Consider the following 72089-nt stretch of genomic DNA (forward strand, 5'->3'; position numbering starts at 1 on the left):
GCATCAAATCATCCAGTTGTCTCAGCCCTCCTACAGCCCAGATTTGGCACCCTGTGACTCCTGGGTTTTCCCAAAATTAAAATCACTTTTGAAGGGGAAGAGATTTCAGACCATCGATGAGATTCTGCAAAATTGAATGGGGCAACTGATGGCAATTGGGAGAACTGTGTGAGGTCCCAAGGTGCCTACTCTGAAGGGGACTGAGGCGTCATTGTCCTATGTACAATGTGCTGGATACCTTCTGGACAGACCTCATATTCTGGTGAAATGGTTATAGGAGGCAGGCATAGTTTGCCTTTGAATTTGTTGAGTGTTGTTCCTCTCTCTGCCCCTTACTAAAAGGATATACTTGGGCCAGTAATTTGAAATCTTTTACCTCCATATTTGTATCTGCAAACTGGGAAGAGCAGTGTTTGCCTTGTTCACCTTGAGGTTACGATTTCAGAGCAGTGTATGGAAGTTCTTGGAAGATGTAAAAAGTGTATCATGACTAGAATCATTGTTATAAAATTTGTGAATATTTTATCATACGTTGACAAATAAGCACTTCCCTTTGTGTTGGCTAGACTTACCCTGATGTAGACCCTCAATGTTACTGAATATTTTGGGAAGGATGCTGCAGAGGTGCCTATTTGGGAATGAAAATGACAGTTTAATGCCCTTTACTTAGAGTTTACTGGATTTCATTTAAATATTGTATCATAATAGGCATTTGGACAATCTAAATATAGATAAAATATGTAATTAACTGAATTCATCTAGATTACTTTTCTGTTATTTTAACAGTTAAATGTAGTAGTTTCTTACTACAGTATTATAATGTTAATGGTTTTCTTCATTTTCCTCCATTTTTCTTTCTAAATAGTAACTATTTTGATATTTTTTTGAAATTTAATTAAAGACAAATATCTGTATGGTAAATATGAGTTGAGAATTTCACCTGGATACTGAAGCTTCACTACTTAACAATATATAGAGAGAACTTTGAGTTATGGGGCTTCAGTAGAGCCATTCGGGACCATGCAAGTTTTCATACCACGAGGTTGACCAAATTTAAAGTGAATAACAATTACTGGACATTTAAAACATGTAACGCCCTACCTCAGGTGATGTGAAGTCAAACAAAGATGAAGAAGAGATGTGATGCATGGCCTTCAGGGTCTCGTATTATAGTGAAATATGCGCACATTTGGTCTGGCGTAAGTGAGAAAAATGTGCTTACCCATGTCAGTGTGGGGGAGGGAGGATGGAAGTAAACAGTGTATAATTCTGACTGGAATAGCTATTTCAAGAAAACATTAAAAATTTGTGTGTTCACTAGACCTATCGTGGTGATCATTCACAATACATACAAATATTGAATCATTATGTTATACACCTGAAACTAACACAGTTTATATGTCAGTTATATCAAAATGAAAGAAAAAGAAAACATAAAAAAATGTCAAGCCTTTTTCCATCCAAATTTTAATCTTCTCAGGAAGAATTGGCTTCTTAGGGTTTTGTTTTTCTATTATCTATCTGTCGATCTGTCTACCTAGTTACCTATCATTATCTGTCATCTACCTATGTCTGAGTGTATTAATTGACACATTATGTACTAAGACAGAAGAATAGAGTGAGAGCCATTCTTCATTCTCTGTAGCACTAAATGGCCTTCAACCCTGAAGCCCCATTGTCATGAAAGTGGAACTGTTTCAGAGAAAGAGGTGGTCCATAATTTTTTGATCTAGGTGCGTAAAGCCATCCTGGTGCAGAGGAGTCACAAATAAGCTGCTTTAGAAAAAGTATACTATGCCTATTTTTTTTTTTTACCAGCTATCTATGACAAAGGCAATTTCTCTATGGCTTGGTAGGGTACCTTGTTCTCTAAATCACCTTGTCTGCTAAAGATCTCTTGGTGTTCTGTGGATGAGACTGTTACACACCTCCCATGGCCAGACATGGCAGCAGCAAAGAGTACTGCCAAGCTGCCCGCAGTACAGCAACACAGGGATTCACAGGTCCTTTTCAGTTTCGCACACCTTTCAGGGTTGGGAAAAAATAAACTGTCTCACAGGGGGTGCGAAATGAACTGGTGCATGGGCCAAGGAAATATCTGTCATGCATGCATGGCCCTCAGAGGACTAAGCCATATTCAGTCCTTGTTCGTAAGTGAGTCTTTTAAAAGTCAAAAGGCAATAAAGTAAAAATCTAGAAACAAAGTCTTGGTCACCCATGCCATTCACATTTCCCAGTGTTTCTACAAGGTAGTTTAGTGGCATCTATTAAGCTGATAAGGAGCAGGTTTTATTTTACCAGGCAGAAAAATTTTCTAAGGATATCAGCAATGAAACATGCATTGCAGAATTAAATAGCTTAAAATGAGCAGTTGGAGGGCAATGTAGAACACCTGGTAGACAGGTAAATCAGTATGTGAAGATGTAGAAGGAATCTTAAACATCTGCTCTACCAAGCAAATCCAAAACCTGGACTGGCACAACAGCATAAGGACAAAACTCAGATATTGCATGGGCTGTGATGATAAGTATATTCAATTTTCTAAGAAAGTACAATAAAAATTGAGCCAAATATTGGTTACAGTTTATGGGCACTACATTTGTTTAGCATTTGTAGATGAGAATCTACCTCTGAATTGTTCACATAAATAAAAGGGAAACCTAGGCATTAATGATTTCAGACAACTGATTTAGAAAATCATACTTAATTTTAACAAATATTTATTGAATGCTTACTTTGTTAAAGGCACTATGCTTGGCTGATCAGGGTCTTTCTTCAGGGAATAGGATAAGACCAAGTCCATCAACTAGTAGTACATTTACCAATTACAATGTAATGAATAGTAGTAAATGGATGGAGAGGAGGGAGAGAGGGCAAATTGGAAAAGATTCATGGAGGAGGCATAAGTAGCATTTTGACGATGGGGGGTGGGGAGAGGATGTGTGGAGGAAATGTTCCTGGATGAGAGAATAATGGTAAAAGCAAGATTGGTAAGGTGGAAAGTGAAAAATATGTTCGGAATTCATGAATAGGTCATTTTTTCTTGGTCTATAGGATATCTACAGGGTGATGGGAATTTAGTCTGGAAAGGAAATTGGGCAATATTTTGAAGAGCCTTACATTTCAGGGAAGGAAATCTACTTAATGTTATGTAACAGTTTCTCAGCCTTGGCGCTGTGGATATTTTGAACCAGACTCTGTCGTGAGGGTCTGCCCCGTGCCTCTGTCCTGTGCTCTGGCTTAGTGGCATTCTTCTTCTCCTCATTTCCCCTCTCTGACAACCAAAAATGTCTCCAGACTTTCCCATATTCCCTGCAGAGCAAAATCACCCCTGGTTGGTAACCATTGCTGTAGGCAGTGGGAATCAGCGCAGGTTTCACTAAATTATAAAAGACATGCTTTTCCTTTCCTTCCGCACATAAGCCATCACCAAGCACTCCAAACTCTTCTTCCTAAATGTCTTTTGAACCCTCTCCTTGAATCACTACTGCTACTGACTTAGGGAAGACCTCCTTCATTAGCCCCGAGAGCCCTGCAATAGCTGCTCGCCATCTCCCTGCCCCAAGCTTGTCATCTGCTTTTCATGTCCTTTCACACCATTTTTCAAAATACAAAATGATTTTGTCATCACACTGCATAAAATAGTTCAAAGACTCTCTCTGTTTCTCTCATGGATGTGGACCTTCATACCTGTGGAACCTCGCCAATTCGTTCTTAGAACTATGTGTTCAAGTCAGACCGAACTACTGAAATCTCTTGAAAGCGCCACTCTTTTTATATTGCCATATCTTTGCACACGGTATTCTTTCCGTCTGGAACTGCAGTATCCCTGCTCAATGGCTAACCAATTAAAAACTCAGTTCAGGTGTTATCTCACCCAAGAATCAGAAAAAACATTTCTGCTACCATCACCCATTCCTCTAACATTACTTCTGTAACTGCTGCATTTGGTGTTATTCTCTATAGGGATGATTATATTTTTCTATAATTCTCCATATATATATATATATATATATAGTTTGCCTCCTCCACTGGAATGTACTTTTCTTGAGGGCAAAAGTTAGTCTTATTGTTTTTGTATATCCATCGTAGACATGCCATAAACAATTGATTTGGAAAGGAAGGTTGTGTGACATGGTGTAGATGCCCTACATGGCAAAAGACTGGAAGTGGGGGGAGCAAATTCGAGGCTAATATATATAGGAAAGAGATGATGTGACTCTGAACTAGAGTACAGGGGATGCAAAATGAAAGGACTACTTGATGGGGAAATATTTAACAGATAGATATAGTTAATTAATTGTAGGATTATAAAACCAGGAAAAAGGGGAAATAAGAGGACAAATGATGCTTTGCTATTTGGCGGTAGGTTGAGCTATTAATCCATTTTAATGAGCCCATTCTGACAAAAGGCTCAGCTGTCAAATAGAAAAAGCAATCTGGAGTTAGAATGAACAGCAATGTAGATTGAGGAGTCATTGGGTAGAGGAAATAAAATGCAAAGAAAGTTTAAAAGGATAAAGAATAGACAGGATCAAGGACTAAAGATTGTCAAATACTAAATTTATCAATGAGAGAAAGGAAAAGAACAAATGAGTTAACAAACCAGAGTCATATTGTTAGGGGGAGAAGCCAGAATGGTAAATATCAATCTCATCACTTTGGCTTGACTTAACTGAAGTGGTGTTGTGAAATCTAGTGGAAATTCTCATCAATTATCAGTTAGAAAACACTAGAAACCAGATCCCACACTCAGAAGTAGCAATGACGTGGATGTGAATTATTGGATCATTATAGTTTTGCCAGCTAAAATATATGGCACCTAATTAAATTCAATTTCAGATAAATAATGAATAATTTTTAGTGTAAGTATATCCCATGCAATATTTGGGATATACTTATTCTAAAAATGATTTATCATTTATCTAAAATCAAAAGTTAACTGGGTGTCCTATATTTTATTTGCTAAGCCTGGCAATGCTTACAATGTCACTTTTAGACATTGTTTGTATATTTCCTAAAAGGAAAGCAATGTAGTTTTGACTAATGGTCATTGGAACCAATATATTCTCTAAGGAGTTGGCCTTCCACAGGAGACTTACACAAAAGCATTTGCTGGCCTTTGGGATAAACTCTTCTTTTTACTACTTTGCAGAATGAGAAGAATCTACCAACCCCTGACAGCTGCTTCAATTACATGGACTCATTAGTATTTACATTTTGTGAAGGGATTGTATTTCTATCTACAAGTAAAAATTCAATCTGCCAGCTATATGACTATATCTGGCTTCACTTGGAACAGTGGTCTTTAACCTAAGGCCCTTGGAACTCTAAAGTGTTCTTCATAGGCTTGTAATCTTGCACAATTGTTTTCTGAGAAATAACGCATAGTTTTGGTACATTTTAAAAGGACTCAGACTTCTAAAAAGGTCAAGATGCATTTTCTAATAGAGATCAGCCTTTATAGAGAAATCTTTGCCTCTTATAGACTATACTTGTCAATTATCAGGAGACTTTTTTAAACTACAAACACAAAGGAAGTGTTTGATTATGGTTGAAAAAAAAATCAGACATGATTAAAGTACTTGCTAAAAAATAAGCACAAAATTGGCCTGGCTTCTTTTTCTATCTTAAAAAAAATGAAAGAAAAGAAGAAAAAAATTTAAAAAAGATAAGCTGAGATGATGAATTTTCTGGAAACAATTTCAGCATCTGTAAAAGGTCTATACTGTGTTTGAGTTCTGGCTACTCCCAGGTCTGACATGTGCCACCTTAATCAACACTTTGGTGTGGGCGTAATGGAAAACATGTTCCCTCTGCCATAACTAGCATAAGCTCCCAACATCGGCCAAATGGGACAGACAGTCTGAGCTCTGCGACAGACAGGCCTTCTGACAGCTAAGTAGAGGACACCCAGCTCATGAAAGATAGCCTTCACAGATACCACAGCTTCCAAGTGGAAAACCCTCTCTTGCAACAGAGAAATTTGGCGTGACTTTTCCTAGAAACTACGCCAGAGATCCTTAATACTAGAGGAGGTTCTCACAATCACAAACTCTGTTGGTTAGTCTACTGACACAAGTGCTTGGTGCTTGTCCATCTAATCAGACTTAGACATGGAAACAGCCCAAGGTTTTCTCGGTGTTTATATTATTTCAATGGCACTTCCTTTGATTTACCTAAGGGATGTTTTGTTTTAATTAAAGTTTATGACCAAAGACAGGCTGAAAAAGTATGGAAGTGGATGTACATTGTTTATGGGTTTTGAATACACTTATATCAACCATAAAAATAGACCATAAAAATAGACCAAACAGTTTGGCTTGTCTGCCAGAAATCAATTCCTGATCACGAGATTTCAGGTCTTCATTTTGTTTACATTTAAAATAATAAAAGGTGTTTGCTGATCATTAACTAGAGAAAATTGTAAAGTGAGTAAATCTGGAAACTAACATTTATTAAGTTTCAGTGGGGAATGTAGTGGAGATCTGATGTTGGTTAAATTATGGACTCTTTCCAGTTAGTTGGCTTTCCCTCCAAAGAAAATGTACTAAAAATAAAATGACTTCCTTTTTGATGTCAATTATAAAGTGTGTATTTTTCTTCTCTTTTTGTCTTTTAGGTTTTGATAAGATTTGGCAACATAGTTGCTTATGAACCTATCTGACACCTGCCTCAGAAATCATGCCAACTGTCACAAGGTCAGGATCCATTTCCTTCACACTCTCTGTGCTTTTATGTACCAGATTCTTAAATTAGAAGCAAGAGAAATAATGTATTGGGTCATCCATTCTTATTGAGAATTTTTATTAAAACCAAACAACCTCTCCTGAGGCAAAATATTAGGCTAAAATAACTTCCACAATATGACCATTGACTTACTGTCAGGTCATACTAATCCCTTGATAGAGAACCTTGACTCTAAGAACAAAATCTCTAACTTCTGGGGCTTTCTCCTATGCTTGCATAGTTGCTAAGGAACATAGTAGCTAGGACCCCTCCTTGAAGATTGCCGAGTACATGTGGACTCGGGTCTACAGCTGCCCTGTGTGCTCCCTGTGGAGCGAGCAGTATGAATCAGAATACAGTCTTCACTCTGAAGTTCCTCCTTGGGCACTAATATGTTCCAAAGAAGACATCGGCATAGTGACAGTATTACCGTTTTATTTAATATATGCCATATATGCCTTGCTTCAAGGCATTTCTACTCCCCAAAATGAGTTTTTAAGATGGGACCAAGAAACCAGAGGTATTATTTGTGAATATACAAATTGTATTATGAAGACTTAAAACATTGAAGTTCCCAGTTTAACTAAGAGCAGTGAATTTGAAGTAGAAGATCTGGATTCCATTTCCGGTTTCATTTTTCATGATTGTATGTTCTTTGTCAAGCCACTGACAACCATAAAGCAAGGATACTAACATTTCTGTGCGGGAGGGAGAAGCTAAGGGCTTCTTCCCTGGAGAAATACTGCTATTAATTGTTCGGGTTCATTTTGCTGACACAGTGCTAAGGGCTCTGGCAGGTTAAAGTTAAAGACTGGCTCACACATAAATGTGGTCTTTTTGATTCCCTCACCCCTATACCGTGTGATTAGACAAGCACCCTTTTGGGGACCAGGCCATCTCTCATGTTACCGCATGGCTGGTGAATTGAGAGAGACTTGGAGGAGGTTCCCAGCATCCGGACTGAGATCTAGGGCAGCCACTGTCTTGCTTTTGTGATTTCTACTGCTTCCTATGGGCACATGTGTTCTAGATTGGCCTTTCAGGCTACGCTCTTAAAGTGAGGTTTTGGGGTGGTAGGAGGCAGTATAGACCTCTAGAATGGCTTTGGTTTTCTCTACTTTGCTAGAGCAAAAGAAGTCTTCCACAAGGCCTATACCAGAAGGCTACAGTCCATGCCAGTACTGGGGTCAGAGCCGTGTATTCATCTCTGTAAATGGATTTTGTCCTCTTCAGCCTTTTTTTTTTTTTTTTTTTTTTTAAATCAGGAACCTGCGGAGGCATAACTGGTCTAGGTTAGGATTTAGGTATTTAGAATCTATTTAGAATCTTATTTCTTGGCCCTTTATCTCTCAATAAGTATGTATGGCATTCCATTTTAACATGATTTTCATCTGTCTCACAAGGTGGTTTACAAGATTAGTTGAAATGATATATCTCAAAATACACGCTTCAGGCACTATAAATAATCCTTCAAATATTTGTTATTTGTTATTATTCATGCAGGCATCTCACACAGGTATATTTCTGCCTCTTATTATTTATTATAGTATATAGTACAAGGGAGTTGACAATTTTTTATCAGTTACAGGTCAGTTTTCCAACTTCTTCCTTCTCTCTATGGTGTTTACATTTTCCATGTTATTGTACTTTTTTCTGTTTCTGTGCAGTGCATGTGTATATTTCATGGGCTTTCACATTCTTTCTCTTTACGCTTAGCGACTAATTATTATGTTTCAGGGGCTTTGCGGATCCAACTACTAAAAGGTCTCCAGACTACATTTTTTGCTCTAGTTCTCTGAAGTATGATAATGTCTTTTCTCATTCTCTTTTTAACCTCTTTGTTCTTTTCACATTGCTTCCTAAGGTGCAGATATCTGACCGAGTCTTGTTTCTGCCTTTTAAACTCAGCCTGCCCTCCCTGTACCACATGTTTCCAGGGAGATAAAAATCAACTGGGAACAACATCAGGGATTTAGCACAGCCCTACAACTTTCTCTCCTATTGCTGTCTCTGCTGTCATCTCCATGCCTCAACTTTCATTAGCTACCTCTGGTTCCCTCAGTCTGAGGTCTCATTCTTGTTTTATGGGGAGGGGGTTACAGAGCCTTCACCTGCTGGCTGACCCCAACTCTCCCATTTGTTCCCCATTTAACAGTAGAGAATTTACCATAGTTTGAAAATTATATCTATCCTTCAAGGACCAATTAAAAACTCTCCTCCATGTCCGTATGAATTTCTTTCTTTGCTGTCCCTTGGCATCTTGTCTGCATCTCCTTCTGCCACTTACCACTGTTTTCCTTGTATTTATGTCTGGCTCTGTCTCCCCCATTGGTTGTGGGCTTCTGAGGGAGTGGCTTCATCTTACTCATCTCTGTATAGTTCAGAACACTCCTATCATCCTTTGTGTAGGCATAGTTGTGTGGGTGGGATGTATGAGTTGTTTTGTATGGAAAAGCTCCTTCCTGTCTTTACATACCACTGCCTCTCTCTGGGAAAAAGGCTCACTATTTTCCCTTTATCTACTTACTGCTTACTCATCCTTCCTCTTTTCATGGAATTGCTGCTTCCTTAGGTATCCCCTTGACTAGGTCCTTCAGAAATGCTCTGTTAGCACATGCATTTGACTCTAAATAAGATTCAATGCACTGAAATTATTTGTTCAATATCTGTTTTCTCTTCTAGATAGTAAGCTTCATGTTGAGCAGAAAGGCATGCTTGTCTTGCTCACCACTTTAATACCTACCATGGCACAAGTATCTGTAGATTGTTGAATGATATCAACTCACTTTTCTTTCTAGACACTACCTTTTCAAGTGTGAAGCACAGAGGCTGAAACCAAACTTTAGATCTGCATACAACTCTGTCACTAACAAGTTGTACACCCGTAACCTCTCTGTTCCTAAAATTCCTTGTGTTTAAGATGGGGATTATAACAGTGTCTGCCCTGAGGGATATAGGCAGGAGTAAGAGAAATAATTTGGATCACTTGGCACAGTCCTCTACATGTGGAGGCTCTCAATAAACATTAGCTAGTATCACCAGTCAGCCATCCTTATGGAAGGGAGAACAGAGGCAGATAACATGGAATATTATTAAAAACATCTAATTCTGGAATTTCACCTTTCAAATCAAGCTGAGGGGCCACTCAGAAGTGTATGCATTCATTCATATGCCCAGCCTTCACTCCTGAGAGGGTTAGTACTCCCGTGAGTGGCCATGTGGGACTGGGGCCTTATGTGAGAGTGGGGTAGAGCAGGGGACTCCTCCCTGACTCTGGGAGCCAGAGATGGAGACACTGAATGTCCCTACTGCTCTGTGTGTTCCCTCTGAGAGCAGGTCTTCCCTGGAAAGCACTAAATGCAAATGGGCCCATCCATTTGACTCCAGCGATAAATACTAGAGCTAGAGCTGATGGTAGCAGCATCTTTGAGCAGAAGATTCTCCCCTATAGTACTTGCCAGAACTTTCATGTAGGTTATAGTAGGTTGTTTTTACAGCAGTAGTCAACACCAATACTCTTCTGTTTCTTCACATTTCTTGACATTCTACCCAATCAATTATGAAGTAAATTGCTCTTTGCTCTCAAAATGGCATGGCATTCTTTCTTTGGAACAAGCTTATGAAAATGTCAGAAATTGTTAAAGGAAGTGAAGAAACAAAAAGACACAGAGGAGAAATGTGGCTTTTATGTTTAATTGACATGCAGCCTGTCTTTTAACCCTAGTGATTTGAAATTGTGTGCTGTAAAAATAAGGGAATTTTTAAGTTAATTATTCACCCGCCTTTTCCCATTTTGTTTATATAATAGCCTTATGAGGGAGTGTGCAGTTATTTTTAGACCCATGTTAGAGATGAGGAACGTGTGACTCACTGTCTTCGGCTCAAGGTCATAGGCTTTAAACTTTCAGGTTCCCAATTCCTAGCCTCAACCCCACTGCTAACTAGTTCGATGCTGTGGGGAAGACACTTTGCCTTTTTGTGTATTAGTTTCTTCATCTGTAAAAGGCAGGACAACCCTTCTATCTCAGGGTTCTCATTGGGATTAATTTAGTTCTCTAAAAACTGTGCTTAGCATATGGTAAGTGGTCAGTAGGTATCAGCTATCAATACAATACTATAAAATAATATCTGCCTTTTGGATTTGTAGTGAGGTTTAAATGAGATAATCCATGCAAAATTCCTAGAATATACCCTGATGAAAAAGAAGCATTTAAATTATTTTTTGGGTTTGTTCTACTTGTTCCTTGTGATTAAATCTATAACCAAATGACTCATTGGTTGGGGACTGGAAGTCTGAGTTCTCCCTTCACCAGAATGCTGATGACAACATCAAAGTGCTTTTTAACATCGCTTACTATCACATATTTTAAATAAACTGGTGTGTGTGAATTAAAGACATGAATAACTCATCTGCTGGATAGATTGATAAAAGGCATTTGGCTACGAACACTATTGATATTTACCAGTTGGACACCTACCATAAAGAAGTAGCAGTGTCCACTCTTTTCTATCATTGTTAGGTATCATTTTATATGTAGAAGTTTTGGACAATACTTGGGGACATATGAGGTGAGAGGCAGCCGGTGACAACAGACTGTGTTGGCAACATTGCTTTCAACTTAGAGCGTCCTCCTCCTCCCTATATTATACTCCTGAGCTTTCACTGCAGAGGCATATCCTGATGCTAGGTTTGTCCAGGAAACAATGTTTGAAACCAAATGAAATTATTGACAACAGTATTAAGTGAGCTTTTTAAGTTTGCTCACTATAAGCCACCAAATTTTAAGAAACTGATTTTATGGAAGGGTGCCCAGGCTGCCTAAGATCATATTTTTTCCCCAGATTTGGGTTAGGTTTTCAGAGCTTGAGCTCTTTGTCTTTTGAATGTCAAGAAGATATTCTGGTAAGTCAGTATACCCACACAAAGCTTTTGACTGTCAGGCATTTCTTTCAGTATATTAGAAAGAAATTTGAAAAGCCTCATTGTCCTTGCTTGGGATGTAAGGTATGATTAACCAGCAAAATCACTTACCTCACCAGGGCTTACTACCTAGCTCAAAGATAAAGAGTAATTTGGAAAATCTCCAGTAAGCTTAAGCTGCTTGGGTGAGCAGAATGGATTTAGCTGCAAATTTGGATGTGCAATTAATATAATGCCCTCTGTCTCTCTAGGTCTAAACATGTCCATCTTAAATTCCCAGGTTTAAATAACACAAAGTAACATCAGGTCCAGTTTGGCAGTATAGCTAGAGAAGAGAACTTCCTGGTGTATGATATAATTTTAAATATTTTAGATTTGGGTTTGGAACATCTAGTGTGGTTATTATTACAAGCCAAAGTATTCAGGTAATTGTCAAACCACGCGCTGTCTTTGGACAACCCAATACAGTATCACCGCATTTAGAGGTCATCTAGCACCTTCCACGATGTTCAATGTCAGCCTGTTTGTCTGAGAATCCAGCTGTTGAGTGGAAGTTTACATTGGTCTTCTCCCCAAGGGCTTTCAGAGTAGTCAGTATAAAGTCCGGAAAAAAATGAAGGGTAGATTGTTCTTAGCATGCAGGAAGGAAGTTGTCAGGCGGAAAGAGGATATGGGTTTGTTTGCATGCGAGGGTCAGTATTTGCTGGCTAGATGTTTCCGCTGTGTCCACACGACAAGAAAATCCTCAGTTTCCTGTGCTGGACAAATAGCAGGAAAGGGTGTGAGGGTTATTGAATGACATTATCATGTTATAGCCTTATGGGTGAGGAAAGCCTGCTTATCAAAACCGATAGCAGCACAGGCCTTGTTTGGGGAGGAGACCCAAGGTGCTGGAGTCACTTGGGAGGCTTTTCCTCTTGGGTGCTTTGGATCATTTGGCTTTTGCAGACCTGACATTCTCTCTCTCAGATAAAAGGGACTGTTCTTACTCACTGGAAAGTTACTATCAGTTTCATTATTTACCATCTTTTACCCTGCAAACAGTTCAGGTGCAAAGAAAATAAATGCTCAACCTGATTGTTAACGTAGGAAATAATAAGACCTGAAACATGCACCCCCCCAACCTACTTATGTTGAGCCACAGATGCTCAAGCGTACTTGACTTTATTCAAGTGTTGATTTTGTTTAGTGTTAAAGCCCACTTTCAGTAACTGCTGGTGCAATAGCTTAAGTGAGCTTGAGGGTTAAAAGTATAATTCACTCTGTTGCTTTCAAGGTTCCAGGTGTGAAGGTTTTTAAAAAATTTCTAACTCTTCCAGTTGGAAAAATACACAGGTAATGTCTGCACTTCTGACCTATTATACCTCCTATTTAGGAGTATTATAGGGCAGTTATTAATTTATCCTACAATCAATTAGTGCTTACCATGTTTAACAATTACTACTCCCCCAAATCAAGAAATTTAATAAATAATGAATAATTGTAGGTGCTTTCTGATCAGCAACCTACTTTTTATAGCAAGCAGTTTTAAAATTATCATTCTAAAAATCCTCAAAATTGTAAAATACTGTGAGCAAAACAAATTGATTACAGTGAAAATATTTGAATAAAATGGAAGTTATTCTGTTTAATTCAAATTCAACCATAAACTATTTGATTTCCAAGCAGAAATATTTAAGTCCAATAAAAAAGGAAAGGATCAGGACCTATTTTCAAGGAGAAATCTTTTACTAAAAATAAATAATGTTAATACATCAAATAGAATTGAATTAAATCTTTAAAGGAAATAATAAAATGACTAAAAGAAAGCATTGCAGAATATTAAAGTGCTGATAGAAAAGATTTTCAAAAACATTCTTTGAAAAATGTCATTTTTCATGATACCCTGGGGGACTTCTGGTGAAGATGGAGGCACAGGTAAACACAGCTAGCCTCCTTGCACAACCACAACAAAATTACAACTAAACTACAGACCAACAATCACTCAAAACCATCAGAAATCAAGTTGAATGGAAATTCAACAACTATGGAACTAAACAGACTATATTAATCCAGAAGGGTAGGAGACATGGAGATGCAGAGATGCAGAATGGTTGGGTCCCATGCCCACATGTGGTGGATAAAGATTTGAGAGGGATATCTCAGGAGCAAGGGATCCCAGGCCCCACACCAAGTCCCCCAACCCAGGATACAAGTGCCTGGAAGATAAACCCCCATCTTCTGGCTGTAAAAACCAGTGGGATTAGAGTCAGTGGGAAAAAAACTACTAGATTCCCTGGTGCTTCCTCTTAAAGGGCCCATGCCACACTTATACAGATACACTGCCTCTAGGAACCAGCACCACCAGGGTAGTAGCTTGAAAGGCACCAGTGGCATACGAGGAGGAACTGAAGTGCCTGACATCATGATGAGAGCTGGGGAACAGCTCTTTCCCAGACAGAAAGGCAGGCGGAGGCCACTGTGCCTTTTCTGAGACCTCCCCCACAGAGCCCCAGAACCTGCAGGTGGGAGCCATCTGAGACACTATCAACTGGGATTACACTGTTTGTCCTGCCTTGGTGTTTACTTGAGGCTCTGCCCACCCAACTTATGGTCCTGTCCCCAACCCCATACCTCTGGCTAAGCAGCCCCAGGCCTGGCCCTAGTGGCAGCTAGCTTTGTATCACAATTTGGCTTCCCCTGGAGCCAGCACAAGTAGCAGCTACCTGCAGATTACGTGGTCGATTACCTGGGTGGCCGGAGGTGGAATACAGGTAGTGGCTGACTCTGACCTGTACCACCTGGGAAACCCCAGAGCCTGTGCACCCAATGGATACCTATAGACCACATAGGAGCACCACCACCCTGCCCCTACACAAGTGAACCTTTACAGAAGGTGGAGATTGATGGTTAGTGGTCATAGCCAGTCCTTGCAACTGACTGCCCTGGGTAAATCCCTCCCATAGACCTGCCATCAGCAATCAAGGCTCATCTACAAGAGGAGGGTGTACTCAGCCCACACAGAGGGTGCACCTTGAGTACCCAGTTCACATGGTAGGGGAGGCTGTGCCACTGGAGCTACAGGCCACACTACCAAGACAGGGAGTCATAGCAGCTCTACCTAATACACATAAACAAACACAGGGAGGCTGCCAAAATGAGGAGACAAAGAAACATGGCCGAAATGAAAGAACACATCAAAACTCCAGAAAAAGAACTAAGCAAAATGGAGATGAGCAATCTATCAGATGCAGAATTCAAAACATTGGTTATAAGGATGCTCAAGGAACTCAGTGAGTACTTCAACAGCATAAAAAAGAGCCAGGCAGAAATGTAAGATGTACTAATGGAAATGAACAATTTACAGGGGATCAACAATAGAGTGGATGAAGCCAAGAATCAAATCAATGATATGGAACATAAGGAACCAAAACCCAGTGGAACAACAAGAAAAAAAAAAGAATCCAAAAAACGAGGAAAGTGTAAGAAGCCTCTGGGACAGCTTCAAGCTAACCAACATTAGTGTCATAGGGGTACCAGAAGGAGAAGAGAACAAAGAAATTGGAAATCTTTTGGAAAACATAATGAAAGCAAACTTCCCTGATTTGGTGAAGGAAATAGCCATACAAGGCCAGGAAGCACAGGCAATCCCAAACAAGATGGATGCAAATAGTTCACACCAAGACACATCATAATTAAAATGCCAAAGGTTAAAGATAAAGAGATAATCTTAAAAGCAGTTAATTACCTACAAGGGAGTTCAGCTACATAAGACTGTCAGCTGATTTCTCAAAAGAAAGTTTGTATGCTAGAAAGGATTGGCAAGAAATGTTCAAAGTCATGGAAAACAAGGACCTATAGCCAAGATTGCTCTACCCGGCAAAGCTATCAGTTAGAATCCAAGGGCAGATAAAGAACTTCTCAAACAAGAAAAAACTAAAGGAGGTCATCATTACCAAACCATTATTATATGAAATGTTAAAGGGACTTATTTAAGAAAAAGAAGATCAAAATTATGAATAATAAAATAGCAAGAAACACATACCTATCAATTGAATCTAAAAAGCAAACTAAGGAAACAAGATGAACAGAGACAATCATGGGTATGGAGAGTGTTTTGATGGTTGTCAGATGGGAGGGGGGTGGGGGGGAATGGGTGAAGAGGTGAGGGGATTAAGAAAAACAAATAGGTAGCTACAGAATAGCCATGGGGATGTAAAGGGCAACATAGGAAATGGAGTAGCCAAAAACTTATACTGATGGCCCATGGACAAGAACAAAGGTGGGGGGATTACCTGAGAGGGCTAGGGGTATGGGGTGGGGTGGCAATGGGGGACAAATTATAACTATAACAGCATAATCAAATATTTAAAAAATGATACTCTGGGATATGAGGGTTGTAGTTTATCTTGAAGTCAGGAAATTATTTATTGTCTCATGTTAATTTGGAGGTAACTTCTCCTTATACAGATTTATGAAGTATGAGGGGGGACCCCAAAAAACTGAAATTTATTTATAAAAAATCATGTATTTATTCTTACACATTTAAAATTTAGTCACCTTCAAAGTACACTCCATTTGATGCAATGCATCTATTGAGACTTTTTCCACTGCTCTAAACAGTTTTTGAATGCTTCAATCTTGGTGCCTTTTAGTGCTTTTGCTGTTTTTTGTTTCACCTGTTCCACATTGGCAAGTCATTTCTTTTTGAGGACTTTTTCATCCAGGGAAACAAAAAACAGGTTGCTCTGGGCAAGATGGGGTGAACAGGGAAGGTGGGGCACAGGGGCCATACCATTTTGGGTCAAAAACTGCTGAACACTCAGCTCAGTGTGGCCAGGTGCACTAGTAAATCACCCATCATGAAATGGGCAAACGTGTTGAAAGAATCTTCAAAAAAAATTCACTGAAGCTGAACACAGCCTCTCACAACAGCACCAGCTGGTATACTGACACAGATGGGTTCTTAGAAGACTCACCTAGCAGGGGAAGACTGTACTAGGGGGTCTGCCCTCCAGAAGATAATTCTGGGGTTTTTTTGGTCCTCCCTCATAAAAGAGTCTACCTGAGCTGTAAATACTTCCAATACATTCACAGCCAAGTCATATAATTTTTTAAATTTATAGCATGAAGAACAAATCATGATTGTAAATAGCTTTTTAAGATAAAATTACCACCATTAAGTACCAAATTTCTTTTCACCACCAAAGTTATGTTTTCAATATGCACTACTGATTAAAAAGTAATCATGATGTTATGTATGGTTATTCGCTCTAAGCTTAGGTTATTATACTCTAAACGTAATCAGTTAAAGCAATCAAAAGTCAAATATCTTGAGATTGCACATTCTAATTTTATTGATTTTCCTATTCTAGGAAAAAGCCCAGTTTATGCTTTTAGAAAGTCAGTAAGATATTGTTTCATCACTATATCCCTTCATGTGATTTTTCTGGAGCTTGTGTCTTCTTACTGACATATGGGGTTACAGATAACTCTACGTGCTGAAGTACAGTGGATATACCCTTCTCTGTGGATGGCTCCTCTGTATATTTGTGGGTCCGTGGGAATTCCGGGAAGGTGGTAAAGAGGTGCTATAGGAGAAAAGTGCCTTCACTGTCTAGGCGTGTGTGAGCACCCGGAAACTGGTTCCAGAGATTGTTTAGCGCTCCACACTCTCAGAGCCACTGTCATCCATTTCTGACTGTTTGACTTGATTCCAGGGTCTGTCCACTTCAAGCATTTTCTATATACTTATGTTGCGCGGTCTGAGAGCTCTGGCCATGTCTCTGTGCTTCTCACAGGCCCCTGGGGGCTTCTTTTCGCTCTTTAGCCTGGATGCTGACTGCTGCCTTTGGAACTCCAACACTGTCCCCACATTACCTATCTGCCCTTCCCTCCCCAAAGTCACAGCAGTATGTTGTGTGAAATGGCTAAAAGGTCTCGGGGGAAGAAGGCTCTGGCCGCGCACTTCTTTGTTGACCAGGCCACGTCGCCCCTGCTTGTTTTTCCCTATTCCCCAAGGGGGCTGGCTGCACGCTAAACAAGGAGCTCTGAGTCAGAGCTTGCCTGGGCTGTAGGCCTTCATGTGATCTGAACCTTTGTACACAAGTAGTAGGAATATATACGTTCGATAGACATTTTCATAAGCAGTTTTTCTCTTTTTTAACTTTAATGTCCTCCCATATTGCATTCATCTGCATAACAGTAAACACATGCCCCGACAGAAAGTTGCAGGCAGGGATATTTATTTATAACAGATGGCGCAAAGCAGGAGCGTGATGAATTGGTGTGTGGCTTCTGAACTAGCAGGCCCATAAATAAAGTATCCTCAAAGCTACTTTGGGGATCTTGCTTGCTCAGAAGGAAGAAAGGGAAGATGATGCACACAGTTTTGTTGCTTTATATAATATAATCCCAAACATATGCAATTTAACTGCATGCAACCACAATTTTATAACTGAATTTTTTCATCCAAAAATCTGTTCATAGGTAGCTATTCAAACCCATGACATAATTATCGCAATAACAATTTTCCTTCCTTAATTCAGTTTATGTTTATTGATCTAATGTCTCAATGCATTTTAAAAAGCATATAATTGCAAACTGATAATGATCTAAACAAAACATAGACCAATAACATTTACAAAGCCCTTTGCTTAAAAACATGGGTATTGATAGCTAAAATAATGAGATTAATTTCCAAGAGTACAGTTGTCAAAGACAGAAATATTATTCCTTGAATTTTAAATAATAATGCTGATTTCTCAATATAGGAGGTATACAAGGATAATAAATATAAAGGACATATTCAACAGATCTTGTGAATGCCAATTATTAATATCAAGAATTCAGAGACTAAAATTTGAATTTTTTACCAACTTTGGGATTTCATTGACCTTGTCATTATTTTTATGTTTTGAGGGTAAAATTTAACAGTTTTATTAATTCTAGTACATATGTGAGCCAAATGTTTTCATAGAATTGTGTATATATGTGTGTGTGTGTGATGTATTTATCCTGTATATAAATATATATCCTATATATAAATATATATGTACATGTGTGTATGTGTATATATATGCATATATATACATATATATAGTTGAAAATAATCAGTATTATTTTGATAATGGAAAAATCAACTCATATAGGAAAGTCTTAGCCAGTAAGGGAATATTTTTCACTTTTTAGGTGTATAATCTGGACTTAAAGTGTGTTTCATAAACAGATAATATTTACTGTTGTGTTTGAAATGTCATTTCCTTCAGTGAAACAAGTAATTAACTCAACATCAAGTTTACTATTTTGGCTCCTTTTTCTTTGGTGAGGGGACAGAACACCAGAGGCTCATCGTATTTATAAATTAAACAAAATATACTAATGTCCTGGAGGTACACCAGTCCCCACAATCACAGTCAAATTGTTATAATCCCTTTCAGATTTTTTCCAAAAGCTAGAGATAAAAATAAAGGACAATATAACCCAATGAAATAATTAAAGAGGAACAGGAGGGTTATTACAGAACAGAAAGTTGAAGACAAGTTTTTAAATATTTATTTGTTTGCTGGACACATTTATTGAATAATTCCAGTGTTATATAAAGTGTTCACAATATAAAAATTCATGAGAATCTTGCTGGGGAGACAGACAGGTGACTCTCCCAGAATGCGGCACGAGGCACAATGGGATTGTTGAAGTGCGTTTATGGGAGCAGAAGAGCGACACCCAGGCCAGCTCAGTGGGCAGAGTGCAAGAAAGACAGATGGTCCTCTCTTCAGATGAGCTGTCCTTGAGACAATGTGGCTAAATGACTCTCTCTCTGATGTTTCTTGATGTTTTTTTCAAAATGGCTAAGAATTATTTGTATTTTGAATTGAATTTGATTGACTAAAGAAAGTTAAAAAGTAAAAAATAAAGAACCTTTGCAAAACAAACAAAAAAAGAATAATTTGTGGTATGTTTTTAAACTAATATTTAAAAAATCTTGAGGGTGCTTTAATAAGACTAGGGCTTTTATGAAAATGCTTTATAAAACACTTAGCCTATTGGCAACTCATAATAAGTACTATAAGTCTAAGATGCTATTATTATTACTGTAATTGTTAATATTGTCACTATTTCCATGACTAATACTACTTAGCCTACTGCACAAGTTTGTGGTTAGAAACAATGAGATAATAGTTTGTAAAAATAGGAGACATTTTTTATTTTTAGGGGTGTGGAGGGCTATAAGAACCAGAACGAACAATAGCTCAAAAACAAAAAAGGATTCTGTTGGCATTTTTTGGTCTGCACAGGATGACAGCTAGGAAGGGTCGCTTCTGGCAATGATGTAACTGCCTTACAATACCGGGGCCCATGTGGCTGGAGGGAGTTCTCTTCACATTTTTCTTGCTGTGTTGACTCATTGGGATAAGGATGCCTATGGAACCTTCAAGTATTCTGTGTATTTCAATCAGGAAAAAGAGGAAAACAGAACTTTGTGATATTTTGCCTTTTTTTTGGAAGGGAAGCCTTTTCAGCAGAATTCTGCATACCTCCCCTTGTGGGGAGATCTGTGTCACATGGCCACCTTAGTTAGAAGAGAAGCTGGGGAAATGGAATATTCAAATTTCCAAATTTTAGAGTAGAGGGAGTAAAGACGGAAGAAACTTTTGGGGAATAAGTTTTGAGTGGATGAACCTATGTTGTCTGGCATGATATTAGAATTAATATTATGATGTATCAAAAATCTCAGTTTATATTTTCATACGACTCAAGTCTAATATCTGGATTAATTACATTAATCTCTGTAAATGCTTCCTTTACATTTGTGAATTTGTCGTTGGATCAATTAACCTGAATCTTGGGTAAACTATAATATTTTTGATATACTTCATTTAAAAATGTTAATAAAATGAATATATATTTGTCATAGAAAAACTTGGAGTATATTCATTCATACATGCATTTATGGCTATCTGTTAAAACTTCTTAATCTTCAGCTCTATAACAGGTTGATGATATTCATGTTGATAGACTGATGTCTCTACAAAATCCTGAGTGAAAGATTAGCAAAACCAGTGCATTTGAGTATTTGAAATGGGAGCTCCAAAATCCAATATGGATGGCTACTGTAACTATATTTCTTATCAGAACAGCAAAGGCCCAAAAGCACATTTTGAATAGTTTTTAAACAATAAAAATGTGTTTGTGGTGCTTCTCAATCCCTCCCACCCCCAAGCTAAACATAGATGAATGAAAACATGAAATTAATCACAGCTCATGCTAATTGCCTATTGGTGATGGTTAATGGGAGTTTCCTGCATATTAGTTTACATTAGTCAACAATCTCATACCTAGTCAGTCACTTCATGTGAATAGGTGTTTTCACCATAACTGGATTACAAACTCTGTGATTTCTCTTTCTCATATCTTCCCCTCAGATAGACTGACGATCCTACCCCTCCTGTTACATGTACTTCTTGCTCTTTGGGTTTTTTCAATGTCTCACAGCACTTTAGCCCAAGGTTAGCTAAACATAGAAATAGCAAATAGAAAAGGGCCATGGGTCCCAGGACATACTTTCTTGGGAAAAGCAAGTTGGTGTTTTCATTTATTTTGCTCAGTCTCATTTGTATTCCCTCCCACTAGAAAACAGCATAGTTTACATAGACAATGCATTTATAAATATTCAGCAGCATCTCATCTTCCCTTGGCCATAAAAGGGGAAATTGAGGTGATTATATATTCGTGACTAACTAACTGGCCTAAAGGACATCATTTATTGCCAAAGATTAAAGTCAGTGCATTGAAACTTATTCTCTCTTATCCCTTCAACATATTTCTCTCTTATCAGAAGCTAAATTAGAAAAAAATTATCAAACAAATAGAATCATTGTAACATCTTTTAATCAGACAGTATGTTGTTTTGTCTCTAGTCATATGTGCCTCTGCTATTAAGAAACTAAAGTCAATAATTTTCAGGGAATGTACAAATATCCAAAAAAGAAAACTAGTTTTTTTTTTCTTTGCCTCAGACTTTGGAAAGATTCAAGATGAAGAAAACTAGCCTCAAGTGGATCTTCTAATTTGTAAACTTCACAATCAGACCCAGGTAACGTGGAGACTCCTAAGGGATGGAATTAAATTGGTAATGTGTGGTCATCGGGACAAGGTCAGTCAGAAGAAACAGGTTTGTCGTTGTGCTTCTTCTAATAACAGAGTCATTGACTGAACACTATGGTATGATCCTCGTTAAGTTACTTCACTCTTTCGGATCTCTGTTTTCTTATCTAACCTGGGGTATTTGTATTTCCTTTTTATTCTAACGTTATTTTGAAAAAACAAAAGTGGAAATTCTTTTTAAGTACAGGATGCTGGAAAGTACTTTTGTTAAAGAGTCAGATTTTACCTCCTACGGCATGTCAAACGTTTGCCATCTTCAATCTTTCAGATTATTTCCTCTAGTACCATTACTTGCCTGAACAGAGTGTACAAATTTTTAGAAATATAATAAAAATGACAACTTTTTTCATGTTCCACGTGCTATTTTTCTGTACCTCAGTGGGTTAAGTACTTAGGATTTCAATCTAATTTGACATTCTTAGCTGTTTTTGACCTTTTTCTCAGAAACTATTAAGTCAATCCAATGCTCTGGTGGTCTGTAAGTGTTAGTTACCCTTTCATGGAACCCTCTTGGCCTAACTGCTTAGAGAATTTGCCTGCCTGCTCTGTAATTGTCAGCTAAATTGGGGATTAAATTCAAAAGCAGCAACAAAGTATGGTAATGATAAGTTTAGAACAAGTGGAAATGCTTCTGATTTTTAAAACTGTTTTGATGGAGGGAAAACCATCATATCCTTTGGAATGCATGTACTGTGACATTTCTTGGGATATAAGCAACAGGAAGACAAATATTACAAGAAAGTGCTTATGATTGTGTAGTGACAGTGGAAAAAGATGTTCATAGTTTATAAAGCAGTACATGCAGGTGGTTTCAGGGAGAAAAATCATTCCTGTTGCTCCAAATCTTTACTCCGTTTTGATCTTTGCTAATTTTGCTTTAGAACTTTGGATACCAACTGATATTTCTTTTAGGCTTTTAAATTGGTTCTGAAATTCTCTTTTCTCTAGAAATCCTGTGTATTAGCCACTGCCATCCTGCCATCTAGGACTGAATACAGAGCACAGAGGCCCATCATGTTCCACGAAACTCTAAGTATCTTTAGGGACATTACTATGATCTCACTCACTTAGATCCCAGAACATAGCATCCTGACTGGCACAGAGTTAATGCGTTAAATAAGTTAATGTTTATGTGATGCAGCCTTTGTTAGCTCTTGGAGGGCTACTTCATTGTGAGAATAATCCAGTCGTGGAGTCATAAAACTCACTCCAAAGGACACATTGGAACTGCATGTATGCAGGGCCCACACACCCCTAGCACTCTTTCTCCTGGTTACTCTTTTTAACAATGGGCCTACTCTTTCATGGATATATATATATGGGTTTTTGTGCATTTATTATTTGAAGCTTCCCCATTGGAATTGTTTTCCAACAACAAATTGTAAAAGTATCCAGTCAGGAGCATGTAGCCTAAAGCTTGAACATCTCCTTTCACTCTGGGTTGTCCTCACTTCCGTGCTGCAGCTTTAACATAAAATATTTGTTTACATAAATCCATGCATATATTCACATGCATAATCTTAAAATCCAATGTGACATAAATGGGCTTATGCATAAGAATTATTAGAAATCTTTCTGTTTTACTTAAAAAATGTGTCTTAGAGGCCTTTCCGTGACAGTACATGTGTGGGCACACATGTGCAAAGCACGTGGGCTCCGACGCAGGAAGGCCTGTGTTTGAATGCTATCTCTCCATCACCTTAGGCAAAGCAGTGAAGTTCTGACATTCAGTTTCTCATCTGTGAAGTAAAGGTAATGATAGTAGTTAACTGAACGGGTTTTTTGCTCTGAGATTAAAGGAAATTATACAGAGCTCTAGTGTTGAATTAACATTAGCTGTCATATTTGTCTCACAATTTTATTGCTAGTTGGTATTGTGTCAGCAATACAGTTTCTCCCAAATGCTGCTTTAGCTACACTCTTAAATGTCGATGTGCAGTATATTCATTGCACTGTAGGCCTAAATATTTTGCTAATATACATTGTAGTTTTAATTTTGATTCATTACATCTGTGTGTTTTTAAATTTCCAAACTTAAGAGTTTGTTTTATTTTTTGCAGAGGGACTATCTTTTATTCAGGGAGTAATTATCTTTTTGCTATAAAGTTTTGTTTTTTCTTATTTTGTTCTTTGTGGTAAGAGATATAATATGGTAGGTATTATATAAATTCTTTGGTGTTTGTTAGCATTTTTTGAGCCAAATACCTGTTTATTTTGTAAATGTTCCAATATAAGCTTAAAAGGAATGTGCATATATTGATTTTCATATGCAGAATTCTATATGTGTAATTAGATTAAGTAAGGTCATATTGCTATTCACATCTTCTATATCCTAACTAATTTGTAGTCTTTTTAATTAAGTTGTGTGGCCCCTTAATATCTTCTATTATATTTGTGACTTGTAAATTTTCCATGTACTTCGGTCAGTTTTTAGGCTTGTTTTGGTTAGGTAGCTCCAGGTTTGATACTGTTACAGCTTTCTATGACATGTTCATTGTTCATATGTATTGACTCTCATTATCCTTATCACTCTTAGCCTTAAATATGAATTTTCTCTAATATTGTAGTAACATTGGTTTTATTTTTGTTAGTGCTTGCGAGTGTGGCAGTTTGATTGCATTGATCATCTCTGTTAATGGCTTCTGTAGATGTCCATGCTCTTTGCCATGATTTTGTAGTTTCTCCCACCAAAAAGTGGGATCTGTTTTATCACTTTCTTGTCTGGGTTGGTCTGTGACTTGCTTGGCCAATAGAATGAAGGAGAAATGGCAGTGGACCACTTTCAAGCTTGGGCCTTGAGAGGCCTTTTGTGTTTCATTTCTTAAAATCGGGCAACTGCTCAAGTTAGTCTGCGTGTGATGAGAGACATGGCCCACTTAGCACCCCTCCCTTGCATGCAAATGCAGCCACCCTCGAAGAGCAGCCTCTGGCCCACTGCCTACTTGACTGTAGATGTGTTAGTGAGCCCAGTCAAGGTCAGCTGATCCTGGTCCATATCAGCACAAGTTTCCTGCTGACCTGAGACTCATGAGAAATTATAAATACTTGTGTTTTTAAGTCTCTGAATTTTGGGAAGCTTTGTAATAGAGCAGTAACTAACTGACACAAATGATATGATTTTTTCAAAATTTCCATGGCCTTTTTAGTTTCTACTGATAATATTCTTTTTTAATATGCCATTTTACTATTTGCTACTTTTCTTACCTCTGCTATATTTTTGATTCTCTTAAAGTACCATATAATTAGATTTTTAAAAAATCCAATCTGAGTTTCTACAGTTTACTTTCATTGTGATTACTGATATGTGTGTTTATACAGCATCTTTTGTGATTTCTGTTGACCCTTTTGTTGTCATTCATTGCTTCTCCTTACTTGCCTTATATTGGATTGACAAAGTTTTCTTTATTTTCCCATTTTTTCCTCTACTAGCCTGTGTAAAATACTTCCCACTTCTCTTAGTTATCCTGGTATTTTTTTAATGTTCACTTTTGATTTAAGATACTCTAAAGATTATTAATATACCTATCTTCCTGTCCAGCAATATAAGATCATGAGAGTTCTGTAACTTTTATTACCATCCCTATCTAACATGCTATTATTACCTAGCATTATTACCTCGTACAACCTTGGTTTTAGCACCTCCCTCTTAGTAAGTGATTGTTACCACTGACATTCAATGTTTATTCAGGTTTCTGTACATATTTATCTATTACTTTGATCACTATTGGTTTCTACATTCCATTTTTTCTTCCATAATTTCCTCTTCCTACAGTTGAATTTTAAACATTTCTTTTAGGAAGAACCTCTGAATGTCAGACTTCCTGCATTTTTGCTCAACTGAGGAGCACTTTATTTTGCCTTTCTCATCAGTAATAGTTTGGCTGGGCATAGAATTGAGAGTCAATAGTTATTTTCTCCTAATACACTAAAGATATTGTTTGATATATATTATTGCTACTGAAATAAGTTCGTTGGGCTTGTAGTGGATAGTTCCACCAATGCACTCCGCTCTTTGGCTGCTTTTCAGATTTTTGCTTTTGGTGATTTTTCCATTTCACTAGGAATGTGACTAAGTACAAATTATTTTTGCCTATCTTGTTCAGGAAAGTGTTTCTTCAATCTGAGTGTTCTTGTCTTTCTTTAACTGCAGAAAACTCTGTGTTATTCTATTTTTTAATACTTCTGGATTCCATTATTTTATGTTGTTTTTTGGAGATATATTGGTTCTTCTTGGTATATCCCCCCAAGCTTTTATCTATTTTTTTCATATTTTTAATCTCTTTTTTCTTTTACTCTCAGTAGTTTCCTAAAATTTATGCTTTTGATCAATGATTTGTGTTTTTGTCTAACCTTCTGTTGAACACAGTTCCTGAAGTTTTAATGATTATAATTTTTATTCTATTCCTTTCTTTTCTAAATCAACCTCTTCTTTTGCCTACAGATTTAGTTCTTTTTTTATTTATTTTTTATTGTTATTAAATTACAGTTGTATGCCTTTTCTCCCCTTCCCTACCCCCCACCCCAGGCAAACCCACCTCCCTCCCCCACCATCCCCCCTGATTTTGTCCTTGTGTCCTTTATAATAGTTCCTGCAATCCCCTCTTCCCACTGTCCCCACCCCACTCCCCCCTGACCACTGCTAGACTGTTCCCCCCCTCAATGTCTCTGGTTGTATTTTGTTTGCTTTTTCTTCTGTTGATTATGTTCCAGTTAAAGGTGAGATCATATGGTATTTGTCCCTCACCGCCTGGCTTATTTCACTTAGCATAATGCTCTCCAGTTCCATCCATGCTGTTGCAAAGGGTATAAGCTCCTTCTTTCTCTCTGCTGCGTAGAATTCCATTGTGTAAATATACCATAGTTTTTGGATCCACTCGTTTGCTGATGGGCACTTCGGTTGCTTCCAGTACTTGGCTATTGTAAATTGTGCTGCTATGAACATTGGGGTGCATAGGTTCTTTTGGATTGGTGTTTCAGGGTTCTTAGGGTATAATCCCAGCAGCAGAATTGCTGGGTCAAAGGGCGGTTCCATTTTTAGTTTTCTGAGGAAATTCCATACTGTTTTCCACAGTGGCCTCACCAGTCTGCATTCCCACCAACAGTGCACTAGGGTTCCCTTTTCTCCACATCCTCTCCAACATTTGTTTGTGGATTTGTTTATGCTGGCCACTCTGACTGGTGTGAGATGATACCTCATTGCGGTTTTAATTTGCATCTCTCTGATGGCTAGTGATGCTGAGCATCTTTTCATATGTCTCTGGGCCCTCTGTATGTCTTCCTTGGAGAAGTGTCTGTTCAAGTGCTTTGCCCATTTTTTAATTGGGTTGTTTGTCTTCCTGGAGTGGAGTTGTGTGAGTTCTTTATACATTTTGGAGATCAGACCCTTGTCTGAGGTATCATTGGCAAATATGTTTTCCCATACTGTTGGTTCTCTTTGTAATTTGGTGCTATTTTCTTTAGCCTTGCAGAAGCTTTTTCTTTTGATCAGGTCCCATTTGTTTATTCTTTCCTTTATGTCCCTTGCTTTAGGGGATATGTCTGTGAGGATGTTGCTACGTGGAATGTCTGAGATTTTCCTGCCAATGTTTTCCTCGAGGACTTTTATGGTGTTACAACTTATATTTAAGTCTTTTATCCATCTTGAGTTTATATTTGTGTATGGCGTAAGTTGGTGATCAAATTTCATTTTTTTGCACGTAGCTGTCCAGATCTCCCAACACCATCTGTTGAAGGGGCTGTTTTTGCTCCATTTTATGCTCCTGCCTCCTTTGTCAAATATTAATTGACCGTAGAGACTTGAGTTTATTTCTGGGCTCTCTGTTCTGTTCCATTGGTCTATGTGCCTGTTTTTATGCCAGTACCAGGCTGTTTTGATTACAGTGGCCTTGTAATACAGTTTGATATCAGGTATTGTGATCCCTCCTGCTTTGTTCTTCTTCCTCAAAATTGCTGCAGCTATTCGGGGTCGGTTATGGTTCCATATAAATTTCTGAAATGTTCGTTCTATATCTGTGAAATATGTCATGGGTACTTTAATAGGGATTGCATTGAATCTATAAATTGCTTTGGGTAGTATGGCCATTTTGATGATGTTAATTCTTCCAATCCATGAGCATGGTACATGCTTCCATTTGTTTGTGTCTTCCTTAATTTCTTTCTTCAAGGTTGTGTAGTTTTCTGAGTGTAGGTCTTTTACCTCCTTTGTTAGGTTTATTCCTAGGTACTTTATTTTTCTTATTGCTCTATCAAATGGCATTTTTTTCCTGATTTCTGTTTCTGCAGTTTTGTTGTAGGTGTACAGGAATGCCTTTGATTTCTGAGTATTGACTTTGTATGCTGCTGTTTTGCCAAATTCATTTATTAGGTGGAGTAGTTTTTGGTGGAGTCTATAGGATTTTCCATGTACACTATCATGTCACCTACAAACAGTGACAGTTTCATTTCCTCCTTTCCAATTTGGATACCTTTTATTGCTTTTTCTTGTCTGATTGCTGTGGCTAGGACTTCCAATACTATGTTGAATAGGAGTGGTGAGAGAGGGCATCCTTGTCTTGTTCCTGATCTTAGTGGGAAAGCTCTAAGTTTTTGTCCATTGAATATGATGTTGGCTGTAGGTCTCTCATATATGGCCCTTATTATGTTGAGGAATGCTCCCTCTATTCCCACTTTGCTGAGTGTTTTTATCAGAAATGGGTGCTGTATCTTTTCAAATGCTTTTTCTGCATCTATTGATATGATCATGTGATTTTTGTCTTTGCTGTTGTTGATGTGATGTATTATGTTTATTGATTTGTGAATATTGTACCATCCTTGCATCCCTGGGATGAATCCCACTTGGTCATGGTGGATGATCTTTTTAATGTATTGCTGGATGTGGTTTGCCAATATTTTGTTGAGAATTTTAGCGTCTATGTTCATCAGAGATATTGGCCTGAAGTTTTTTTTCTTCGTTGTATCTTTATCTGGTTTTGGGATTAGGATGATTCTGGCTTCATAAAAAGAGTTTGGGAGGCTTCCATCAGTTTGGATTTTTTCGAATAGTCTGTGAAGGATAGGGGTTAGCTCTTCCTTAAATGCTTTGTAGAATTCTCCTGTGAAGCCATCTGGTCCAGGGCTTTTGTGTGTTGGGAGTTTTTTGATGACTGCTTCAATTTCCTCTGCTGTTATTGGTCTGTTCAGGTTTTCTGCTTCTTCTTCATTCAGTTTTGGAAGATTATATTTTTCTAGAAATGTGTCCATTTCGCCTAGGTTTTCAAATTTCTTGGCATACAGCTCTTTGTAGTAATTTCTTACAATCCTTTGTATTTCTGTGGTATCAGTTGTAATCTCTCCTCTTTCATTTCTAATTGTGTTTACTTTGATCCTCTCTCTTTTTTTCTTCATGAGCCTACTTAAAGGCTTGTCGATTTATCTTTTCAAAGAACCAGGTCCTGGATTCATTGATCCTTAGAATTGTGCTTTTAGTCTCTATGTCATTTAGTTCTGCTCTGATCTTGGTTATTTCCTTCCTTCTGCTTGCTCTGGGCTGTCTTTGTTGTTGTTCCTCCAGTTCTTGTAGGCATAGGGTTAGGTTGTTTGTTTGAAATGTTTGTATCTTTTTAAGGTAGGCCTGTATTGCTATGAACTTCCCTCTCAGGACTGCCTTTGCTGTGTCCCATAGGTTTTGGGTTGTTGTGAGTTCATTTTCATTTGTTTCCAGAAAGTTTTTGATTTCTTCCCTAATCTCGTTCTTGACCCATTCATTGTTTAATAGCATGCTATTCAGTCTCCATGATTTCGAGTGTTTTGGGTTTTTTCTTTTGGGGTTGGTTTCTAGTTTCAGCCCCTCGTGGTCAGAGAAAATGCTTGATATGATTTCAATTTTCTTGAATTTGTTGAGGCTTGCTTTGTGTCCTATCATGTGGTCTATCTTTGAGAAAGTTCCATGTACACTTGAAAGGAATGTGTATTTTGCTTCTTTGGGATGAAAAACTCTATATATATCAGTTAAGTCCATTTCCTCTAGGGTATTGTTAAGTGACACAATATCCTTGTTGATATTTTGTCTGGAAGACCTGTCCATTTTTGACAGTGGGGTGTTAAATTCCCCTACTATAATTGTGTTGCTGTCAATATCTTTCTTGAAGTCCTCCAAGATTTTCTTAATGTGTTTGGGTGCTCCTATGTTGGGTGCATATATATTTACAATGTTTATGTCTTCTTCGTGGATTCTTCCTTTGAGTATTATGAAGCGACCTTCCGGGTCTCTCTTTATGGCCCTTCCTTGGAAGTCTATTTTGTCTGATATGAGTATTGCTACCCCTGCTTTTTTTTCCTGTCCGTTTGCTTGGAAAATTTGTTTCTAGCCCTTCACTTTCAGTCTGTGTAAGTATTTTGTCCTGAGATGGGTCTCTTATAGGCAGCATATGTGTGGGTCATGTTTTCTTATCCATTCAGCTATTCTATGTCTTTTGATTGGAGCATTTAATCCATTTACGTTTAAGTTTATTATCGATAGGAAGTTATTCATTGCCTTTATTCCTACCTGTAATCCTCTGTCTTTCTCTTTTCCTTCCTTTCCTTAAAGCAGTCCCTTTAGCATCTCTTGCAGAGCTGGTTTGGTGGAAGTGTATTCTTTTAGACTTCTTTTGTCTGGGAAACTCTTTATTTGGCCTTCTATCCTGATTGAGAGCCTTGCTGGGTAAAGTAGCCTTGGTTGCAGGCCTCTGGTTCTCATTACTTGGAATATTTTTTGCCATTCTGTTCTGGCTTAGAGCGTTTCCATTGAGAAGTCAGTTGCTAACCTTATTGCGGCTCCCTTGTACATTACTTCCTGTTTCTCCCTTGCTGCTTTTAAGATCCTCTCATTGTCTTGGAAATTTGCCATTTTAATTATGATGTGTCTTGCAGTGGGTCTCTTTGGGTTCCTCTTGCTTGGGACTCTCTGTGATTCCTGGATTTGGGTGACTTTTTCTCTTCTCAGATTAGGGAAATTTTCCATCATTACTTTTTCAGACAGGTTTTCTATCCCTTGCTCTTCTTCTTCTCCTGGTATTCCTATTATACGGATATTGTCATGTTTCATGTTGTCCTGCATTTCCCTTATTGCCTCTTCATTCTTTCTGAGCCTCTTTTCCTTTTCTTGCTCTTTCTGGGTGTTTTTTTCTACTTTGTCCTCCAGCTCTCTGATCCGATCTTCTGCTTCACCAAGCCTTCTTTTGATTCCTTCTACTGTGTTCTTCAGTTCAGTAATTGTATTCTTCATTTCTTCTTGGCTCTTGTTGATAGTTTCTATTTCCTTTTTCATGTTGATAAAGTTTGCAGTGAGTTCATTGTAGTTTCCCTGTAGTTTCTGGTGGTTCTCTTTGAGCTCAGAGAGCTCAGTGAGCTTCCTGATAACCATTGCTTTGAACTCAGTATCTGATAGTTGACTTGCCTCTTTTTCAGTTAGCATTGTTTCTGAGACTTCCTCCTTTCCTTTCATTTGGGAATGGTTTCTTTGTCTTCCCATTGTTTGTGAGACTCTTCTTGTTATCCTCTGGTTCTTAAATTGATCTGCTCTGACTCCCTGGGTTTATGGTATGAACTTCTATGGTGGAATGCCAATGGGATTCGGTGGTGCTGTCTCCTTAATCTCCTGTGCTCACTGGTCTTGAGCTGATGTTTATGGGTGTAACACGGTCTAACTCTAGTCTTTTCAGCACTCCAGGTTTTGTTGTCTTACCTGTGGGAAAAAGAGAAAGGGGGGAAGAAAAAAAAAAGAAGGGAAGGAGGGAAAAAGGAAATAGAAAAGGAGGAAAGGAAGGAAGGAAGGAAGAAGGAATAAAGAAAGATTGGAGGCAAGATAAGAATAAATTTTAACAAAAATTAAAACATAGAAATAGATAAAAGAAGGCAGGAAGAAGGCATACAAAAGGTAAAGGATGGGAGGAAGAAGGAATGAAAAAGAAAAAAAAAGAAAGGAAGAAGGAATTCAGAGGGAAAGGAGGTAAGGAAAAAAAAAATCTTCTGCTGGCTTTAAACCGGTCAGGTTAGTTCTGCTGGTCGTCCTGTCTGTGCAACGGGAGGGGGTGGTTGGAAGGATTGGTTTCACTTTTCTCCCTTCCTGGGACACACTCTTCCCTGTTGTTCAGCGTGCAGTGTCCCCTAGCCCTGCAGCTCCCCTCTGCTGGGTGTTCTGCCTTTGTCCTTGAGAGCTAGTAGGCCCTGCAGGGCTCTGTGCGCAGGTGTTAGGTAGGCGTTGTAGATGTGGTCCCTGGCAGGCAGTCAGGCGGTTGATCAGCCAATCCAGCTGCTTTGGGCTTGGGTCGCGGGCAGCCTGCAGATCCAGCCGCCTTGGGCTTGGGACGCTTAGTGCTTGGGACACATGCAGCTGGCAGATCCAGCTGCCCTGGGACTGAGTCACGCAGCACTCGGGTCCGCTGTTTTGGGCCTGTGGGTGGAGCAGCTAGCCTCTGCTCCAGATGCTCTCCCACCTGAGGTTTCAGGTGTGGGCCCCCAGTTCACCGGGCCTCAGGTGAGCGCATGGGCTGCTAATCCCGCACTCGCAGTCCAGGGGCGGAGGGGGGAGGGGCACCAGGGGCCGCGGCTGCTGCCAGAGTTCTCTAACTAGCCCCTGAGTGCCTCTATTTTCTTTTTCTTTTTGAGAAATTCTTTCTATTCAAGCCCCCCTGGTCCAAACAAGCACCTGGCTGCTCACAGCTCAGCCTGGCCCTCTCCCAAGACTCCTTCAGCAGACCCTGCGCCTGGGCTGGGCCTTCTGCCACCCTTGTCCCGCACGGGTCCAGTCCCGGGTCCCAGTCCCGGGTCCCAGGGACCTTATTGTCCTTAAGCACTCTTCTTACCGTCAGATCTTTCAATGTCCTCTATCTTTGGTCTCTGATCTTCATATATGCTGGAATACTGTTGGCTGTTCGCTCTGCTCCTCAGATCAGCTAGGTATTTCCCTGGCGTTGAGGGGAAGTGGACTCTGCTCCCACCTATGTCGCCACCATCTCCCAGATTTAGTTCTTGACTTACAGTTTCTATTCCTTCTTTCATGTCTTTAACACTTTTAAATATATTCATTTTAAATTCTCATTCAATTTGTTGTTCTGTTATTTAATTTCTTCTGGTGCCCCAAGAAGTTAACTTTGAGAAGATTCAAGTACAAGTGGTTTGTTTGGGAGGTGAAGGAAATGTGTGGGGAAATAGCGAGAACACATCTCAGAGTTATCACACCTTCCTCTCTTGCCCAGGAGCAAGGAAGCTGGGATATTTACATATTAGTCATTGGTGGAGCGCTGCTCCGGGGTGTTAACTCTTTGGAACTTGTATCCTGCTATGTGCAAGGACAGAGTGACTTACGCTGCTGCTTTAGAGACAGCCCTCAGGTGACATGCAGATACCTGCAGTTGGGAGTTGACAATGAACATGAAATGGTAAAGTCCGAGGCCCAAAGCATACTTGCAGGGAAATCAACGACATTTCCTACAGGAAGTTAAATCTTCCATTGATTTTGTTGCTGACGCTTGCGTATATGCACTTTGTAAGTTTTAACTATGAGCTCATCTTTAGTGGTGCCCTGTGTGTGTGTGCGTGTGTGCGTGTGAATTCTCTGTTTTCTGGACTTAAGGAGTATTCACCCAGAGTGGTTTTACTTTTACTTCTTCTGCCTTGTGTCCCTAGGGAAAAATAAATATTTTATTAATTTCTTATTTTAGGGGAATCCTGAAACTATGAGGGTGATATAAATTCAGTCTCTAAGTCTGAAGTGTGTGTAGGCTTGGGATTTTTATCATTTTCTTTTCCCCAGAGCTCATAGACAAGCTTTCCTGTCATTTCCCTTGGGTGGTGGTCTATTTTCTTTCTATTATTCTTTTCTCTGAGGGTGTGGCTTTGAAAGTCCTGACTTTGTGCTCAGTTTTAGTTCTAACACCTTGTATCATATAGGGCCAAGTTCTTGTCTCCGTGCTTTGCAACCCTAAGCCCCTGGCTGTTGCCAAATGAGACGGCCCTCCCCCAGGGCAGCTTCAGAGTCAGCTCATGGGCTGTGAGTAGGGCTTTCTGTTCCCTGGTTTCTGCCGCCTGAGACTTTCCTTTTGTTTTTTCCTTTCAAACTTAGATATGTATTATATTTTTGTCCCATTTTTCTATTATTTCTAGATGTTAGTAGCAGGATGGTTTCAGATTTAGCCCAGTGGGCTCTTTTGCTAGAATTGACCATGCATTTTAAATATTTAAAACATAGTTTAAGTATCTAAAATATAAATATGAGTGCTTTCGGTAAGATAGGTGCTATTCAAATAAAAAAGATTCCTGGGACACTCTGCCCTAATCAGGAATCTTTTATTAATGAGCTGCTATAGCCTTAGACAAGCTATTTATACTTTTTATGACTCAGTTATATCATGTGAAAAAGAGTAGATATTTGCTAAGAGCCTTTGTAGGAATAATATTCCAACAACTAGTTTACAATCCAGTACAAAATGTTGATGCAGACAATTTAAGAAAATCAATGTAATTAATAAATCAAGTCTATTTGCCTGCCCTGTTCACTAGACTGTGTACATCTCATGGAGCAGGAGAGAATATAGTTTACATCACTATATACCCAATGCCTAGCACAGTGTGTGACCCTCCTTCCATTAAAGCTTGCTGGGAAATGTTCAGATGTACTCCATATGGGATTCTAATGGTATAAAAAATCAGTATTTCTTTATACTCTCTCCCTTCCTGTTGCTTCCTCACTGCAACCCAAAACACCAAGTATGTCTATTCCTAACAAAACAGTCTTTGAAGTTTGCGTCCTTGATCTACTATTGCCCTACCTCTCTCCTTTCTTCATGCACAAGCTCTATGAAGTAGTAATTCTGCACCTCCCTCCTTTTATAAACTCTTCTCCATTTTAATTTATAGCCCTGATCTCTCCTGGCCTACTCCCAGCTCTGTGATTTTTTTATTTCTTTCTGTTTCATGGCTTCTCTTTTAATTCTGCACCTAAAATTTTAGTATGATTAAGGGTCCCGTGTTTTCTAATTTTCCATGCTTTCCCCAAGTTATGTCATCCAGTACTAAAGCTTCAGTTACCACCTGCCTACTGGTAATTTGTAACACTGAAATGATTTTTTCAGTTTACTATAACAAAAATATCATAAACTGGGTAGTTTAAAAACAACACATATTTATTTCTCATAGTTTTGGAGGATGCAAAGTCCAAAATCATGGTGCCAGCAGATTTGGTGGCTAGTGAGGGCCCACTCTTTGGTTCACAGACTGCACAGGGTTGCTGTGAACTCTCGCCGTGGAAAGGTCAAGGGAGCTCTCAGGGGCCTCTTCCGAAAGAGCACTAAGCCCAATCAAGAGGGCAGAGCCCTCAGGACCTGATCAGCTCCCAAAGGCCCCACCTCCTAACCCTATCATCTTGGGGATTAGGATGGATGGGGGGTGGGGCACAGGCATTCAGACTTTATCAATGCATTTTATTTGTTTTGTATGTTGGTCTGTCTTTCCTTGTGAATGTAAGCCTCATGTGAGCAGGAAGCTTACCTAACTAGTTTACCACCGCATCCTGAAAGCATGAACAGTACCTGGCATGTAGTAGGCACTCAATAATATTGCTTTGATAAATGCCCAATTTCAATATGTGATACCTTACTTAAGCACAATGTTTTATTTATGTCAGCAGAGCAATAAAAATATTCCTGAGAATAAAGAATCTCAAAAATTCAAAAGAATGTCAAGCAATGTAGTTTTTGTGGTTTCCCCTCCAAATTCACACAGAAATAGAGAACAAATAAAAAACTCATATATAACCCTTAAGATAACATCCCCACAAATCCCAAAAGACCAGTGGAGAGGGACAAACCACATGCAGTCACAAGAGCTGAATGCTATTGATTTCAGGGAGAGAGAAAGTGGAGAGAGGCCATGAGGTGAAAACAGTGTATTCCTTTCTGGCAACTTGCTGGGCCAATGTAACAGCAGCAGCTGGAAATGGAAGAGGTTTTGCTCACTCTGAGAGCTGAAAACTTCAGGCATTCTGTGGCTCTTGCCTAGCTCCCACACACTCTCAACACTGATGCCAGGCTTTCTTCCAGGACAGGGCCCATGATGAGGAGGAGCTGCTAGAAGTAGAATCGAAACAATAGAAAAAGGAAAGGGAGGTCAGTTAAATGTAGGGCGTGGAAAGCAAAGAAAAGTCTCGGGAGGCAAACCACCATATTTTTATCAAGGTATAATTGGAATACAATCAATTGCACATGTTTGAAGTTTTGACCCGTGAAGCCATCACCGCACTCAAGGTGGTGGACATATTCATTATCCCTACAAATTCTCTTGTGTCCCTTTATGATTCCTCCCTCCTGCCTAGTGTGGTCCCCACCAGCCAATCACTGATCTGCTCTCTGTCCCTGTAGATTAGTTTGCATTTTCCTAGAATTTTATAGAAATTGAATCATAAAACCTGTCCTTTTTTATCCTGGCTTTTTAAACTGTGTAATTATTTTGAGATTTATCTATGTGGTCGCACGTATATAACATTAGTTCATGTTTTAATGCTAAATAGTGTTCTGCTGCATAAAAGATGCCACAATTTGTTTTTCCACTCGCCTGTTGGTGGACATTTATGCTGTCTCCAGTTTGGGGCTATTACAAATGAAAGCAGTATGGACTTTGTGTATAAGTCTTTGCATGCACATGTGCTTTCATGTCCCGTCATGAGTAAACACCGAGGGGCAGAATGGCCAGATCATATGGTGGTTGTGTGTTTCAAGTATTTCGGAAACCACCAAACTGATTTCCAAACAGATTGTACCATTTTACATCTCTACCAGCAAGGTATGAAGAGTTCCAGTTCTTCCCCATGTTCAGCAACGTTTGGCATACATAGTGTTTTTCATTTTAGCCTTTCTAATAGGTGTGTGATAGTATCTCATGTTTCAGTTTTGTGTTTCCCTAATGGTTAATGGTACTGAGCATCTTTGTGTCTTACCTCTGTATACATGGGATTTGCCATCTGTGTAAATTCTTGGTGAAGAGAAATGTCTGTTTAATCTTTTGCCATTTTAAAATTTGGTTGCTTGTTTTCATGGTTTTGAGTTTTAAGAGTTATTTGTATATTCTGGATGCAAGCCTTTTATCAGATAAACCATGTATATTATATATTATATACATTTATTTTAACCATATTGAAAAATAATGTAAGAGATGAATGCTCTATTAATGTAAAAAAAAAAAAAGCTAAGAGACCATCAAAAAGTTCAGGAAAACTAAATGCATAAAAATCATGACCAGAAAAGTACTGAGTTCAAATTTTATACAAAGTTACTATTAGAAGATTAAGGGACTTCTAGAACCCTGCCCGATACATAGGACAAACCTCTGTCCCAAATAGTGTAGATTGTTGCATTATAGAATCAGAAAATTTCCATCATTATATGTTTATTTCTTTGCCTTAATAGTATTAAAAGGAATATACCACCAAAGGGATTACATGTTACCAACACCTTAAAAAACATAATTTTATGTGAGCTTTTACAGCGTGATAGAAAACTGAGGGAAGCTTCTTAGGCAAATGAATTACTGAACAGATATATAAATTGGGGGGAAATAGAGAGGCCAATCTATCATGTTAAAAGATTTCAGTGGAGTATCTTAGTCTAAGGGTGTTGCACCTTGCATGCTGGTAGTATTTGGGACAGCATGAAATCCAATTTCCTGTAAGAGAGTGGAAGGAAGGTCTTAAATGGAAGGAGGCAGAGCAATAATTGCTCACCAATTCATTTGATGCAATCATCTACCCTACAGGTGGAAAAATAAATAGAATAAAACAAATGCTTGGCTCTGTAGAAGGTCAGAAATAGGGGAACTTCCTCCTGATAAAATCTTTATGACTCAGGAAAAAAAATACAAGGAAGAAAGCAGATGGAGAAATGGAAGCCAAAAAGCAGTGTGTGGTGAGTATGGGGTGGGGGAAGGGATAGCTAGAAAGAAAAGAGGGAAGAACAAAACACAGAAGATTAAAGCAATCTTTTAAGGTTTGCTCTTCTTTTCTGAAAAAATTTAAAAATATTTTCAGCAAACAACGTTGCTTCTTTCCTGGTTTTGTTTTGTTCTGTCTTCCTTTCTATACTGCTGTTTGTTCTTTGTTTTGCATCCTGATTTTGCAGGGGGAATTCTGCCTAACCAGACAGCAAGGGAGCTGCCAGCTATGTCAATCAGCTGTCATAACTAGGGCCAGAGACCAAAAAAGAACAGCATAAGCTAAAGAGGAAGAAAAAAAATTAAAGAGAGACAGAGTTGATGTGTGGGAGTATGTTGTTGGTGGGGGCAGCAGAGGGAGCTTGCTGGGCTGGGAAAATACATTTTACCCATTTCTCCTGAGTCACTTTGGCTATACTTTTTTTTTTTTTTTTCAGTTCTGTGGGAAATCAGGAGCAAAGGCTCAGCTTATCAGTGGTTTCACTGAGCCAGGATTCAGAAAGCTGAAGGGACATCCTGTACCAAGCTCTGAAACACTGACCTCAATAGAATCTCCACCCTAGACATCTAATGGAAAAATATTTGCCTCCTTGTGTGTGGTGGTTCTGTAAGATATGTAGGGTAGGGAAGACAATAGGAAAATTTTAAACACTGACTTCAAATAAAAGACTGGACAAAGCACTGGATCCATTTCTAATATGAAATGTGGTATGCTGAAAATGTTACCAAATGTAGCCATTTCCCTGTGTTCTGATTAGGCTTGGAAGAATCATTAGACCTGCATTTCTGCCAAACGCAGTTAGGATTTGCCCATGCTGATGACCAAATATAGACCTTGGTTCAGTGTTGTGTTATCTTGTTCCTTCTCTGATCCAGAATGGGCTTGTTTGTCATGCTCTTTCTAGACATAACATAAACCACTAGGAAAACTATAGTTAACACTGAGAATACTGACTAACCTTTGGCTGGAACTATTTTGGCCCAGTAGTTGAATCCAGCAGTATAAGGCATCTAGGCATCTAGGTTTATAACCCTAGCTGAGGTCTAATGCCCTCTGTAGAGATTTTATATATATGCACACACACATACATACACACACAAATGAGTTATAGTTCTAAGAGCACTTAGTTACTTTGGAAAAGTACACTCAGACTTATTCTTTTTGTGTGTAACTTGTTCCAGTTGCTGGCTCCAGTTTTTACTCACCAATTATGATTATGCAGTGTGATATTACCTTGATTTAAGATGCTGGGGTTTGATGGAGAAGAATATATGAATTTCTGATGCACCATGTTTAGCATTTGATATCTCACATTAATAGATAATTCAACCCAGCTCACTAAGAAACTGGATTACATATCCTATTATTATTGTTAGTAGATATTAGAACTATAACATATGCTCTGTGGGTAATCAAGATATTAGAACCCATTATACATGAACACTTGTGAGGTTAGAGTTTCTAAGGCCCTCACAAATATGAATGATATTTTTGATGCCAAATTTGTCTTTAAAAACTTTGACTTAACTGAAATATAGATAATAAATTCAAATAGCATATGCCTATCTTGATATCATTATTAAAAAACACTCCTTTCAGCAGAGGTTGGCAGTAACACTCCTTAATGTGTCTCCAGAGCCACATCCTTTACATACTTTATCTGAAATATTTCCATCAGTTTCTGGCCAAAACCACTTTTGATCCAAATAGAATCCATCCTTTAATTTGTGACATCTCATGGGGGAAATTCACGTCTATTTGTGATTATTAGGTTCAGGGTAAGGTTTTCTAAACTGTTACTTCCAGAGAATTCAAAATCAAGCTAGAACAGAGGAGAAGGCATAATTTTTTCTTAATATGAAGTTCATTTTGAACAAAGTTGCCTTCAATATATGCACCATAACAGGAAATTTTGTGTATGCAATAATATTTTTACTGTGAGTAACATCTTGTCATTTGTCAACACATTTGTGTTTTCTATACCCCTGCAACTAAATGTGGTTAGAAAAAGCCTATATAAAAAGACATCTATGTATTTATGTATTTCTAGTGCTCATCTCTGGAAGGCCAAAACAATGATACAAAGGGATAAGGAGCAGATACATAGGGAGACTATTAGCCTTTTTGTTAAACTCTAGGCTTCTCTGACACTGTAAATTTATCACCAGATCAGGTTAAAAACCAATATGAGTTTTTGGTTAGCCTGCGAAGGGTAGCCTGCAGAGATACAGTGATGGCCAAGATCCATGTTTCTGTTCCAAGTACTTAATTGTGTTTCTTGAAGCAAATTTATTTTAAAATAAATCATATTCACTTTCTTTGCCAGCATGTAACAAAACTTATTTGATATTCAGAACCCAATACTGTGGCTTGGTTTACTGAATTCAAAAAGTGGGCACTAAGTGTAAGGAGTGGTGGTCAGGAGGGATCATTATAGAAAATACATGAAAGGTATAGAAAAATCTCTTTTGGGAAGGTGGATCCCGACTTCTATAGTAGGGTCATACTCAGATAAGAGACAAAGTTAACTGGACTCATACTTAATAAGGTGGAAATTTTGTGATTTTTCTAAGACTTGAATTACTTTTAGCACTTCTCAATTAAAACACATCTACACACAGTACTCTTTTCCCTAAGCCTAAAGTTGGAAATTTTTGTGCTTTAATATTTCTGCCATATTTCTCCACCAGTAAACTTTTTACCCAAATTTGAAACATTTGACTCCTCTTGTCAAATATTCCATAAAATATTTGGAGAACTTTTCCATAAGCCTTCTCAGAGATGAGATGAAACTGTCCTTTCACTGTTCCCTGCCTGTCACCCTCCCATTTCCTGTACACACTTCTTGGACAGCTGCATTTACTGCTAGGTTCATATCCTGAGTCAAAATGTGTGCCTTCCAAAGAGAGGAAAAGTTTGAAGTGATAGATGTTTTTATTTGTACTCTTAGAAAATTATTTTTCCTTGGAGGGTTGAATAAAAAGCTGGCAGATCAGCCTCCAAGAATGGGAGAATGTGATTCATTCTTGAATGTCTTTGCTTGTTTTTGGAGCAAATGTTCAAAGACCATTCATTTCAGAAATGTGTTTCTCTATTTGAACCGGAATTAGGAAGAAAAATAATGACTTACCTGAATCCTTAAGATAGACACATCTTTGACCTTATAATTTCTGGGCTTTTCCATGAAATGACTTTGATAGAAGGGGGCTTGATGTTAAAATTTCAGTATTTTCCTGTAACAGCATCACTTTTAGATGAATATGCTCTCTAGAGGGAGGTCATAGAATAATATAAATTTGTCCCAGCAACAAAGCTCTGTGATAGAGTCAACGTGTAGTTAAACATCTAACCTGATGTGACTTCTCTTGGACTGTGAGTGTGTGTCTCTGTTTGGAACCACTCAAAGTTTTTTAGCTTTCCCTAGCTTGACTGTTATCTTCATTTCTGTTTAGCTGTCTCTTGGGCTTTGAAGTTCTGTGTTGTATTGCCCCAGAGTACATCCAGCGGGACCTGAAGCTCACTGTTAACTTTAACAAGGTGAACACTATTAGCAAGGAACTCTGAGTGAATTACTGCAGTCTGTGGAGTCACATGGCAGTCAAAGGACAGCTCTAAGTTACCAGGTTAACCGAAAATTGTTCAGGTACTTGCCCATGTCCTTTGGGCCACAACTTCTCAGCAAGTTGTGAAAGTTCGTCTTTTTTTTCTCATTTATTTATAGGGAAAATTCTACCAGATTAGTAAAAAGTATATTTGTCTCTTTTGCACATTTAAAGAAATGTTCTTACCCATGTGATTTTTATTGTATTTTCCCATTACTATTTATCCCCCCTAAACTCGCTTCTACCTCCACTGACCTTATCCCCCTCAACAATTACCACACTGTTGTCCATTGCTCATGGGATTTTATCATTAGTAAAATACCCTAGATTATAAAGTTCCACATTACACTTTTTAAAGGCAGAAAATATTAGCCATATTTGTGTCTTCCATTGTAGTTGACACAGCACTTTGTGCACAGTAGGTGCTAGCACATTTTAAAAGATTAATAGTCCATATTTAGTTTTCTCTAAAAGATTTTCTGGATGGCTCCCAAAGTGTTTTACTAAAATAGAATGTTACCAAAAGTTCTAGGAGTAATAGATCAATAATAACTCCATTTCATTGAAGAGGAAATTGATACAAAGTATGTTCAAATGACTTCAATGGGGACCTAATATAGAAACAAGCTATTAAACTCTAGATTTATTTTGTAGTTTTTACCTAGAGACACATAGAGTTTGACTAATATAAACTCTCTTGGAATGAACATATGGACATGTGGGGAGAGAGAGGGGAGATGGATGGAAAGGCATTGGGGAAAACCTGGAAAGACTCATCTGGTTTCATTCTTTTCAGAAATTCAATCCAAGTTTATATTTGGTGCCTGTTTTAAGATCTGCACCATATTATAATTTATAGAACATGTAGAAGAGGCTTAAGACATAGTCCTTACCTTTTAGAATAGAAACACTGTCTCCAGAAACCTTCTTAAAATGCAAACCTAATTAGTTGGATGAGGTAATGAATTAATTTATCAGCACCACTAAATATGTAATCATTTGATCTGCAAAGACCAGGGGCCACAGGTAAGAGGACTTGGAAAGGTAAATGATGATGGTGGAGAGTGGCGTAGGCAAGTACATTGGACATTGTCCAGGAAAAATGTGCTGGTGGTGGAAGTGGGAGGAGCCACAGCGGGGGAACCCTGGGCAGAAGAGGTAGCCCGAGGATTCTGACAGTCTGTGTGGGGAGAGGATACTGAAACAGAGCTTCGCTTCACGGTCTAGCTCCGACCTGACCCTGAGTGCTTCTATGGTGATGACGGGGGCAGAGTGGGGAGTTGTTAATAAGATAGGGTGATGCTTCAGGGTCTTCATGACTTTCTGGAAGATATAAAATTAGTGATTCTTTAGAAAACATCAGTCTGATGGCAACTAGTGAAGTCTGTAAAAGTGTTATTCCTGACCTATTTGCTTGACTACGAGCAAGGTATATTGATAGTCCAATGAAAATGTTCAGTCTTTTCATAGATATGTTCTTCTCTTCAGAGATGTACATGGAACTAGTGAAATCAATTATAAGCATAGTTAGTCCTTTATTTGCTCATAGTTAGTTAGGAACTCTTTATAAAACCAAACTTTTTTGTAAATATTTTATTTGAAATCATTGTGCCACATTATGGTGTGAGCATATGTTTGCTTTACTGGTTTTTTAAAAAAGCTTACTACCATATTTAATGATAGGTTGCATTGCATTTCAGAGCCAGTGGGTAGTTCCTTGAATTCAATTACTCTTTTAAAAGCTGCTAGGGGGAATCTGATTTTAGCTAACTGATCTTAAATCCTGTTGGAACTTGGCCATGTTATTCTTTTTAAAAAGTTTTATTTATTTATTTTTAGAGATAGGAGAAGAAAGGGAGAAAGAGAGGGAGAAAAAGATCTGTGTGAAAGCGAAACATCACTTGGTTTCCTCTTGAACTTGCCCCAACCAGGGACCAGGTCCGCAACCCAGGCATGTGCCCTGACCAGGAATCGAACCAGCAACCTTTCACTTTGTGGGATGACACTCAACTAATTGAGCCGCACTGGTCAGGGCTGACCATGCTATTCTTTTGACAGATCTGAAGGGTGAAATAAAAATGGACAAATTTTGACCCTTAATGCTTGTGGATGGGTTGGTTCTAGAATTAGATGGTGAGAAAAAGGAGAAATCTTTTCAGATGAGACTGCTGGGAAAATACTCAAGTCCAAAATGCAGTTTCTGTGAAGTCTCTTTGGTTGCCAGTAATAGAAAACAACTCAAACTACTTCCGAATTTATATAGGAATTGAGGGACATGGTTGGGTACCTAATGGCAGGAGTGCAGCCAGTCCTTGGAAGGGGACCAAGGTAGTTCCTATGAGCAGGAAAGTACCCTTTCTCCAGCTCTGTCTTTTACTTTAGGTACACGTGGTCACACAACTCTCACAGGTGTTTGTTAGGCTTCCAATTGCATGTTGAGATGGACAGAACTCTCTAATAATCTAGTTCTAAATTCCTGTGAGAAATGATTTGACCCACCTTGATCAGTGAGTGGGTCATCCTTGGTCTGATCACCTCTTTCTGATGGAGTTGGGTGGGGTAAGCAGAGAACTGAAGTAATGAAGACCTACTCATGCGAGCAATTTCCAAACAGGGTGAAGCAGTTATGTTGGGCAGATGTAAAAGCAGTTACTTTTATGTTGGGTATAGAGTTTGAAATGAAGTTCAGTGAGTTTATTGGGGGAAATGAGAAGACAAGTAAAAGGGAAAAAAATGGCAATAGAGTTAAAAGTAACTTTCTATCAACCAAGATTAGAGGCAGCTGTTAAACTTCTGAATGAGAATATTTCCTCTGTTTCTAATGTGAAAGTGGGGAGCACTGTGAGAATTTCTCCTCTTACCTAAAGCATTTTCTGACTAATCATTGCTTACTGATGCCTTTAACCTCTAAGCTTTTTCAGTGCTTGTGAATTGTACCTCACAGAGTTCTTAATAACATAGTATCTTTTGTTTTTCTTAGTGTTGTGCTATGCAGAGAAATGGTGAGAATATACAAATACAATTTCTTCAGAGTAGGGTTCTTTTTTTTTTCTTTCTTTCTTTCTTTTTTTTTTTTTTTTTGTGACCCACCTGCTTCCAAGAGCACTGAGACAGAGTCACTGAAGATTGGGTTACTCAAAGGCTGTACCCTTACTGCACTCCTCAACATCTATTATTATCTGCAAAATCAGAAAAGTGTTCTGGATGAGCTCTACAGCACCTTCTAGCCCTAATGTTCTCTGATCCAGAGTCCAATATGTAAACTCCTCCCAGTGAATGGAAAACTCTGACAAATCACAATCATGGGGTGTCGGTGACAATTTTAGCCTGCAGGTGTTGCTGTGGTGTAAGAAGAATTAAAGGATGGGGAGGAACACATCAAACCACATCGAGAAGATGTTTTTAAGGATTCTGTTTACATCCCACATGCTGCAGTAGGCTTCCCTGGCCCTGCTATTCTCTGTGAGAGGATTGGCGTTGGTTTCCGAACAGGGCAAGAACCAGAGGGTGTGTGTTCTCTCCAGCTGGACCTGGATATCTGAAAGGATGTCCTGTTTACATTTGGCAGCAGAGCCTAGTGATTGCATGCCTGAGTGCCCCAGAGATGAGATGAAACTCAAAATGGATTTTTCACACAAGTTTAAAAAATAGCACTCAGCTGACCTTGTCATCACACCGCCTGGGATGGGTTTACCAAAGGCCTATGTTTAAAAAGAATGCTTACTAAGAAGGGTGAGACCACGGGATCCACAGAATGCAGGTTTTGGTGGCACGGAGGATTTCCTTCATCCTTTCTCTTTCTCTGTCCACCCCCCATGGTCTTTTGCCCCAATACCTTTTTTTTGAACCAAGAGAAAAGGGAGAGGCAGAAGCTTGGCTGACAGCCAGATTCACTTTATAAAATGACCTGTGTAGGTAACTGGACACTATACAGTGCAATATTATCACAGTTAAGCATTCAAGAAAGAGAAAATTAACAGAGCATGTGTATTTAAGGGCAAAAAAGCCTTTCTTTCTCTTTCTCTCTCTCCATTCCTTTCTCCTTCTATCCCTCTTTCTCTCCCTCTCTCACTCTCTTTTTTAAAGAAATGATTTATCTTTAAGAAAATTGTGTGGGAGGTGATAGTGGGGAGCTATAACTAAGAAGAAGAAAGGAATGAGGAACTAGATAAAAATGTTACTGGTGGAAAATCATTGCAAAGATGGAAACTCTTAAATACCTGAGTTTGTCAGTGCCAGGAGCTTGAATGCTGTGACTGTGGGAGTTGTCTGTCTGTTCATTGCAAATCCTTATTAAGAAGAGGCATTTTTGCCCTGGCTCAGTGGATTGGGTGCTGGCCTGCAAACGGAGGCATCGCTGGTTCAGTTCCCCACTGGGGCCCATGCCTGGGTTGGGGTCCGGTCCCTGGTTGGGGGCAAGGCAACCATTCATACACTGATGTTTCTCTCTCTCTCTTTCTCCTTCCCTTCCTCTCTCTCTAAAAATAATTAAATACATTTTTTAAAGTAGTCATTAAAAAAAAAAGACATTTTATTATGATTCTTTCCAAAGGGCCCCTGTCCTTTTTTACAGCTTGCCTTTCTGAAACTCTGGTTTATAGTTAGTAGTAAATACTATCAACTTTTATTGTTGGCTACTACTGTGCCTTAAAATCTTTCTAGTGTGAAATGAGCGGGGAAATATCCAAGGTCTTTCTGGAAAAAGTCCAGCCATTGTTAATATAAAGAGAATGGTTTGCATAACATCAGTGTAACCTGGCAGCCAAGGAAAGTGGACTGGAATGAACTGCATGAACAATGACGACTTCACTGTACTGGTCAGTGGGGAGGTAGATGCTGTTGAGTGAGCATGTGTACTGTGTGGCCATCACATTCAAAATGACTGAGTGAGTAGAGCAATGAATCTGCATCAAATTTTGCGTTAAACTTGAACATTCCTCCATGGAAACTATTCGGATGATTCAGAAGTCCATAGCTATGGGCACCTGGTGATTGGCAGCTTTATCACGACAACATGCCTGCTCACGCATCACATCTCTTGTAGAGATTTTTGGCAAAATATCAAATCACCCAAGTAACTCAGCCTCCCTACAGCCCAGATTTGGTACCCTGTGACTTCTGGCTTTTCCCTAAATTAAAATCACCTTTGAAAGGGAAGAGATTTCAGACTGTCAATGAGATTCAGGAAAATACGACAGGGCAACTAATGGTGATTTGGGAGAACTGCATGAGGTCCCAAGGGGCCTACTTTGAAGGGGACTGAGGTATCATTTTCTTTAGTGTAATGTTTTTGTATCTTCTTCAATAAATGTCTCTATTTTTCATATTACATGGCTGGACAGATCTTGTAAGTGTGGATATGTTTTCAGAGGTATGAATTCTGTCCCTCCAATGAGAATATAAGCTTCCTCAAAGTAAGTCACCACAAAATTCCATTTTAGACATTATGATACCTTCACAGAAATAAAGCGGGGAAGAAAAAAAACAACCTAGAGATCTCTATCTTTTGGTCTTTCCCAGAGAATTTGCACCACATTTCATTCTGTATCAGTTGTGACTAACAAGCCTCAAATACCAATTGGTGGGTATTTAATAATGCCCACACTGCCCTTGCAATGAGTAGAACCTGGGCTAGCAATTGAATAGTGAGGTAAGTGGAGACCAGGTACTCAGAGGTCACCGTTTGTCAAGGGTTTGCAGGACAACTGCATTTATTTCAATCTATGAGTGAGAACACATGCCTAGCAATCAGGTCAGCACTATGAACATTGTGCTGTATTTATCTTTAATCCCTAAACATTGTATGTAATCAAGGAAGTGAGATGGAGTAATAAAAACCATTGTAGAGTTCTGAAAGCCCTCAGTTTCATATTTACATCTTGGAACCAGCTCATTCTGACTTCATAACTCCTTAATTAGAGAGGCACAGTCGTTTTCTTTTCTGTAGGGCATTTTTTTCACCCTCACAAAACAAGCATACATTTGGTAACTAATACCAGCAATTAGCCTCATCTGCTATGTAAATGAGTGTAATTGCAATTAAATACTTTAGTAGGCCCAAAGGGAAAACATGCAATCATTACAAAGTAAGTAGGAGAGCATGGTTAAGGGACATTTAGAAGTGTTAGCAGAAGTGCCTTTTCCCTGTGGTGTCAGGAGCCTTTTCTATGGTGAATTATACCCAGTGAAGCCCTGCAGCTTGACTTGCGTTTCTTGTTTTGTTTTTCTAGAGAGAACTGGAGAAAACTGTCCTTTTCAGTGTTTCTAATAGTTGGTTGGTTTTGGTAAAAATCAATTTGGTAAATACAGTAGTACTTTCTAAACCACGGGCTTGCTTTTTGTGGTTTTAGTTACCCTCAGTCAATCGTAGTCCAAAAATATTAAATGGGAAATTCCAGAAGTAAATAATTTACATGTTTTAAATTGTGTGCTGTTATGAATAGTGTGATGAAATCTCAAACTGTCTGCCCTTTGCCCTGTGTCTCCAAAATGCATGTGTTCCCCACCCATTAGTCATTCTGTAGCCCGGTGGGTTAGCTGGTGTGTTCATGTAACCTTTATTTTACTTAATAATGGTTCTAAAGTGCAGGAGTAGTGATGTGGGGAAATCGGATATGTCAAAGACAAGCCTTAGCATGCTTTCTTTAAGTGGACGAATGATAGTTCTTGACTTAATAAGGAAAGAAAGTTGTATGTTGAGGTTGCTAAGATCTATGGTAAGAATGAATTTCTCTCCATGAAATTGTGAAAAAGGAAAAAAGAAATTCATGCTAATTTTGCTGTCACACCTCAAACTGAAACAGTTATGGCCAGAGTGTGTGGTAAGTGCTTAGTTAAGATGGAAAAGGAATTGAATTTGTGGGTGGAAGACACGAACAGAAAATGTGTTCCAATTGATGGTGGTGTGTTGTACAGAGAGCATTGAGCCTACACAAAGACTTCAGCTAGGGATCCCCTGAAATGAGTGATGTCAAGCCATTTACTGCAGTAAGGGATGGCCACACATCTTCAGGAATAAATTTGGGCTGAAAAACATAAAAATCATCTGATTATGAAGCTGTCACCACATTTCCAACAGAGTCGAGGAAGTTGCTAAGGGTGTGTATATCCAATATTTCAGGCATCCACTGGGGGTCTTGGAACATATCCCTAGCAGATAAGAGGGAACTATAGTTTCTCTTCAGCATGGATGAAGAGTTAAAAATGTCACCTTTTTGCTACTTTTGTTGCAAAGATAATTTTTGCACAAAAATTATCACCACAAAGATGATTTTTAGGATCAGCATTTACTCATTAGTTGATCTTGAGGCTGAGAACTGTTGAAAGAACATGATATCCACAGGACAGAGAGATGATCTTCTAGGGAGCAAACAGTTCTGGTACGAGCACAGACTCTGGGGCCCGAGTGTGGGCCTCCAGACCTCACTAGCTGCACTAGCTGCGTGCACTTGCCCGAGTCACGCACCTATTTTCTCCATTTGTAAAATGAGAAGACTAGAAAATACTTCACAGGGTTTTGAAGGTGAAATCGTCTCATACACATAAAGCACCTAGAATATAGTGTGGCAAAAAGTAAGTGCTGAATCAATCTTTAGTCCTTCCATTCCTCCTTTATTTTCTCTCCAGATAAAGCCAGACCTTAAGGCAGTGCATCTAAATGGAATCATTTTGTTCTCCAGTTAGGAGTGAGCTTATTGTGTTTTCAGCATTATGCCATAAGACTGCTTTGAGGGATGGGATCTCCATGAAACTTACTGTGGAGGCATGCATTTACTCTAGGAATGATTCACACTGTAATACATAGACTTCTTAATGAGAATCCAGGTAAACACTGGTATTTTTTCCTATGAACAGTGAATATGTGATGGATCATTTTTCTTTCTTTGCACTGGTTGCTAGGAGTCTCAGAGGCAAATTTGTAACCAATACATCTCTAGTTATCTATACAGGATTTTCCTGCATCACAGGCTTTTGTTTCTCCTTCCTTTACTTTTATAAACATCCATGTCCCTTTTTTGTGAGAAAATATTATGCTACATACATCTTGTAAACCACTTTAATTATTCTTATATAGTTTTGTGGCACTGAGCAAGTCACTTTACATCTTTAAGACACAATTTCTTTAAAAGGTAAATTTGGGCTGGGGTGACTTTCACCATTTTTTCTAGCTTCAAAAAGCTGATTCTTAATTTTAAGAAGTTTTAGTTGTTGTTGAAAAATGATAGCCTGGACAGATGAAGAAGAGATTCTTCACAAAATAAATGGTGCACAACCTCATTATCAGCACCAAAGGATGTAGGAGAATCTCTCAGCTCTTCTCACTTTGGATATTTCTGCTTGCTTTCTCTCACTACAAATTATCCAAAGCATTTAAAGACACGATCATGAATATTTCAGTTAGTTCTTGGGTCTTTTCCAGCAGTGAAGGAAAAGGCAGAAGATTTTGTTTCTGGCAGAGGAAGTGGAAGAAGAATTTTAGTGATTTTTCCCCCATGGTTTCTCCTATATCCTATCTAGGGAAAGGGAACAATGGGACCTCAAAGAATAAAGAAATAAAAGAAGTCTGTAAACCTCTTTTGCCACTTTTGATAGAAGGGAAAAATCTAGAGTTCTTATCTCCTCTTGTTCACCTTCAACTTAAGAGTTACAGGGAGAGCTTCAAAGGCTTAGTTAGCATTGTCTACTCTATTGAACTACGTTATCAGAGAAAGGACTGCCAGATGTTTAGCAATCAAACTTGGTGCAGAACATAACTTTAATGGAAAACAGAAGGGCGTTGTTTCCCTCCCACTGTGCTATCTATCCAAGAGACTTTCAGGAGCCCCCTTTCCTTACCCTCTTTGAAAAGCACACAAAAACTTCTGAATTGCTATTACATGACCCAATTTGATATAATAATAATAATGTCAATCTTTGCATATACTTGTGAAATAAGTAACTTCGCATCCTTAGGGAAGGAGTTGATAAAGCCCGAGTTTTCTAGTGTTAAGACCACCTTAGAGAGCAATTAATTAAACACAAATAGGAGCATTTTATATAGAAACCACCCAAAAGAATCAAATTATATTTTCCATGTTTATGTCTGGTCAGCTCTCAAGGGACCTCACATTCAATACTTTTTTCTTTTGGAAAGACCTGGTAACTTTTTAATGGGCTGTGGTAATAGGAATATAGGAAATGTGTTTCTTAGAAAGAAACAGGAATTTAACTATTTTTCCTTCATGAAGTTGCCTTTTAGAAAGAAAAATAAGTATCCATTATTTTTAGATTGAATTGAAAAAGAGACACTTCTGGTGGAAGGTCGTTTGGATCACGTTGACAATAAAGGCGATCCTGCCCAAAACACTGAGATAGTATCTGAAATGACTCAGGTGTAAAGCCTCTTCATAGCTGCAGAAAACAGAGGTGTTAAACTTTTTCAAAACATGCATTTGCTGAGGCTGGGACTGGTTTGTTTTCAAAGGGTTTGCCAAACACCCCAAAGTTTATTCTTTACAAACTTATCTCCCAGTAAAGTGCCCATCTGCGGGTCGTAAAACAGCTTTAAGACATCTGGCTGTAGTGGGGGCATGGTTAAGTATAATGAAAATTTGATTTCAGTGGCTGCTTCCTGTAGGTGCTATGCCTTCTGATTATTTCTTATAAAGAAACAACAGATTCATAAAATAAACTAATGGATATTCAAATGCAAAAAAATTTAAAGATTTTCTTTTTATTTTGTTAATTTTAAACCCAGGGAGAAAATATATGGTATAATTGCAATCTATAAAACTGGTTGGTTGAGCACACGTGACTCCATTTTTTAAGACACAGTTCTCAGCCTCATCTCTGGTTTCTTGATAGTCTTTTCTATCACCCTGTTTGTCTTTTTTTTCCCATTGAATTTCAAGTGTTAAGTGAGCAGAAGATCCTCAAAAAATAGGCTGTGTGTGTTGGATTGGAGGCTAATCAAGACCACATAAGGGAATTTTCTTTCACAGACCTTTGAGTATGCTCTGTATACCCAACTTGATTGACAAATGGTGTTTGGAAAAGGAAATTGTTCAGAAGGTAATAAAAATATCTTTGTTTATAGCCTGACTGCAAAACAAAGTGAAAAAGTTCTCAGGCCCAGTTTCTAGTTCTCTGGTTCAGACAGATCACTCAGGCTGTGTTGGGCCTCACTCGGCTTCCATTTTGCCCCTGGAGAGGTGAGTTTAGGCTTCTGAGGTTAGGGTCACTATCCTGATGATTCTGTCCTCCTTTCCTCTGCATTCCCTTTAATAGCAGTGCTTTTCCCTGTCCAATTGCCTGTGCAGAGCCTTGGAGTAGAGTGCCCTCTGTGCAAATGTTACTTTTATTTTCACTCTTTAAAAAGTGCTTCACAGAGAAGCTGAGCTTTTGGCCTGATCTCTTTTCTTAAGTTCATGGCCGTGCTTCCAATTAAACAAAAATTCCTAGATTGGATTCCAGTGGGTATCTCCTATTTTAGGCACTCAAGAAAGGAATTCTTGGTTTTGGGGGGAATGTTTAATACCAAATATATATGTTATTTTAAAAATTACTACTGTCAAATATATATGCTTATTTTTCATACTTATTTAAAATAAATTCATATTTTAACTTTTAAGTCTTCAATCCATTTTGAGTTTTTTCTTGTGTATGGTATAGGAAGGTGGTGTAGTTTCATTTTTTTGCAATTATTGGTTCAATTTTCCCAACACCGTTTATTGAATAGACTATCTTTACCCCATTGTATGTTTTTGCCTCTTTTGTCAAATATTAATTGACCATGAAGGTGTGGGTTTATTTCTGAGGTCTCTACTCTGTTTCATTGATCTGTATGTATGTTTTTTATGCCAGTACCATGCTGTTTTGATTACTATGGCCTTGTAGTAGACTTTGATATCAGGTAGTGTGGTTCCTACAACTTTGTTCTTCTTTCTCAAGATTGCTGTAGCTGTTCGGGGTCTTTCATGGTTCCATATAAATTTTTGGAATATTTGTTTTGATTCTGTTAAATACATTGGTATCTTAATAGAACTTGCATTGAATTATAGATCACTTTGGGTAGTATGGACATTTTAATGATGTAAAGTCCTCCTATCCATGAACATGGCATGTGCTTCCACTTACCTGTATCTTCAATTTCTTTCTTCAGTGTCTTATAATTTCCCAAGAACAGGTCTTTTACATCTTTGGTTAATTTATCCTAGGTGTTTTATTCTTTTTAAAGCAATTGTGAATGGGACTTTTTCTTAGTTTTCCTTTCTGATAGTTAATTATTGGTGCATTAAAATGCAACTGATTTCTGGATATTCATTTTGTATCCTGCTACCTTACTGCATTCATTTATCAGCTCTAGTAGTTTTTTTTGTGGAATCTTTAAGGTTCTCTACGTATAGTGTTATGTCCTCTGCCAATAATGACAGTTTTACTTCTTCCTCTCCAATTTAGATGTCTTTCAGTTTTTTTTCTTGTTTGATTGCTGTGGCTAGGACTTCCAGTACTATGTTGAATAAAAGAGGTAAAAGCAGGCATCCCTGCCTTATTCCCAATCTTAAGGGGAATGCTTGTAATTTTTGTCCATTGAGTATGATGTTGGCTGTGGGTTTGCCATATATCACCTTTATAACATAAAGGTATGTTTACTCTTTTCTCACTTTGCTGAGAGTTTTTATCATAAATGTGTGCTGGATTTTATCAAATGCATTTTCTGCATCTATTGATATGATCATGTGGTTTTTATCCTTTATTTTGTTTATGTGGTATATCAAATTTATTGATTTGTGGATATTGTAGTAACCTTGCATCCCTGGTATTAATCCCATTTGATCATGGTGTACAGTCTTTCAAATGTACTGCTGGATCTGTTTTGCTAATATTTTGTTGAGGATTTTAGCATGTATGTTAGACTCAAAACCATAAAAATCCTGGAAGAAAATATAGGCAGTAAGATCTTTAACATTTCTTATAGCAATATTTCTTCTGATATATCACCTCCAGCAAGAGGAACAAAAGAAAAAACAAACAAATGGGGCTACATCAAACTAAAAAGTTTTGCACAGCAAAGGAAACCATCAACAATATGAAAAGACAACCCACTGGATGGGAGAACATATTCACCAATAACACATCTGATAAGGGGTTAATATCCAAAATTTATAAAGAACTCATACAATTCAACACCAAAAAACCAATTCAATTAAAACATTGGGCAAAGGACCTGAATAGACACTTCTCCAAAGAGGACATACAGATGGCCAATAGACATATAAAAAGCTGTTCAAGGTTACTAATCAGAGAAATGCAAATTAAAACCAAAATGGGATTATCATCTCACACCTGTCAGAATGGCTAGTATCAATAAATCAACAAACAAAAAGTGTTGCTAAGGATGTGGAGAAATGGGAATCATCATGCACTGTTAGTGGGAATGCAGATTAGTGTAACCAATGAGTGGAACAATTTGTGGAAAGCAGTGTGGAGTTACTTCCAAAAATTCAAAATGTAACTGTCTTATAACCCAACAATTTTATTCCTGGGAATATATTCAAAGAAATTCAAAACGGTGATTTGAAAAAGTATCTGCACCTCCATGTTCATTCAGGGTTATTTACAATAGCCAAGATTTGGAAGCAGCCCAAGTGTTTATTAGTAGGTGAGTGGATAAAAAATGCTGTGATATATTTACACAATGGAATACTACTCAGCTGTAAAAAAGGAGGAAATCTTACCTTTTGTGACAGCATTCATGGACCTGGAAAGTAGTATGCTAATTGAAATAAGCCAGTCAGAGAAAGACAGCTACCATATGATTTCACTTGTATGTTGAATCTAATGAACAAAATAAACTAAAAAAATAGAAACAGACTAATGGATACAGAGAACAGCTGTCAGAGGGGACAGTGGTTGGAGGACTGGGTGAAAATGGTGGCAGGATTAAGCAAACAAGGAAAAAAACCACCTCATAGGCATAGACAACGGTATGGTGATTACCCATAGGGAAAGGGGGTAGGGGAGGTAGAAAAGAGTAAAGGGGGGATAAATGGTGATGAAAACAGACTTGATTTGGGGTGGTGAACAAATAGTACACATACAGGTGATGTATTATAAAATTGTACTCCTGAAGCCTATGTAATTTTATTAACTAATGTCATCCCAATAAATTCAATAAAGTTTTTGGAAAAATAGAAAAAATCATAGCAATTTCCTGAAATTGGGTATATTTTTAAAGTGAAGCAACTTACAGGAGTAAAAAAAAGAGATTGAAAATGTGTTTGCTTGCTTCAATTTAAGAAGGGATTTATGAGGTGTGTATTTTTTAAATCATTATTTTAATAAGAATAAATTTAGAATAGTTTGAAAGTGAGTTGACAGTACACAGATGATCATTAAAGAAATGATATTTGTCTGATTAGAGAAGAATATATTTCAAATCATCTCAACTATATATTCTGAGATATGTTAGTTTACAGGTACATTTTTTTTCTTTAGATCAATGGTTTGTATGTCTTAAATTTTGAATTAACTTATGACTACTACTAAGATACTTCCTGTCTACTAGGCATATAAACATACACCAAGTTTCATAAAAATTTATTTAAAAAAATTCTAAGTCCATAAACCATGCCTTTAGGATTTTAAACACCAAATATTGCTTCTTTGTTTGCTTTTCTGGTTGTGATAACAGAAATGTTTGATTTATGGCCCAGGAAAACTGGAGTAAACCAAATTGAAATTTGAGAACTTAGGACATAGTTGACCTGAACTTCATTTTTCAGTGGACTTAATGGTTCCCCAAAATGATGAATTGAGAGTAAAGACCCAACATCAGTACCAGGAAATAAAATTAAAGCACTTTCCCCACTGATGGGCAGGTTGCATTATATTTATGCTCTAAATCACAAAGAAGCAGTGGCTTCATGTGCAAAAGAAAGGTTGGGGTGATAGTACTGGAAGAATATTGATGCAGGATATATAGTCTTTACCTGAAGTAGTTAACCAAAAGGGTGGGTCTTAGTGATCATATCTGCCCCAAGCTACAATTAAAAGGTTAAAGCAAAGCAATATATACATATTTTACAATTCAATAATTGATTCTAGAATGCCCATTGTGGCACTGTTTTCATAGGGTGTTAAAGAGTTGTTCTTTAAAATCTAGGAGCCCAGAGATCTTGTCTGATGTTTACGAAAGGCCCTTGCCATTACTGAAACATAGTAGGCACTTAGATATTTGTTCAGTGAGTGAGTGGAATAGAAGAACGCAAAGACAAGAAGATGAAGTCTCAGCCCACAAGGAGCCTATTGGTTATAAAAGCATTTATAGAGTGCTTTTCAGTTCACAAAATCTATTGACCCTACATTATTATCTATAGTAATCAGTGGTTTCAACTCTAGTTTGAATCAGAATCTCCTAGTAGACTTTTTTTTTTATGTGTAGATTTTTGCAACTCAACATGATGTAGAAAATGCCAACTTGTTGGGAAGTGGTAGAGACAGTGGAGGAAGTAGGTATCAGCATTCACCAGGTGGTTCTGGTGCACAGCCGTGGGTTGACAGAGGGTGTCATAGTGAAGAGGACAGGCTGTTGACTTTGGAACCACACTCGGTTTGGAACCTGACCACAGTCCTTTCTAACTTTCTAACTTTTAAGATGGACTTCCCTGAGCCTCAGTTTTCTCGTTCATAAAATGAGGAGAAAAACAAAAACTTCCCCCCGCAGGACTATTGGGTGGATTGAGAGTGGTCACTCAATAAATATTGCAATTGCTCACCATCAGGACCCCTGGCTTATTTCATTTTCAGTACTGGACTTGGGCTGAAAAGTCACTCTCCGTGGTCTCTAGGGTGAGGATGTTTATCATTTTCTCTCATCAATTTAACCACAAGATGGTCTGAGAAGCTTATTCTTCCTGAATCCACACCAGGCCCAACTAGACTTTTGGTAAGGTCAGAATTGAAGAGATTGTGGCATTTCCGATCTTTACTGACTGCCCTCTAGGACGAATGTGCTCATGTTGTTTCAGGATTTCCAGTTAGGCTTGGCCTGGAAACCAGAAGCTAAAGTTATCCCAAAGAGATAAGCTCAGGAACTACATGAAATGTTGATTTGAATCTAGTTCCAAGGGTTATTGAAGGTTCAGAAGCTGAGAAAGGGGAGGCAGTTTAAGGGTTGGTGGGAGGAGGGGGTGTAGCAATTTACCCATAGGGGAAAATTTTGCTGGTAGAGAGAAAAAGTACATTTTAACTGAAGTAAGTTGCCAAGGAAGCAGGTCGCTTGAAATTAATGGTGAACTATACTCTGAGTCTCTAAAATAAACAAAAGAAGCAGAATGAAGTTTATCAGAGTGTGATAGGAAGGTCAGACGTGACAAACTGGGAGGCTGGGATGTTGAGCTGGCTCAGGACTATTATATAACTAACATCTCTGCTAAATTTAAACTCAGGCTGCCTTCTCTGGAGGTGTGTGGGTGGAGAGGTGAAGGGGCAGACTGAAAACAATGGCCTTCATTTCCATAATGTACTTTAATTTTAGGCCAGGGGTGGATGAGAACTGTCAGCTAACAGTGCACTTTTTGGCAGTTCTGTATTTTTCTGAATTGAGACCTCCTGTAGCCCCATGGAACAACCCTATTTTTCTGTCAAACTACTATATCCAGTCCATTTTTCTCTGGCCTCCCTGGAAGTGGAATTGTCTCTGTCTTTCCCGTGCAGAACACAAAACATAAACATAAGGGCATTAAAATGGAAACAGGATCTTGGTTCTCACTGTTTCACTAGGCTCCTTAGCACTGACCTCTGACCCTCATTAAGATCCCACGGAAAGTCTGGGTATCTGGGGTGTGTAGCTCACTGTGGGAATTTTTTTTTGTTATGATTGTTGTTTTTTTCCTCCTGGATTATTTTGGCTTAACCTGGGGCTACCATGTAAAATAAGCCACTTTCAAGAGCTTTTCCGGACCTCATTTGGGGATGGGGTTAGAGAATGGGATGTGAGTAGTGCTGCTGTCAACTCAAAGAATCCGTTTTCAAGTCTTCATCTGAAATTCATGTGAGAAAATTAAACATAGCACTTATTCCATTCTCCTGCATCAGTAACAGGTAATTTCTTCTTTTTGAGCACCCATGTAGAATTGTAGGAGATATTGAGGCTACATGTTTTTTAACTCATTATTTTTTAAAGCATATCTCTCTATCTGATGCCCTCTCCTGCCTTTTCATGATTTATATTGTACCTCCACATACTTTCATTAAAGAAGACACCTTTCACGATCATTTTGTAGGAAAAAGCTCAGAGAAGTTAGTGTTTTATGCTGGAATTCTTCATTTTTCTTGAGCAGTTTGAGATGCTAAAGTCTAGAAATATAATTGGAAGATAATTTTAAACATTCTGGTTGAGGGACTCATTTATGTACACATTTAGAAGTAATTAGTAGAGGATTTAGAAAATTTTTAATAAAAGCAGAAGTCAACCACAATGAAGTAGAAAATTCTTTCCTCTTTTATTCGATACCTCTTTGCACGTCTCAGGGTAACAGACTTTCATTCAACTAGGTCCAAATTTCACCTTAACCTTTATTCATCTACAGTAGACTTTCTCGTGGATCAATTCCAGTTTCTATGAAAGCAACTATTATAAAAATGTGCTCAGAGAAGACTGAGAAGTTTTCTTATAATTAATTTGGACTCTGTTTTTAATAGAATGTTAACAGAGCAAATAATTCATCTTTCTAGTGTTTTTACCCCTCATGAAGAAATCAATATACTTGGTTATAAAAATTCTGGGGAGCAAACAGAATTGTTATTTTGAAATGGAATAACTGAGAATCAGGAAGGTAATGACTTGGCCAAGGTCACCAAGTCTTACTGTATTATAATTCAAGTTCTCTGCCTATAATACTGTACTGTGTCTGTAAGTAAAACAAAACAAAACAAAACAGAAAAACTCATAAAAGAGAAGAAATTACCAGGAATGCCTATTTTTTTGAAACCCTCCATATAAAAAATTATTTTTTCCAGAAAGTCCTTTTATTGGATGGGCATATGTGGAATATTCTAAAATATTCCTAATTGGGAACATTTTTTGCTTTTATTTTATTTTAGGACATACTTTTAGAATGCAGGTACACTGTATATCTGATACCTACAGTACTCAGTCTGCAATGATTTAATGACAATGTTGGGAGGAGAAGCAAGGGGAGAGTATACAATTGCTAGATTCAACAGGCAGCAGGAGAAGGCTCTGGAGTGGGTCCTTGCTCTGACGCACCATTCTTTCTCCCTGAAAATACCAGTTCCTCGTGCACTCTGCTATTCCAAGCCCAGAACATTTTTAAAAGTTGCCTCCTTAACAAAGTCTCCTTTATTGACACAGTTCAATCTTCTGTGACTCCCCTAAATAGCTCCATTTGACTTCGTAGAGAGCAAGCATTAATGTAAGTTTGTTGACTGATTATAATATGACATGAGTCACAGGCACAGTGAATTACTTGACCACATGTAGGTTTAATACAGCCCTTTCTTTTGTGTGGAGATGGGATGGAACCAGGGAGGAGCATGTCTGTTTAGTCCATGTATCCTCTTGGCAAAGTCGAGCTGACTTTATTAGTAACTGCAACTTATATACAGAGAGCTCCTTGGAAATTCAAATATTTTTAATTTATATTATCTTATTTGATTGTTACAAGAAAACTGGGAGTCACGTCTTGCAAGTAGTTGAACCTTGCACCCAATGTTTGGTTTGGTTTGGTTTGGTTTCCTTTTACCTCTGGGGTTCATGCTCTTTTCAACCCACCTTGCTGCTTCTCCTATTCCATAAGGCTGTTACTGAATGATCATAGTTTGTGATTCATCCTGGAATAACAGCCCTATCTCAAGTGATATTTGCAAATGCTTAACTGAGACAGACCCAATGACTAGTATATGCTCAGTACCTTCTAGCATAATAAAAGTGTAATACTTAAATGAGAGGCCTCAAAGAACTGAAGGTTGCAAGAAAAAAAGCCACATGTACTGGTAGTGCACACATTGCATTCTAAGCATATTGGATTCTCATGCTTCATTTCACCGGCATGATTCTTGTTTTGACTTAGGAGGAAGTTTGGTGTAAACTTGTGGGCCAACCGACCTACCAGATGGAAGATTATAACATACTCTTTCTTTTTCTCAGAACTGAGAAGGTACATTGAGTAGCAACTTTCTGAAGGAACAGAAAGTCCAATATATGTAAAATTGTCTGAGAAAGATAATCTATTAATACAAGATAGTTATTTCCATAATGTAGTTTCCAAACAATGTACACAATCATGAAGCATTAATAAAACTCCAACTAAGCAACGGGAAATGATTGATAGATTAACTCCTTCCCACCTACCCCCAAACATCAATAACACTGTACCATGTGTGGTACTTCCTATTTTGTTTTTTAGCTTCTGTTTGATTTCAGCTAGTTTAGACTTCCTAGTCTCAATTCTCTTATGAAGCGTAGCTGTTTTGCTTCCTTCCATTGAACCTCACTGTACTGCCCGCCTCAGTCTCCATAGACTCACTCTCCCAGATTTAGTAGAGAACATTACCATCCAGAAATGTTATGTTCATTAAAGGTAGTTTTCCCCTCCTGTAATCATTATTAATATTTGATGGCGAAGGTATTATTCTTTATCGATAATTTTATAGATCATAGTTAATTCAGAAAGAAAAAAAAATCAGAACTGTAATGCAAAGTAGTGCAGCTCCACTTTAGAAAGTGACCTTGTCAAAGAGATGCATTTCCACTTCAATTAAATTCAAAGTCAGTCAGTCCCATAGGTAATGTTAGCAATTATAAGAATACTTTGCAAAAGTAGTTAAAAAACACTCAGAGAACTTTTATGTGATGCTAGTTTTTAAAGCAAAAATGACTTTCTTCTAAAACTTCAATTCTTTATGAGATCATTTTGGAGTGTACTGTTACATAAAACATGAGGTCAGTAACTAAGGCTAATTAAATTTTAGTAGGAGCAAAAGTCACCAAAAGGTTTTTGCATTCATCTTACCAATTCTAAAACAGTGATACAATGCACTGGTTAATAGCCTTAGAATTGCTAATTATTTCAACATGAATAGCGATATCAATGCTGTCAGTTTAATTTAATACACTCAGGAGAATTCCTGCAGAATGCATGATTTCTCTATTATTTCCTGGTTTTCACAACCAGTAAAAGCTCTTAATTCCTTTTCAGAGACAGAGGTTAGTAGTCCGGAGCCTTCTCACCTTTTTTGAGGGATGTTGCAGTTGTTAATTTTTAAAGAAATGGGAAATAAAAACAGAAATTCAAGAATAAGAGTAGACTGGGTTTAATTCTGTGATGTAATACAGGGCAAATTGTTTCTAAGTCCAAAAGAATTAAAATTCTCATGACTGGTTTCAGTGGAGTTTCTATTTAGGGAATGATCTTAGACTTGGGGTTGAAGTGTCTTCTGTTTGGAGAGGAGCTAAAATGAAAGTCTGGAGGTACGCAAGTGAAAAGAAGTTGTTTGGCTGAATAAACAACTAGGTTTTATTCATTAGAAACTTTATCAAGTTAAAAGGGAGGAGTTAGCCACTCTTTTCACAAAGTACTTAATTTAGAAATCCATAACAATAAGCATAGCTTTCTTGTAGGGGAAGAGTGACTTAAAATGTATTCTAAAGTTATTAATTCTATAGTAACTAATTAGACCCTAAAATCATGGAATCTCAGGGTTGGACAAAGTCTTAAGGATACTCTATTCTAAGGTTTTAATACATATGTTCCCTCTACAACATCCCTTAATAGTGATTGACCTGGCTTGCATTGTCTTTGCTTGCATACTCTCCAGTGACAAGAAACTTCCTCCCTAATTTTTAGAACATTCTAATTGAAATTTTTTCTTTAAACCAAATACTGTCATCCTTGAAATTTCACTCATTTGTTGGTTTAGTGTTTCCCAAAATGCGGTACTTGACACGGTTTAGGTGATATACAGGAGTCTTTTCATTTTAGTGGTAATATATATTAGATTTGTGATTTGTGATTTGTGATTCTCTGCTGCAAAAATGGGTGGATAAAACGATGGCCTGAACCATGGCAGAGGTAGCAGAAATGCTGAGAAAGAAGTCTGTTAGTGGGATGTCACGGGAAGAACATTGTCCTGCATCTCTAAGGACTTGGCTCTCAGCTTTACCTTTCCTCCAATATGACCTCCATTTATTTCTCTGGGCCATGGTTTTTCTCGTCTGTGGAATATGGATGTTTTCCTATATAATTACTAAAATTCCTTCCAGCTCTGATTCCTTAGGAATAATTGTGAATGTATGGCAATGTGAGGAGTGGGAAAAGAAAGAATTGAAGGTGGCAATGAGGTTTGAAGAATGGATAACCAGTGTCATTCACAGAAATCAGAGATGTGAGGGAGAAGGATATCAGTATCAGGGGAAGGAAAGATTGGTTTCAATCTGGGCATTGGAGATACTGAGAAAGAGTATGACTCCATTTTTTCAATTGCAAAATAGAAATGAGGTGCTAGACAGAGATTTGGGGGTCACCTACGTTGACACAGTAGGTGAAACTGTGGAAATGGAGAAGCCTACCAATAAAGAAAAAAACATTGCAGAGGGGAGTTAATGTTTATTGAGAGGTTACTATGTGCCAAGAATGTTATTAACATTGTCTCATTTAAACCTCTTAAAAATCTTACGAGGTATGTGTAATCCATTATACAGAATAGAAAAATTATGCTCAGCAAGGCCCAAACCCACACAAGAATGAACTTATAATGCAGATTTGAACCCCTCCTTCTGACTTCCAAATCCGTGTGACATCAGTCCCATGAGGACAAGGACCTGTAAAACACAGCCAGTGAGGGGAAGCACTGGGGACACTGCCCAGGAGTCCTCTCAGGGATGAATGGAGAGCCCTTGACTGTGGGAGGTGAGTGCAGCCAAAGCTGGAGAAAGGAAAGGAGGGAACGATTTCATTAAATTTGGCAGGTTTATCAGAAGGGGTGAGGACTGGAAAAAACTTTTTGGTGGGTGACAAGGAGGTAAATGACACCACCTCAGAGGGTTTTCCAATGTATTTTTTTTCCCCTCAGGTCCCACCCCAAACCTAGTTATTCAGAAACTGATTTAACTAGCTCTACAGGTACTTTTGATGACACCAATGTTTAAAAACCACTGTGTTAAATTATGTTAGACTTGAAGAATTCTTTTTCTCCTTTAGCCAATGGAGTTTGTTTTTTAAGTATATTTTATTGATTATGCTATTACATTTGTCCCATTTTTTTCTCCCCTTTATCCTACTCCACCCTATAACCTCCATCCCTCCAGTACTCCCCCCACACTTAGTCCATGTCCATGGGTCGTACATACAAGATCTTTGGCTTCTCCATTTCCCATACTATTGTTCTTAACCTCCCCCTGTCTATTTTGTACCTACGAATTATGCTTCTTATTCCCTGCACCTTTTCCCCCCATTCTCTCCCATCCCCTCCCCACTGTTAACCCTCCATGTGATCTCCATTTCTGTGGTTCTGTTCCTGTTCTAGTTGTTTGCTTAGTTTTTGTTTTTTAGGTTCAGTTGTTGATTGTTGTGTTTCTTATTTTACTGTACATAGTTTTTTATCTTCTTCTATTTCTTAGGTAAGTCCCTTTAACATTTCATATAATGAGGGCTTGGTGATGAGTAACTCCTTTAACTTGACCTTATCTGGGAAGCACTTTATCTGCCCTTCCATTCTAAATGATAGCTTTGCTGGATAGAGTAATCTTAGATGGAGGTTCTTGCCTTTCATGACTTTGAATACTTCTTTCCAGCCCCTCCTTGCCTGTAAGTTTCTTGAGAAATGAGCTGATAGTCTTATGGGAACTCAGATAACCGTCTCCTCTTCTCTTGATGCCTTTAAGATTCTCTCCTTATCTTTAATCTTGGGAAATTTAATTATGACGTATCTTGGTGTGTTTCTCCTTGGATCCAACTTCTTTGGGACTCTCTGAGCTTCCTGGACTTGCATGTCTAGTTCCTTTACCAGATTGGGGAAGATTTCTTCCTTCATTATTTGTTCAAATAAGCTTTCAATTTATTGCTCTTTCTCTTCTCCTTCTGGCACTCCTATGATTTGGATGCTGGAACTTTTAAAATTGTCCCCAGAGGTTCCTCAGCCTCTACTCATTTTTTTGAATTTTTGTTTCTTCATTCTGTTTCGGTTGGATGTTTATTTCTTCCTTTTGTTCCAAATCGCTGTTTTGAGTCCTGGCTTCCTTACCTTCACTATTGGTTCCCTGTATATTTCCCTTTATTTCACTTTGTATATCCTTCATTTCTTCCTTTATTTTGTGACCATACTCAGTCATTTCTGTGAACATCTGATTACCAGTGTTTTGAACTCTGCATCTGGTAGGTTGTCTGTCTCCTCGTTGCTTAGCTCTTTTTCTGGAGTTTTCATCTGTTCTTTTGTTTGGGCCATATTTCTTTGTCTCAGTATACCTGTTATGTTGTAAGGAGCAGAGCCTTAGGAATTTGCCAGGGCAGGGCAGCCCACCTCACAGTGTTGTGGCACTGTATGTGGGGGATGGATCAGAGAGGGAACAGTGCCACTTTCTAGCTTGCTTGGCATTTGCCCCACTTTCTGTTACTTCCCTTGCTCCCCACAAGTGGATTGTGCCCTTTCAGGTGCTGATTCCTGGGTGGGTGGGTTTGTGTATGTTCCAGGATCCTGTGGGTCTCTCCAATAAACTGTCCTGTGAGGCTGGGAGTTTCTCACACCACTGCAATCCCTATAGGTTTTCACTTTCAGAGGTTTTGAGGCTTTATTTCACTGCACTGGAACCCTGGGCTGCACAGTTTGTCTCGCTCCCCCCACCACACCCCAGCCTCCTGACCGTCTTATCCACATACGAATATGAGACTGCCCAGTCTTCCAGCCGCCACACTGTTGCACATCCTCCCCACTCTGGCTTCCTCTCTTCACCCCTCCTACCAGTCTGGATGAATGTTTCTTCTTTAACTCCTTGGTTGTCAGACTTCAATACAGTTTGATTTTCTGGCAGTTGGTTTTTTGTTTTTTAATTCGTTGTTGTCCTTCTTTTGGTTGTGCAAGGAAGTGAAGCGTATCTACCTATGCCTCCATCTTGGCCGGAACTCCAGTTTTCCAGTGTATTGATTACAGTGGACTTCAGATTGGAGGGTATAAGTTATGAAAATGGTAATTATAATAGTAAATGTATACTTAAAACTTCCCACATGCCAGGTACTTTTCTAAGTGGTTTTCAAGTATTAACTTAGTTCATCCTAACAACAGGCTTATTGAATGGTCTGAGCTCAGTAGGGCTCAAGGCAAGAAACAATTTTATTCTTTTCTAGCACAGCTTTTCAACTCTATTCCTTTAGTTCTCCATGTCTGACCCTGGACAATAGATTGGGCAGATCCCCTAACTTTTCTTGATCAGTTTTCAGGTACTGTATTAGAAACTACAACCCATACATTAATATAATGGGTACCCTGTGGTGACAAAAAGAAGGAAGACATTCTTTATGTGTGAAACAATTTTTAAGTAGAAAAAAATCACGAGTGGGTATGATAACCTACCAATGCATAATGAAGGAAAAACATAGACATGCTTAATTATGCATACATTAAATATTACTTGGAATATCACCAAGGAACAAATAGAGTACTTGCCAATGAGAAGGGGGATTGTTGGCTGGGATAACTGTATAGGGAGAGAGACTTTTCACTGAATATCTTTTTATTCTCATTGATTACTAATTGATGTGAATGTATTACTATTGAGATTAGTCAGCTGTTTCTATAATAAAGATACATAATGACAATCATCCCAAACTCTGGGCCATGAGTATCGACTCTTATACTCACAGGCAAGTGGTTTGGCAGAATGACTGTTTCAGGCTGCAGTTGTGCAGGCTGCCCATGGTGGCTCTATTGCTTGTCTTGTAGTGAGGTCAGGAGCTCCCACAGGGGTGATAGAAAAACAGTTATGTTTTGATCTAAAGATCTTGGCTTGAAACATTCATATAGTCACTTCCAACTCACATGCTTAAGTAAGCAGCGAAACATACTCCTCCAGGAGGCAGAGGGAGGTGAATCATTTCTGACTAATCTACCCCAATATTTAAAAATAATTATGTCCAATTTTGAATTTTGGATATCAAAATTTTAATCTCTCACCTAATCCTAAATCTCTTCTTTTCCTCTTGCAGCTCAGGCTTGACCCACATTAAGTCTGTCGTGTGGAAAGTGACAATGGCCACTTTCTTCTTTTCTTTAATTTCTTCCCTCCCTCCCTTCCCTCCTTTCTTTTCCTTCCTTCCTTACCTTTCTTCTCCGTTCTTTGTTACTTTACCTACTTTCTAACTTTTAGATGATTTTCTGCTTTCTTCAAAATTGGTCCAAGAAAGAAGGATGGTTACAAGGAATAGCAAGTTCTAATGTGGCTGTTCTTATTGTAATATGAATTGAGGTCTTATGTGTGGCCCATGGCAAGGCCGTGGTTCTTTGTTTTATGAAACACTTTGTTGTTCTTTTGAGATTGCTGACAGGGACCTCCTGCTCAACCATTCCTTAGTACAGGTGATACACCTTCTGCTTACCATTCCTGACTCCTGCTTCTGGTAGTACACTACTCACAGAGGTTGTTGGTCTCAGATCTATTGGGTGGATTTCTTTCAAAAACTCAAGGTCTGCTACTGTATATGCCACTGATGAGAAATAAGCACTCTTACCTATTGTTGATAAAAAATGCAGCTTGCATCCATTGTTGCTCTTGTCCTTACTCTGTTCATAGAGGGAGCTCAAGCCAGCCACTCATCATTAAGCTTTTCCAGGTAAAAGTTAGGTACTAGTTTTAGCACCCTCGAGGTTTTCTTGAATGATTTCCTTGATTTGGCTTGATAGTAAGGAAGAACCTTGTCTGTTGAAATCCACTGTTTCCCATTATCATATCTATTTTCCCCAGTCTGTATTAAGCATTTTATTACATAGGTTGGAAATGGATGGTGGATTAAGGAAATAGATGGCATCCAGAAGAATGAATTTTAGACACAGCTCTGCCACCAACTGTAGAAGTGACATGGATGACAATCTAGTTCAATGCCATTTATCTAAAAAAGAGGAAACTAGAACTCATCTACTTTACATAATTTTCCCTTTTTAATCTGATAGTGACAAAGCTTTGCCAAAACTGTGTTTTTGAGCCATAGTATGTTTTCCTTCCCCCACTGAATCAAAGCAGGAAGTCTTTCCTTAAGGTTAAACAACCTTATTTTTGAGATTTAGGTCCTTTCTTATTGATCTGCTCTTGGCAGGGACCAGACCAGGAGAACAGCTGGTCACCATTTTTATATGTGAACATTAGAAATAAAAAGACTTCCAAACCTGCCCTAAAAGTCAGCATTTCTTTTAGAGTCTTAAGCCTCAGGGATTCATATTTAGTCCATTTAAACTACAAAATACTTTGGTTCTGAAATACTTTGGTTCAGAACCAAAATACTCTGGTTCTGTAAGTTCCCAATAAAGATCTCTCCCTACAGTCCATTCTTCAGGTTGTTCCTCTCTAGGGATAGGGAGAGATATGCAAAACCAGCTGAACTTGGAACTCATAATTTTTAAAGGGAGGTATATTTCAAAAATAATGCTTAGACTCTAAAGTCTTTTCTCTGTAGGAGTTGTGTTACTTAAGTAAAATAACATTCTTCTTTCTGAGTATAGGGTTTTTCAGTAGGAATATGTATCTTCTGTTTTTCTGTTTTTGGGTATTTATAATTTATTAAGTTATTAACGTTGAAAACCTCCATCCTCCCACTTCACTGTCTGTTAGCCTAAGGTCTCCCCTCCTCCTTGCCATAACCTCTCTCCTTATAAGGACATATTCTGTGCCTTTAGAGCTTAATTTCTCACACTTCTCCTCATAATTGCCTTTTGTATGACTGTCTTTGAAGACTCCTGACTTTGCATGTATGTTGCCCACATTTACATACACAGTGCAGATAAAATAACAAAATTCTAACTCTTTTCAGGTACTGTAGGTGTCTCATTTCAAATTCCTGCTCGAGAGAACTGTACTTGAACAACAATAAAATTAGAGGAAAAAATTAATTAAAAAAAACCCCCTACATCTTAAAATAAATCCAGTAACAGATTTTAAATGCTTAAGAAAAAAAAAATCCTGCTTGAAAATATAAGCAGGGCCCTGCATCATGATCTCAAATTATGCCTCAAAGCAGGCTTTCTTAAAAGTACAATTCCTTCCCCAAAGGAAATGAGAGAGCTATTTAAAACAAGCGATCGATCCATTTAGAACTCACCACAGTCTGAAGAACATTTCTTACAATGATGAATTGAAAAAAGAGAGGCTAAGAATTCTTAAAAATGAATCCAAAAGGAGATTTTGGACCCATCAGCATTCACTTAGTTGAAACATAAAAATTCAATTCAATTTATCATGTAGAGAAAAGATTAATCACTTGCAGGAATCTTAAAATTAGTGTGCTGCATTCAAAGTTGTTGACTGAGAATCATTTTTAATTACCACTGTCTACTTAGTATTACACTTTTCTTCACGATTTGACTGTCTTGCTGCAGTATGAGTTTTCTTTAATTCCCCTTTCTTTCAATTCCCAAATAAATTCTATAGTACCTCCTGACAATTTTTTGAGGGTTCAGATTCATCCTTTCTTTTTTTGAAAAGTCAGCATCTCACAGGAAGTGACCTCATTTTTGCCATGTTTGCATAAAATCTCTCAATCAAGTTGCCCAACCCCCTCTGGCCTAGACAAAACTCCATGACTGTACCCTTTTTCTTGGAATTGGACATAAGCAGAGTGGCAAAAGCCAGGAAATGGCAGGAGCTTATTTACCCCCAGGTGACTCTCCATCTGTCCCCACTCCCTGGACCACTGATGTTGCTTTGTCTCTTATGCTTGCCAAGTCTATTTCTTTAGCTTTTTTTAAGGTCCTGTGAGCTACTCAATATCCTTGCAATGAATTTTGTTTTCCGTTTAAATTAGAGTAGTTTTTGTTGAGAAAGTTGAAGTTATTTTGGTTGGTTACACCCAGAGACCTCAGATTGAGACATAATGGAACTGGCCTCAAATAGTTTCCAGTTCAGCTGGCTCTCCCACCTCTGGCCAACACCAGGAGTGGCTCTTTTGGAGCTAGAAATTTTCTCTTTGTTCTTCCTAAATTTTCTCCTTCTTTATGCTATTAAACTTTACCCTTTTCACTCTTTATAACATTTCTTCAAACTTCCTTTTCATGCAAACTCACTGTATCAAACTCTCCATATTAAGGTCCCTCCAGAATTTGCTTAGTACTCATTTGCCAGAGATCTCAGAAGTGGCTCTTCCTGCACAGAGACCTCTCAGCATTTGCATCAAGATAAGCTGCCAAATGTTGAGAAAAGCAAGCAAACAAACAATAAACAAAGAAAACCCAACAAAAACCCTGAGCTACTGTGCATCCACTTCTGCTCTTTTCAATAAGCCAAAGACAACTTGCTAATTAGACCAATCCTGAATCACTATTGTCAAATGTAAATTATCCACAGAAAACCATTACAAGTTCCCTTCGCCTTAAAGAGCAGGAGGTAAAGTGTAGCATTGACAAAGCCAAATCTAGGCAAATAGTTAGTGCACAAAATTTATTTTTAAACTACACCAGCACAATAGGCTAGTAAATGATCCTAAAATCTTAGCAAATAACACAACAGAAGTTGATTTCTTATTCATTCTCCAGGTATTTCTGCCTATCATATCCTTGCAAGGACCAAGTAGGTGGAGGTCCCCTGTTGATAAACACTCCTTCTTCTTTCTTCTTCCTTCTTTCTCTTTCTTCCTTCTTTCTCTTTCTTTCTTCTTCTTTTCTTCTTTTCTCCTCCTCCTCCTCCTCCTTCCTACTTCCTCCTCCCCCCCTCATATTTCATTGCAAAGCAAATAACATGACTGCTCTATTTTTAGTTGGGCAGGGAAATGAAGTCCATGAAGTCCTTCCATGTACCTGGGAAAGGCATAAATATTTGATAAATAGTCCTAAAGGTTACCCTTGATGCCTCACTCCTTGTCTGTACTTCTCTTCCCCTCACCACGCCCAGCATTCTTCAGGCTCAAACTACCCACCCTGGTCCAGGCACTTTTTCTAGGCCTTGCATTGGATTTAACTGAGCTATTATTTGATTTCCCCAGACATTAATAACCAATAATGATAATGTATTGAGTTGATAGTGTGTTTATAGTTTACATAGCATTTCTATATAAAATATGTCCTTGACCCTTACAACCATTCAGGGACATACATGGGACAGCCGGCATTAATTCCATTTTATACAGATGACTAAACTGGAGCATAAGGAAGCAAAGTGCTTGATCCCATTTCACAGTTATAGAGCTGGGATTCAAACATCATATATTTCTACACTAAACCTGCTGTCATGTTTGTTTTCTTTTCCATGCCACATTTACACAATGAGCAAATAAGGCATGTAGCTCCTACCAATTTTATAACCAAATAGAAGAGGATCTCAAGAAGATAGAAACTCTTTCCAGAACCAAAGAAATGAAGCTACATTGAAAATCAGGGAAGCCCCTCTAGCATACTGTGACCACTGCAAGGAGGTCTTGTCCCTGATTTTTAATACAACACAGAGATGGCTGCCTGCTTCTCTATTTACTTCAAGGAATAGTGTGAGGGAAGAGAGCCATGGTGTATGAGTGTGTTTCACTGTCAGTTAAGAAGATGGGAGAGAGCTGTGTAGGTGAGAACTGCTTTAGAGGAAAGCAAAGAACCCTTCTGATATCACTAATAAAAATGAGTGGCTAAACTAACCCTACGCTTGGTAAGTATTCTTACCTTCATCTCAAAAGAATAGCAATGCATACATTTTTAACATCCACTTTCAGGTTAGGAAATTGGCCTAATGTAGGTCAGTTTAACCACTGAGTTACCAGAAAGTAGTTTCTTACAAAAAAGTTATGGTCATTCCATGTCCTGGACTTTCCTGTTTTAGATAGATGTCAGTGGGTCTCAATTTTTGGTTTGTAAATATAGCCGTCATCCCTGAGGGAAATGGAAACAGCGTGGCTGTGGCCTAGGACTGGGCTGTCTGATGTCACTCATTTCTCTTGTCAATCTCTCAAAAACATAAATTGAATTACAGAATCCTGTGGATTGTACAGGAACTTCAAGGTGACAGGAAAAGAACAGTTGACGTATAACTGAAAACTCCACTAAAGAAGCCTATAAGACAGATGCAAATGTGAAATGGTCTTGCAGCACTTGCCACTGAATATAAATCACTGCCAATCACTGGTAAACTTTTCCCAGGAACTCAGCCTCATGTTTAACATTTCCCTGGGAAGGGTCGTCAGCTCAAGTGCATGCAACACACCTGCAGGCAGGCCTCTTCTGGCATTTGCCTACAGGAAAGTCGTTAAAAGACACAACAAATCAGGGCAGCTCCCCCATCAGCAGCAATTAACCTTCAGGAACCTGGCAGGCATAGGTATATTTTGGGACTGAAGAAGCCATTAACCTTCTTGTTATTTAAAGAAATGAACAGGAGGAGGAAAATGTGAGATCCCCTTTGCCATCTCTTTTCACTTCCCCTTCTTTATCCCCACCTGCCTGTCCTGCCATTCTTCTCTGTGTCATTCACCCTGGGGCTGTCTTTCAGTTGTGTGGATTCCCCTGTTCATGTGGGGATGGTGGCAGTCATAACTTTGTGCCAGTCTGCAAAGTCTCAACATGGGTGGCTCTCAAGAAGGTGACTTGCACTTGGTTAAGTGAGGTCTTTTCTAATTTCGGTCTAGAAAGTGAGGGCTGGTCCTGGGAGATGTGATACAGGTCTTGAAGCCTCCTGGCCTGATTCCATGTGGTGACAGGGGCCACTGATGCTTGTCCACATACATTACCCCTGCTGGTGCCTCTTGAATGCCCATCCATCTCCTTCCCATCCTCTCCCTCTGGCTCTCTGGTAAAGAAGAAAGCCCGCCCTCTCTGCAGGGGAGAGCAAACAGCAAGTCAGTTCATTCGTCATTGCTCTTGTCAGGTACAAGCTATGGGTGAATGTTCAGAGACTGACACGGCACTGGTCAGAACCTATATAAAATGCCCTTTTGTCCTGTTAGCTAGGGATTTCTGATTGGGAAGAGAATACCTACATCATTTAAAAATGTTAACATTCAAGAAATAGCATGTCATTTTGAATTGATGTCTATTAGCTAGGATAACTTACATTTGGATCCTAAGGTACCAAAAAAGAATCTTTTGGGTTTAGTTAATTTCACTTTCAATTACAATGTTTCATCCTAGAAAAGCAACAGTATAGATAAAAAGAAAAGCATGGCCCAATAATCTTGAATCTTTTATATTAAGTGTCATTGATGTACATCTATTTAAGAGGAAAAAATAGTTTGATTTCATTAAAGAACTAGATGCTATGATTTCATTTTAAAATAATTCCTAGGTAATTAAGCAACAATGTAAAATTTTAATCTGGCAACACATTATTGACTGTCACAAGAAGACACCTATGAAGAAATTCTAAGAAGACAACTGATTCAGGATTTGATGTGGCTTCTGGCAAAGTGAAGAGATGCCAGGATTGCCCCAGCCCCTGAGGAAGCCTCTTTAATTTAAATGCGCATGCTGAGATGCAGCTGTGCTGATGAACACATATTTATTGGACCTGGAGAGGAGGCAAATGCATAGCTAATTAAACTATCTTGGTGTCAGCTGGTCTGGCCAACATCCCTTTTTA

Source organism: Desmodus rotundus, chromosome 7, assembly GCF_022682495.2.
Source record: "Desmodus rotundus isolate HL8 chromosome 7, HLdesRot8A.1, whole genome shotgun sequence".
Lineage (NCBI taxonomy): Eukaryota > Metazoa > Chordata > Mammalia > Chiroptera > Phyllostomidae > Desmodus > Desmodus rotundus.